Source organism: Grampus griseus (genome assembly GCF_964374135.1).
Source record: "Grampus griseus genome assembly, chromosome: 4".
NCBI lineage: Eukaryota > Metazoa > Chordata > Mammalia > Artiodactyla > Delphinidae > Grampus > Grampus griseus.
In genome coordinates this window covers 38,085,574-38,157,662 of record NC_138997.1, presented here as the reverse complement: position 1 = coordinate 38,157,662, position 72,089 = coordinate 38,085,574, and the positions used below count along the sequence as shown (strand labels likewise).

At 37.6% G+C, this 72,089-nt stretch overlaps 3 protein-coding genes across 3 annotated transcripts; 1 reads left to right on the top strand and 2 right to left on the bottom strand.

Moving 5' to 3' along the window:
* Window positions 1-20,636: 20,636 nt before the first annotated feature.
* Window positions 20,637-53,931, bottom strand: LOC309822257 (microtubule-associated protein 9-like; the record flags this gene model as incomplete). Its single annotated transcript, XM_082654001.1, is given in 12 exon segments — window positions 20,637-21,804; window positions 28,234-28,366; window positions 28,545-28,690; window positions 28,807-28,968; window positions 30,619-30,699; window positions 30,703-30,708; window positions 31,568-31,736; window positions 32,754-32,824; window positions 34,606-34,841; window positions 36,565-36,658; window positions 44,262-44,491; window positions 53,880-53,931. Coding segments are annotated over 12 exon segments (1,503 nt in total). The 3' UTR covers window positions 20,637-21,681.
* Window positions 53,932-54,266: 335 nt separating this feature from the next.
* Window positions 54,267-57,105, bottom strand: LOC309822256 (RNA/RNP complex-1-interacting phosphatase-like; the record flags this gene model as incomplete). Its single annotated transcript, XM_082654000.1, has 3 exons — window positions 54,267-54,382; window positions 55,364-55,439; window positions 56,864-57,105. The coding sequence occupies 3 exons, from the start codon at window positions 57,103-57,105 to the stop codon at window positions 54,326-54,328; spliced, it is 375 nt and encodes a 124-aa protein (XP_082510126.1). The 3' UTR covers window positions 54,267-54,325.
* A 4,379-nt stretch (window positions 57,106-61,484) lies between these two features.
* Window positions 61,485-66,348, top strand: LOC309822254 (uncharacterized protein C2orf78-like; the record flags this gene model as incomplete). The annotated part of the gene is made up of 5 exons (XM_082653995.1): window positions 61,485-61,584; window positions 64,555-64,616; window positions 64,706-64,897; window positions 64,941-64,944; window positions 64,994-66,348. 5 exons carry the CDS (start codon window positions 61,485-61,487, stop codon window positions 66,346-66,348), a joined length of 1,713 nt encoding a protein of 570 aa, XP_082510121.1.
* Between the last annotated feature and the right edge of the window lie 5,741 nt (window positions 66,349-72,089).

The window sequence follows — 72,089 nt, the reverse complement described above, 5'->3', positions numbered from 1 at the left end:
AACCCCGCACTTTCCCCAATGGACAGATCATCCAAATGAAAATAAATAAGGAAACACAATCTTTAAATGATACATTAAACAAGATGGACTTAATTTATATTTATAGGACATTCCATCCAAAAACAACAGAATACACATTTTTCTCAAGTGCTCATGGAACATTCTCCAGGATAGATCATACCTTGGGTCACAAATCAAGCCTTGGTAAATTTAAGAAACTTGAAATTGTATCAAGTATCTTTTCCAACCACAACGCTATGAGACTAGATGTCAACTACAGGAAAAGATCTGTAAAAAATACAAACACATGGAGGCTAAACAATGCAGTACTTAATAATGAAGTGATCACTGAAGAAATCAAAGAGGAAATTAAAAAATAAGTAAAAACAAATGACAATAGAGACACGATGACCCAAAATCTATGGGATGCAGCAAAAGCACTTCTAAGAGGGAAGTTTATAGCAATACAATCCTACCTTAAGAAACAGGAAACATCTCGAATAAACAACCTAACCTTCCATCTAAAGCAATTAGAGAAAGAAGAACAAAAAAACCCCAAAGTTAGCAGAAGGAAAGAAATCATAAAAATCACATCAGAAATAAATGAAAAAGAAATGAAGGAAACGATAGCAAAGATCAATAAAACTAAAAGCTGGTTCTTTGAGAAGATAAACAAAATTGATAAACCATTAGCCAGACTCATCAAGAAAAAAAGGGAGAAGACTCGAATCAATAGAATTAGAAATGAAAAAGGAGAAGTAACAACTGACACTGCAGAAATAAAAAAGATCATCAGAGATTACTACAAGCAACTCTATGCCAATAAAATGGACAACATGGAAGAAATGGACAAATTCTTAGAAATGCACAACCTGCCAAGACTGAATCAGGAAGAAATAGAAAATCTGAACAGACCAATCACAAGCACTGAAATTGAAACTGTGATTAAAAATCTTCCAACAAACAAAAGCCCAGGACCAGATGGTTGCACAATCGAATTCTATCAAACATTTAGAGAAGAGCTAACACCTATCCTTCTCAAACTCTTCCAAAATATAGCAGAGGGAGGAACACTCCCAAACTCATTCTACGAGGCCACCATCACCCTGATACCAAAACCAGGCAAGAAAGAAAACTACAGGCCAATATCACTGATGAATATAGATGCAAAAATCATCAACAAAATACTAGCAAACAGAATCTAACAGCACAATAAAAGGATCACACACCATGATCAAGTGGGGTTTATTCCAGGAATGCAAGGATTCTTCAATACACGCAAATCAATCAACGTGATACACCATATTAACAAACTGAAGGAGAAAAACCATATGATCATCTCAATAGATGCAGAGAAAGCTTTCGACAAAATTCAACACCCATTTATGATAAAAACCCTGCAGAAAGTAGGCATAGAGGGAACTTACCTCAACATAATAAAGGCCATATATGACAAACACACAGCCAACATCATCCTCAATGGTGAAAAACTGAAAGCATTTCCACTAAGATCAGGAACAAGACAAGGTTGCCCACTCTCACCACTCTTATTCAACATAGTTTGAAAAGTTTTAGCCACAGCAATCAGAGAAGAAAATGAAATAAAAGGAATCCAAATCAGAAAAGTAGTAAAGCTCTCACTGTTTGCAGATGACATGATAGTATACATAGAGAATCCTAAAGATGCTACCAGAAAACTACTAGAGCTAATCAATGAATTCGGTAAAGTAGCAGGATACAAAATTAATGCACAGAAATCTCTGGCATTCCTATATACTAATGATGAAAAATCTGAAAGTGAAATCAAGAAAACACTCCCACTTACCACTGCAACAAAATGAATAAAATATCTAGGAATAAACCTACCTAAGGAGACAAAAGACCTGTATGCAGAAAATTATGACACTGATGAAAGAAATTAAAGACGATACAAATAGATGGAGAGATATACCATGTTCTTGGATGGGAAGAATCAACATTGTGAAAATGACTCTACTACCCAAAGCAATCTACAGATTCAATGCAATCCCTATCAAACTACCACTGGCATTTTTCACAGAACTAGAACAAAAAATTTCACAATTTGTATGGAAACACAAAAGACCCCGAATAGCCAAAGCAATCTTGAGAATGAAAAAGGGAGCTGGAGGAATCAGGCTCCCTGACTTCAGACTATACTACAAATCTACAGTAATCAAGACAGTATGGTACTGGCACAAAAACAGAAATATAGATCAATGTAACAGGATAGAAAGCCCAGAGATAAACCCACGCACATATCGTCACCTTATCTTTGATATAGGAGGCAGGAATGTACAGTGGAGAAAGGACAGCCTCTTCAATAATTGATTCTGGGGAAACTGGACAGGTACATGTAAAAGTATGAGAATAGATCATTCCCTAACACCATACACAAAAATAAGCTCTAAATGGACTAAAGACCTAAATGTAAGGACAGAAACTATCAAACTCTTAGAGGAAATCGTAGGCAGGACACTCTATGACATAAATCACAGCAAGATCCTTTTTGACCCACCTCCTAGAGAAATGAAAATAAAACCAAAAATAAACAAATGGGACCTAATGAAACTTCAAAGCTTTTGCACAGCAAAGGAAACCATAAACAAGACCAAAAGACAACCCTCAGAATGGGAGAAAATATTTTCAAATAAAGCAACTGACAAAGGATTAATCTCCAAAATTTATAAGCAGCTCATGCAGCTTAGTAACAAAAAAAAACAAACAACCCAATCCAAAAATGGGCAGAAGACCTAAATAGACATTTCTCCAAAGAAGGTATACAGACTGCCAACAAACACATGAAAGAATGCTCAACATCACTAATCATTAGAGAAATGCAAATCAAAACTACAATGACATATCATCTCACACCAGTCAGAATGGTCATCATCAAAAAATCTAGAAAAAATAAATGCTGGAGAGGGTGTGAAGAAAAGGGAACCCTCTTGCACTGTTGGTGGGAATGTAAATTGATACAGCCACTGTGGAGAATAGTATAGAGGTTCCTTAAAAAACTACAAATAGAACTACCATATGACCCAACAATCCCACTACTGGGCATATACCCTGAGAAAACCATAAGTCAAAAAGAGTCATGTACCAAAATGTTCATTGCAGCTCTATTTACAATAGGCCGGAGATGGAAACAATCTAAGTGCCCATCTTCGGTTGAATGGATAAAGAAGATGTGGCACATATATACAATGGAATATTAGTCAGCCATAAAAAGAAACGAAGTTGAGCTATTTGTAATGAGGTGGATAGACCTAGAGTCTTTCATACAGAGTGAACTAAGTCAGAAAGAGAGAGACAAATACCGTATGCTAACACATATATATGGAATTTAAGGAAAAAAATGTCATGAAGAACCTAGGGGTAAGACAGGAATAAAGACACAGACCTACTAGAGAATGGACTTTAGGATATGGGGAGGGGGAAGGGTAAGCTGTGACAAAGCGAGAGAGAGGCATGGACATATATACACTACCAAACGTAAGGTAGATAGCTAGTGGGAAGCAGCCGCATAGCATAGGGAGATCAGCTCGGTGCTTTGTGATCACCTGGAGGGGTGGGATAGGGAGAGTGGGAGGGAGGGAGACACAAGAGGGAAGTGATATGGGAACATATGTATATATATAACTGATTCATTTTGTTGTAAAGCAGAAACTAACACACCATTGTAAAGCAACTATACTCCAATAAAGATGTTAAAAAAAAACCACACCTGGAATTTGATGATGTGGCAGCTCTTTCAACCACTATCATCTTTCTCCTAAAAAGTTGCAATAGCTTCCAAATTCTTTACTCTTGCCTCCTACAGTCTATTGTTCCCCCAACTGTCTAAGGAAATTTTCTGTATCATAAGATCTTGTGAGGTCATGGCGATTAATTCTCCAATTTTATACTATAATACTTAGTATAAAACCAGTCTGTTTTACACTTAGTGATGTCTTGTAAGTCCAAATGCTGTTCCTCCAGGTACTCACATGGTTTCTTATTCACTCCCTTTAGCTTTTTGTTCAGACCTCTTCTCATCAGACAGACCTCTGATAATTGTAAATACAGCCTTTATTATTCTATCTCTTTACCCTGCTTGGAAGTTATTGTACTTCAAACTGATGAACATTACATCATACACATACTTGTTCATTTAGTGTTTCTCTTCCCTACTGGAATATACACTACATGAGGGCAGAAATTTTGCTTTATCTGTTCAGGCTTACTGAGGACCTAGACCAGCACTTGGCACATCCAGTCCATTTACTAGGCTTCCACATTATATAGGTTCATTAATAGTGCCAAAATCATTCCTGTAACCCACAGAATTATTTTTCTATTATTTTTCTCTTTGCAATTTTTTATTATGTTTGTCTACTACCCAGGATGATTCATCATCTCCATTTCTTTCAACAAAAGAAGGCATCATTGAAATTTTTGCCATTCTTCTCTATAACTAGCATGGAGAAAATGAGTCAATCTGAACAGATATTCTTTGTTCTGGAAGAGTCACAACTTTGATTATGTATTTCTGAAACAAGAGATATCCAAGAATGAAGAAAGGATAAAGCTGTGCTTTGAAGATGCTTCAATGGCTTCAGAGAAAACAATGTTATTACTGACTGCATCAGGCTTAGTTAACAAATTTAATAGTATTTTCCTTATATGAAAGTAAAAAAACCCCCATAAATTGTTAGAAAATAAATTAAATAATAAACCTGTATACAATTGTCAAAATAAAATATTTTAAAATTTGAAACAACAAATTGAATTTGCTTTTTGTATGTGACTTCTTCAAATTGGGTTTTATATTTGAGATTTCCATATGTAATCTTGATCAGGCCATTTAAAGACAATCTCATCCAACTCTTAGTCATCCCTGTAGACAGAACATACTGCTAACATAATAGTTAATAAAGTTTTGAAAAGATATTTTGTAACTTACATATTGGTAATTGCTACTTTTAACAATTTGATTGGTATAAATCAAAACCATACAATTGGAATTATATCTAAAGAACCAAATAGACTTCTTGTTTTTCATGAATAATTATAATGTTAAAATTTCTTGTGACAAAGCAAATGGACTTCAAATCATACTGACTATTTTCATGTCAAATATAGTATACCAAAATAATCATGGAACTCTGTTTTGCAGAATAGCACCTGCATGATGAGAATGGTCAGAGCTGTCACCCTGCAGTTAGCGTGAATGCTACTGAAAACTCACACAAACTATAAAATGCAGCATATACTTGAAGACAGAACTGTGCCCTCTGGGAGACTCCACCTGGCCTCCAAGGCACATCACATTTCCATTGGTCCTACCATAGTTGTGCTTCTTGGACACCCAAGAAAGAAACTCCTCTAGCAGCTCATGGACTTCTGTCCATAAGAAACAGCTGACTAGAGATTGGTTTGAGATGGCAGAGTAGAAGGATGTGTGATCACTCCCTCTTGTGAGAGCACTGGAACTAACTGCTGAACAACTAACTGCTGAACAATCATTGACAGGAAGACACTGGAACTCACCAAAAAAGATATCCCACATCCAAAGACAAAGGAACAGCCACAATGAGATGAGATGGTAGGATGGGTGCAGTCACAATAAAATCAAATCCCATAACTGCTGGGTGGCTGACTCACAAACTGGAGAACAACTATACCACAAAAGTCCACCTACTGGAATGAAGGTTCTAAGCCCCAAGTCAGGCTTCCCAACCTGGGAGTCTGGCAATGAGAGGAGGAATTCCCACAGAATCAGACTTTGAAGACTAGCAGGATTTGATTGCAGGACTTCAACAGGACTGGGGTAAACAGAGACTCCACTCTGTTAGGACACATACAAAGTAGTGTGAGCATCAGGACCCGGGGGAAGGAGAAGTGACCCCATAGGAGACTGAAACTGACCTACCTGCTAGTGTTGGAGGGTCTCCTTCAGAGGCAGTGTTGGCTGTGGGGACAAGGACACTGACAGCAGAAGTTCTGGGAAGTACTCCTTGGCATGAGCCCTCCCAGAGTCTGCCATTAGCTCCACCAAAGAGCCCGTAGCCTCCAGTGATGGGTTGCCTCAGACCAAACAACCAACAGGGAGGGAACTCAGCCCCACCTATTAGCAGACAAGGAGATTAAAGTTTGAGCTCTGCTCACCAGAGCAACACCCAGCTCTACCTACAAGTCCCTCCCATCAGGAAGCTTGCACAAGCCTCTTAGATAGCCTCATCCACCAGAGGGCAGACAGCAGAAGCAAGAAGAACTACAATCCTGCAGCCTGTGGAACGAAAACCACATTCACAGAAAGACAGACAAAATGAAAAGGCAGAGGACTATGTACTAGATGAAGGAACAAGATAAAACCCCAGAAAAACAACTAAACAAAGTGGAGATAGGCAACCTTCCAGAAAAAGAATTCAGAATAATGATAGTGAAGATGATCCAGGACCTCAGAAAAAGAATGGAGGCAAAGATCAAGAAGATGCAAGAAATGGTTAACAAAGACCTAGAAGAATTAAAGAACAAACAAACAGAGATGAACAATACAATAACTGAAATAAAAATATACTAGAAGAAATCAATAGCAGAATAACTGAGGCAGAAGAATGGATAAGTGACCTGGAAGACAGAATGGAGGAATTCATGGCTATGGGACAGAATAAAGTAAAAAGAATGAAAAGAAATGAAGGACAGCCTAAGAGACTACTGGGACAACATTAAACTCACCAACATTCACATTATAGGGGTCCCAGAAGGAGAAGAGAGAGAGAAAGGACCCAAGAAAATATTTGAAGAGATTAGAGTCAAAAACTTCCCTAACATGGGAAAGGAAATAGCCACGCAAGTTCAGGAAGCACACAGAGTCCCAGGAAAGAGAAACCCAAGAAGAAACATGCCAAAGCACATAGTAATCAAATTGACAAAAAATAAAGACAAAAAAAAGTATTAAAAGCAACAAGGGGAAAATAACAAGCAACATACAAGGGAACTCCCATAAGGTGAACAGCTGATTTCTCAGCAGAAACTCTACAAACCAGAAGGGAGTGGCATGATATATTTAAAGTGATGAAATGGAAGAACCTACAATCAAGATGACTCTACCTGGCAAGGATCTCATTCAGATTGGACAGAGAAATCAAAAGCTTTACAGACAAGCAAAAACTAAGAGAATTCAGCACCACCAAACCATCTAAAGGAACAAATGCTAAAGGAACTTCTCTAAGTGGGAAACACAATAGAAGAAAAGGACGTGCAAAAAGAAACTCAAAACAATTAAGAAAATGATAATAGGAACATACATATTGATAATTACCTTAAATATGAATGGATTAAATGCTCCAACCAAAAGACACAGTCTTGCTGAATGGATACAAAAACAAAACCCACATACATGCTGTCTACAAGAGACCCACTTCAGACCTAGGGACAGACACATACAGACTGACAGTGAGGGGATGGAAAAAGATATTCCATGCAAATGGAAATCAAGAAAGTTGGAGTAGCAGTACTCATATCAGATAAAATAGACTTTAAAGAATGTTACAAGAGACAAGGAAGGACACTACATAATGATCAAGGGTTGAATCCAAGAAGAAGATATGACAATTATAAATATATATGCACCCAATATTGGGACACCTCAATACACAAGGCAAATGCTAACAGCTATAAAAGAGAAAATTGACAGTAACACAGTAATAGTGGGGGACTTTAACACCTCACTTACACCAATGGACAGATCATCAAATTAATAAGGAAACAGAAGCTTTAAGTGACACAATAGAGCAGATAGATTTCATTGATATTTATATGACATTCCATCCGAAAACAGAAGATTACATTTTCTTCTCAAATGCACACAGAACATTACCCAGGATAGGTCACATCTTGGGTCACAAATCAAGCCTCAGAAAATTTAAGAAAATCGAAATCATATCAAGCACCTTTTCTGATAGCAACATTATGAGATTGGAAATCAATTACAGGAAAAAAACTGTAAAAAACACAAATACATGGAGACTAAACACTGTACTACTAAATAACCAAGAGATCACTGAAGAAATCAAAGAAGAAATAAAAAAATACCTAGAGACAAATAACAACGAAAATTGACAACCCAAAACCTATGGGATGCAGCAAAAGCAGTTCTAAGAAGGAAGTTTATACCAATTCAATCACACCTGAAGAAACAAGAAAAATCTCAAATAAACAATCTAACCCTACACTTAAAACAGCTAGAGAAAGAAGAACAAAGAAAACCCAAAGTCATTAGAAAGAAAGAAATCATAAAGATAAGAGCAGAAATAAATGAAATAGAAATGAAGAAAACAATACCAAAGATCAATAAAACTAAAAGCTGGTTCTTTGAGAAGATAAACAAAATTGATAAACCCTTAGACAGACTCATCAAGAAAAAAAGTGAGAGGATGCAAATCAATAAAATTAGAAAAGAAAAAGGAGAAATTACAACTGACACTGCAGGAATACAAAGGATTATAAGAGACTACTACAAACAACTATATGCCAATAAAATAGACAACCACGAAGAAATGGACAAATTCTTGGAAAGGTACAATTTTCCAAGACTGAACCAGGAAGAATTAGAAAATCTAAACAAACCTAATACAAGTAATGAAATAGAAATGGTAATTTAATATCTTCCAACAAAGAAAAGTCAAGGACCAGATGGCTTCACAGGTGAATTCTATCAAACATTTAGAGAAGAGCTAACACTGATCCTTCTGAAACTCTTCCAAAAAATTGCAAAGAGAGAAACACTCCCAAATTAATTCTATGAAGCCACCATCACCCTAATACCCAAACCAGAAAAAGATATCTCACACACAAAAAATTACAGGCTAATATCACTGATGAACATAGATACAAAAATCCTGAACAAAATACTAGCAAACAGAATCCAACAGCACATTAAAAGGATCACACACCAGGATCAAGTGGGATTTATCCCAGTGATGCAAGGATTCTTCAATATACACAAATCAATCAATGTAATACACCACATTAACAAATTAAGGAATAAAAACTATATGATCACCTCAATAGATGCAGAAATGGATTTTGACAAAATTCAACACCAATTTATGATAAAAAGTCTCCAGAAAATAGGCATAGAGGGAACTTACCTCAATATAATAAAGGCCATATATGACAAACCGACAGCAAGCATCATACTCAATGGTGAAAAACTGAAAGTATTTCCAATAAGATCAGGAAAAAGAGAAGGATGTCGACTCTCACCACTCTTATTCAACATAGTTTTGGAAGTCCTAGCCACAGCAATCAGAGAAGAAAGAAAATTAAAGGAATAGAAATTGGAAAAGAAGAAGTAAAACTGTCACTGTTTGCCGATGACATGATGCTATACATGGAAAATCCTAAAGACGCCACCAGAAAACTACTAGAACTAATCAATGAATTTAGTAAGGTTGCAGGATACAAAATTAATGCACAGAAATCTCTGGCATTCCTATATACCAACAATGAAAAATCAGAAAGAGAAATTAAGGAAACACTCACGTTTACCATTGCAACAAAAAGAATAAAATACCTAGGAATAAACCTGCCTAAGGAGGTGAAAGACTTGTACTCAGAAAACTATAAAACACTTATGAAAGAAATCAAAGATGACATAAACAGATGGAGAAATATACCATGGTCTTGGATTGGAAGAATCAATATTGTGAAAATGACTATACTACCCAAAGCAATCTACAGGTTCAATGCAATCCCTATCAAATTACCAATAGCATTCTTCACAGAATTAGAACAAAAAATCTTACAATTCGTATGGAGACACAAAAGACCCTGAATAGCCAAAGCAATCTTGAGAAAGAAAAACTGAGTTGGAGGAATCAGGCTCCCTGACTTCAAACTACAGCACAAAGCTACAGTAATCAAGACAGTATAGTATTGGCACAAAAACAGAAATATAGATGAGTGGTACAGGGTAGAATGCCCCGAGATAACCCCATGCACATATAGGCATCTAATTTATGACAAAGGAGGCAAGAACATACAATGGAGAAAAGAGCCTCTTCAATAAGTGGTGCTGGGAAAACTGGATAGCTACATGTAAAAGAATGAAATTAGAACACTACCCAACACCATATACAAAAATAAACTCCAAATGGATTAAGGACTTAAATGTAAGACCAGACATTATAAAACTGTTAGAGGAAAACTTAGGAAAAACACTCTTTGACATAAACCACAGCAAGATCTTGTTTGACCCCACCTCCTTGATTAACAGAAATAAAAACAAAAATAAACAAATGGGACTTAAGTAAACTTAAAAGCTTTTGCACAGCAAAGGAAACCATAAAGAAGACAAAAGACAACCCTCCGGGGCTTCCCTGGTGGCGCAGTGGTTGAGAGTCTGCCTGCCGATGCAGGGGACGCGGGTTTGTGCCCCAGACCGGGAAAATCCCACATGCTGCAGAGCAGCTGGGCCCGTGAGCCATGGCCGCTGAGCCTGCGCGTCCGAGCCTGTGCTCTACAACGGGAAAGGCCACAACAGTGAGAGGCCTGCGTACCAAAAAGAAGAAGAAGAAAAAAAAAGACAACCCTCCGAACGGGAGAAAATATTTGCAAATGAAACAATAGACAAAGGATTAATCTCCAAAATATACAAACAGCTCATGCAGCTAAATCTAAAAAAAAACAAACAAACAATCCAGTTAAAAAATGGGTGGAAGACCTAAATAGACATTTCACCAAGGAAGACATACAGATGGCCAAGAGGCACATGAAAAGACGCTCAACATCACTAATTATTAGAGAAATGCAAATCAAAACTATAATGAGATATCACCTCACCCTGGTCAGAATGGTCATTATGAAAAAACCTGGAAACAATAAATGCTGGAAAGGGTGTGGTGAAAAGGGAACCCTCCTACACTGTCAGTGGGAATGTAAATTGATACAAACACTATGGAAAACAGTATGGAGCTTCCTTAAAAAACTAAAAGTAGAACTACCATATGACCCAGCAATCCCACTACTGGGCATATACCCTGAGAAAACCATAATTCAGAAAGAGACATGCACCACAATGTTCCTTGCAGCACTATTTACAACAGCCAGGACATGGAACCAACCTAAATGTCCACTGACAGATGAATGGATAAAAAAGATGTGGCACATATATACAATGGAATATTACTCAGCCATAAAATGAAATGAAATTGAGTTATTTGTAGTGAGGTGGATGGACCTAGAGTCTGTCATGCAGAGTGAAGTAAGTCAAGAGAAAAATAAATACCTTATGCAAACGCATATATATGGAATGTAAAAAAAAAATGGTACAATGCACCTAGTTTCAGGGCAGGAATAAAGACGTAGACATAGAGAATGGACTTGATGACATGGGGTGGGAGGGTGACGCTGGGGTGAAGTGAGAGTAGCATCGACATATATACACTACTGAATGTAAAATAGTTGGCTGGTGGGAAGCAGCAGCATAGCGCAAGGAGATTGGCTCAGTGCTTTGTGATGACATACAGGGGTGGGATAGGGAGGATGGGAGGAAAGCTCAAGAGGGAGGGGATATGGGGATATGTGTATGCATATGGCTGATTTGCTTTGTTGTGCAACAGAAACTAACATGGTATTGTGAAGCAATTATAACTCCAATAAATATCTATTTACAAAATACAAAAAGAAATGGCTCCATGTTTTAAGAAAAATAAGAGCAATTAAGTTTCTTGGTAAAATTTGAAATATTCTTGTGTTCTAAATCAAGTCAGTGTGTATTGAAATACTAGAAATTAAATGTGAGTTGGAGGTAAAGAGGAAAAAGTTGACGGTATATTGTGTAGGCCAGTATGGTAACATCTCTCATAGTTAAAATGCACATATCTTTCAATCCAGCAATCCAGTTGTCAGCGTTGATGCTACCATTATACTTTTCCACATGTAAAATCACATGCAAAATTCTTCCCTGCAGTATTTTTGTGAGGAAATCCAATGAGGGAAATGGTGCAGTCCTGGCTTGAATAAGGTAAACTGCTAACCAGAGACACAGAAAATGATTTTCCTGGGACAGCCTTTCAGATATACTTTATTGATTCCAATCTCAAGGTTTTTCAAAGACTCTGTAACCAACTGAAATTGTTTTCTCTAATGATCTATCCAGATGGTCCAAGGCAGAATACCCCAACTGGCCTCTGAGCACTGCCAGGTAGTCAGCAGCTTACCTAAGGATAGAAAAATACAGGTCACATATACACATTGTCAGCACATTTTTCTTCTTCCTTTTGCCTTTTTTTCTTTCCTCTTATATAATTCCTGTTGGCTTTTTTTTCCTTTCATTTTTAGATGAAATCAATCTATTGCTTGGTTTCCCCTGTATACGAGTAAAATAGCATGTTAGTGTTAAAATTACTGTATAGCTGATCTATTACTTGACACTGTAATACCAAAGGATTGGAAAGAAATTGTCTTTCAAAAGGGAACTGTTTGAATACACTATCAAATATCCATGTAATGTAATAGCATGTAGCTATAAATAAGAACAGGGTAATTCTATATGCATTAATCTGGGAAGTTTTCCAAGATATAAGCAATGTGCAGAATAGTACATGTAGTATACTATCATTTGAAGGGGTTAAGAGAACAAATAATTATATACTTTTAATATATGCGACATCTTTGGAAGGACAAACAAAAAACTATTAATGACAGTTGCTTTCTGGAAAGGGATACCAGGGGCTGAGAACAGTAGACTTATTTTTTACTGTATACTTTTTTGTAACTGGTTAAGTGGGTTCTGCACTCAGATTCCGATGTGTGGAGGTTTTCCCACACCACCAATAAGCAATTCTGTGACACAAGTTGGGTGTCTACAATTCAACTCCATTCTGACAATATAAGGGCTCAGTTCCTCAAGATTGTGTTGTGTTCACACCCCAGTCCCCCACCCCAGTTCAGATGCCAATCACAAGCCCAGGTTATCACCTATGCTTCTGACCAATGGGGCTGCAGATTGAAGGTTCCCATGACCCCCTTCTTGGGTTGGTTTAATTTGCTAGAGTTTTCACAGAACTTGGATAAACATTTTACTCACTAGATTACTGGTTTATTATAAAAATATATAATTAAGGAACTGCTAGATGCAAGAGATACATAGGGAAAGATATGGGTAAGGGCACAGAGCTTCCATGCCCTCTCCAGGCATGCTACTCTCTCCAAATTTCCACGTGTTCACCAACCCTGAAGCACTCTGAACCCGTCCTTTTGAGGTTTTATGGAGGTTTCATTACATAAACATGATTGATTAAATTATCAGACATAGTCAATTGATTCAACCTCCAACCACTTTCCCTTCCCCAGAGGTTAGGGGGTAGGACTGAAAGTTCCAATTCTCCAATCACATAGTTGGGTCTCCTGGCAACCAGCCTCCATCCTTAAGTTACCTAAGGGCTTTCCAAAAGTGACCTCATTAACATAACACAAGACATCTATGTTGCTGTCATCACTTATTAGAAAATTCCAAGGGTTTTAGGAGCTCTGTGCCAGAAATGGGGATGAAGACCTATATATATATATATATATATATATATATATATATATATATAAATGTATATATTATATATATAAATATATATATACTTACATATGTATGTATTTTTCTTATTATAAATCACAATAAAACACTTGTGAATTCAGTATTTTGTGAATCTATCAGCTGTTAGCTCTGGAATAGAATATTAAGTTTGTGTTTTGCTTGACAAACATTGATCTTCCCATATATTTATTGATATGCAAAATTAGAAAGTTGCTGGAAAAAGAGTGAAAAAAAGGTCACATGGGGCAAGCAACTTCCCAGAAGTAAAAACACAGAGAAATCTCTTTTGTTACCATTACCCCTGGACATGATATACTGAAGTAGCCCCTACTAAATATGGTGGGAGAAGGCAGAAAAGACTCACCAAACAGCAAGGGAAGTTGTCATTGGACTTGTGTGTGATTGGGCTTAATACCAGGCATTGGTTGTCATAAGACGTGACTGCATCCTGGTAAACATCATGGCCCAGGCTTGAAGTGCCCCTTGAATGAAACTGTGTCATGGGGTTTTGTAGGTATACATTAATTAAGGAGCAAGCAGGGTCAGACATATACTCAGGTCAATCAGCATCTCTTTCCCCTAATCTCTTCACTAGGCTCTGAAATGTCTAGGACCAATTCCCTCAAATCTATCACCACCCCTCACACCCCAAAATCTTTCACCTTCATGCTTATCTGAATATAAGGCATCACCACCCATCCATTGGCTCAGGCTATGATGAAACCCTGAAGTCGTTGTTGACTTTTCTCTATCCTTCATATCTCCTACTCAGTCCATTAGAAAAGTCTATTTTTCTACCATCCAACTGTATCTTAAATCCAACCACTTCTTATTACCTCCACTGCTACAACCCCAGACCAAGTCTCCATCAATCTCTACCAGGACAGGAAAGAAATCTTCCAACAAGCTATCCCCCACACAGGAGCCTGAGGGAGCTTTTTAAAGTACATGTCAGATCATTTAGGTCCCAAACTAAAACCTTCCCATTGCACTTGGAATTAAATTCAGACTCCTTAAAACGGCTTCTAACTCTTTTTATATGCTAGAGCCTACGTACCTTTCTGGCTTCATTTCCTTACTCTCTGCTCCTTGTTCATCACCAAGCAATGTTGGCTTTTTTCCTCCTCAAAGCCTTCGCACTCAGTGTGCCCTCTGCTTGGACCATTCTTCCAACAGTCATCCTGGGGTTGTCTTCTCATCATTTCAGGTCACAACTCAAATATTGTTTCTTCAGAGATGCCTCCTCTATTCTTATTGCTAAAAAAAATTGCTAAAAATCTTCTAGATCCCAGTCATGCTTTATCACATTAAATTATTTTAACTTCTTCACAGAATTTATCAGAGACTAAAATTATTTTGTTTTTTGTTCAGTGATTTCTGTTTGTCTCCTCCCAACTTGCATATAAGTTCCCGTGTCTGTCTATTACTGCCATATCCCAAAAGCTTCATAAAAGAGTCTGGCATATGGCAGCTTGTTCACCACTTGATGAACTAACAGTTTTGATATGGAACAATCAACATCTGGTAGCATTTGTGGAGATCACAATCACAAGCTTTAGAAGTGTAACTCTGAGCTCTAGATCTACTGAGAAACAAGTAGCTACAGAGTGACCACTCCCTCCACTCATCATGGTCGAGGCACAGCTGCAGGGTCTGGATTCAGCATCCACACTTGGGCATATCTGAATTTCAGCCCTAGTTAAAAAAATAATTCTACTCAGGATTCATTCTTTAAACCAGAGGTCCCCAACTCCTGGGCTGCAGACTGGTATTTGTCAGTGGCCTGTTAGGAACTGGGCCGTACAGCAGGAGGTGACCAGTGAGCGAGCAAAGCTTCATCTGCTGCTTCCCATCGCTCGCATTACCACCTGAACCATCCCCATCTCCGCCCCCAGTCCGTGGAAAAATTGTCTTCCCCAAAACCAGTCCCTGGTGCCAAAAAGGTTGGGGACCACTGCTTAAGACTGAATGAGCCAGTGAGCCCTAGTCTGGCTCCCCTCTTTCCTTTTCTTTCTTCCTTTCTCTCTCTCTTTCCTTTCTTTCTTTTTCTTTCCTTTCTTCCCCTTCCTTCCTCTCTTTCTTCCTTTTTTTCTTTTTCATTGTTGTTGCTTAAAAGGAGTACACCAAGGGCTTCCCTGGTGGCGCAGTGGTTGAGAGTCCACCTGCTGATCCAGGGTACGTGGGTTCGTGCCCTGTTCCGGGAGGATCCCACGTGCCGCGGAGCAGCTGGGCCCGTGGGCCATGGCCGCTGAGCCTGCGCGTCCGGAGCCTGTGCTCCGCAGCGGGAGGGGCCGCAGCGGTGAGAGGCCCACGTACCGGAAAAAAAAAAAAAAAAAAAAAAAAAAGTAAAAAAATAAGAAGTACACCAAGAAAAAAGAAGAGAGTTTTCTTGATAGGTCTCAATCTATTTAACTGTAAATATTAGAATATACATAAGCTTTCCCAACATAATGCAATCACTTTTTAAGTGTACAGTTACATAATTTGGAGGATATTCACATGGTTGTGCAAACAATCTCCAGAACTCTTTGTATCTTGCAAAACTGAAATTCTGTACCCATTAAACTCCCATTCCATGTCTTATAGTCCTGGCAGTATGAATCTGTTCCTAGCTTTACTTATGAAATTTATCTGTAGCACTGATGTGATCTTACAAAGCGATCCATGACACTTTTCTCAACTTGTACATGCACTACAGCAAGAAGGCTAATCCTCAGAGTGTGAAACCTCCTGAGTAACTGTCTCAAAGCCTAAGTTCCATAACCCACTGGATGTTTTGACTTTTTTTTTTTTTTTTTTTTTTGCGGTACGCGGGCTTCTCACTGCTGTGGCCTCTCCCGTTGCGGAGCACAGGCTCTGGACGCGCAGGCTCAGCGGTCATGGCTCACGGGCCCAGCCGCTCCGCGGCATGTGGGATCTTCCCAGACCGGGGCATGAACCCGTGTCCCCTGCATCGGCAGGCGGACTCTCAACCACTGCACCACCAGGGAAGCCCTGTTTTGACATTTAAATACTAGATACAGGCGTTTGACTAACTCTTTAAATATTCTGAATTATTTTTTCATTTCATAAATTTAATGAGGTCTACCATCACTAATAACAAGGCTATTGACTACAAGAATGTTGACTGTATTATTACTTATTATAGTCAACATTCTTAAGGAAACAAATTGCTCAAAAATAGGTTAAATAAATTGTAGTTGCATCAAAGATTATTTGAAAGGTGTAATAACATGGAAATATGTTCATTATATACTGTTGAGTGGAAAAAATCTGGTTACCAAATATGTAGTTTGATCTCATTTTTAAAGAATAAAAATATGTATGTTTGAATATATGCATGTATGTGCATGTGTTGTATTTTATATAATATACACACATACCTTTACACACATATGTATACAGACATATAGCAGCATGGTAGAGCAATAGAGACACAGAGAAAATTAGAGGAGAAAAGAGAGGGAACTGTACCTCTACATTATTGACAGCTTAATTTCATGTATGGAGGAAAATGAACTAGAAAATAAAAACTGGAAGAAAACAAAATAATTATGATTGTCTTTGGGAAAAGACAATGTGGGTAATTTTTGCTATTTGCATTTTCTAGTTATTAATAATTATATACTTACATTACCTTTGTAATTTGTGTAGTGTTTTAAGTAAAAAAGTTTTATATCCAAATTTTCAGTGATTTTTAATAAGATATATCAACAAAATGATTATTTCACCTTTAGCCCACAAATATAACTCATGCCATATTTTCTATCATTATGAAATACATTTGGGCACAGTCAATAAATAATATCACCCAATAAAATAAATCTTGTATGGTTCACTTTAATTAAACATTACATGAAAATATGCTACTAAAAAGCAGACATTAAACACATCTCCTAAAATAATTCTGAAAACATCCTAAATCCAATACCAAGGATTTAGTTGACACAAGTTAACATTATACAACTATATGTAACACATGTTTCAAAATAACCAAATCACAGGAAATTTTAAAGTAAAAAGAATTCAGAGAAGTCTTCAGTTAAATGTTACATAGTATTCATTATTTCTGTCAGCCAATGTACCTAGGAAGCAGGATAATTGATAGTACCTTTGCTTTGTGTAGAATGGAGGCATATGGGTTTAAATACTTTTTAATAGAGCACTATTGAAAGCAGAGTCAAAATTAAATCAGGAAAATGTGTTTTCTGTTTCAGTTTATTCTTGGGAGCTATTTTGACAAACATCAATTTCTCCTATTTTGTAAAATTCTTTTTCTCTACTGTATCTTAGCCCATGACTCAGGATTTTAAAAATGTCAGTATTCCCCCACATTTTCAGTGACAGTGTAGGTGCACAAACAGCTCTGATCTGGTGGACAGTTATGGAGAAGGCCGTGAAAGAGCAAGGGCACATCTGAGAGGATAAAAATCAATGACATTAACAATAATCACAGTTACAAGAGTTAGTGCAAAACTTTTATCAGATTATCAAAATTGTGGAATGGTGGACAGTCTACAGCTGGGAAACCTGATACCTGAGTTGTCACTCTAGATTTCTTAGTCATTTGTGTGAGCCTGAGCAAGTCAGAGGCTTTGGAAATCAGTTTCTTCAATTTAGAAATAAGTCTGGGCCAGGCTTATTAAAATTCCTTTCAGATTCACAGTTATATCACTCTAAGGTACATATACCTTTGGACACCTAACTACTATCAGGTACTGCTTTGGCAACATGAAAAATATCAGTTTCAATACTATATAAAACAATAAATGAACTACTAACCAAAATGTGGTACAATACAAACCACTGGAATATTGTTATCCCTGAACAGTTCTTATTTTCTTACATTAAGAAAATTTTAACCTCCTACTGATCTAAAATGCCACATTGTTTCTTTTTATTTATGTCACTAATTTTCTTGGTTATTATGAAACTTCATTTCTGAATAAAATTTTATTTTTTAGTATTATTATTTAAGTTTCTAGGGAAATTATTCTCAGTAATGTTTTAAAATATTCATTAAATTCCTATTTACTTTAAATGTCAGCATTCTTTAAGTGCTCAATACAGTTTACACAACTAGAAGTTTAATCTGAAAATCTATAGGCTTTTAGTGTCTTTCATTTGAATTAACATTCCCTCATAATAAAAACTTAATGAAAGTTAATGGTATTGATATCTGATAATTTCTTTTTTTTTTTTGCGGCACGCGGGCCTCTCACTGTCGCGGCCTCTCCCGTTGCAGAGCACAGGCTCCGGACGCACAGGCTCAGCCGCCACGGCCCACGCGCCCAGCCGCTCCGCGGCACGCGGGATCCTCCCGGACCGGGGCACGAACCCGTGTCCCCTGGATCGGCAGGCGGACTCTCAACCACTGCGCCACCAGGGAAGCCCGATATCTGATAATTTCTAAAGAAATATGGGGAAAGCATACACTTTAAATAGACAAATACATTCAGGAGAATATTACCTGGCTTGATTCTCCCCTTTGGATCTCAGAAAGTAAATAGCACTGTATTTTCATCCAGCTCTGAGAACTCAGCTTTATTTCTGCTATAGGCAAAGAGGTGATTTCATTCAACTAGGCAATTCAATCAGCACAGCTTGCTGTAAACAGGAAATAATATATTATTTAGCGTAGCAAGATGAAAATCCCATTTGAGGGAAATGACTTGCTGGGTCTTTGCAAACACCTCAATTTCCCTTTTCATTGACCTCACAAGCAATGCTAAGGAATTAGTATCTAGATTTCTTTTTAGAAGGTCCCAAACGCAGGTCACCTCTATATTCTCTTTTGAGTGCTACAACCTAGACTGGTAGGGAAAGCAGAGATTTCTTCTTATATGCCAACCAAGTGAAATGTTAACTCATCATTATCAGCCTCATCCATGTTAACCTTCTCACAAACATGAGGTGGGGAAACAAACGGCTCAAGGTAGGAAGTAAGTGAAAACAATGAACATTTATTAAGTCTTTTCTTATGTGCCATATTCTTTATATTAATTAACTAACTTCAATTCTCACAACTCAGAGGTGATAATAGTTAATCCATTATGCATGATAAATTAGAAGAAAATGTTCAGAATGCTTAAGTCAATATTTAATGTGAAATCTATGACACACACACTTAAGATCTCACATTCATAAAAGTAGCTGTACATTTTTCTATTTTTCCTTTTACTTCCCTGGAATTTGCAAATATCTTTTAAGCCCTGAATAGAATTCAATACAATAAATACTTAATCTTTTCTGTTTGGTGCTGTGGGGGACACACAAATGAACTAAGGGAGGCCCTAAATCCCATACTGATACTGCTGGTAATTAGTTCAATTTCACGACAGATTCTCCTAGTTCCAGTAGTATAAAAAGGCTTCCAGTTTTATTTATGAAATTTTTAAATTTATCTGTAGCACTGATGTGATCTTACAAAGTGATCCACGACATCTTTCTTACCTTGCACATCCCCTGCAGCAAGAAGGCTAATCCTCAGAGTGTGAAACCTCCCGAGTAACTGTCTGAAAGCCTAAGTTCCATAACCCGCTGGGTGCTCTGACATTCTAATACTAGACACGGGCATTTGACTAACTCCATAAATACTATGAATTATTTTTTTCATTTTGAAGATCTAATGAGGTTAACTGTTTCTAATAACAAACAGCTATTTCTTAAAGGAAAGATAATCTCTGGGAAACAATACATGATTTTAGGATCTGAAAAGTAAAATGTGTTTTTAAGATTGATATAATACAGAGGTCTTGACAGAATTTACAGTTCTCTGAGGTCACATGAGAGCATGAACATGAGCATCTGAATTCTAGAGGTAGAGAGACTTCATTAGCTCTAATCCCAGCTCAGTCACATGCTAAATGAGTGGCAAGTTCTTTGATTTCTCTGAGTCTCAGTATTTTTATCTGCAAAATGAAGCTAATAACACGTACTCTGAATAGTTGTTGTAAAGATCAAAAATAATACTTGTAAAGATCTAGTAGAGAGGATACAACAGGTACTTCATAAATAGTAACTTTTTTCTCATCTATCATTGCATTGCATCATTGGCTGCAGTAGCATTTCAACTCTGAGAGCATATATTTGGTCTGTGATAAACTAGTTGACCAGTTCAAGTATGAGTCCGATTAATGAGGATATGCAGAGATCAAATAAATAGATTCTTTGGACATTTTCTACAAATTACCTTCCCATACAGCTGTCTTCTAAATATAAGGTAGATGACTCTGGATTAGCTAAGAGGACAAAAATTGCCATTATCATCTTTATGGCTTTAGTTTGGGAAATAAAAATAGTGATAATGACCTTGGACTCTTGTGGAATTTCCATAAGTAATGTATATAATTACCATGAAATGGACATCTTTTGATATCAATGAAATAGTAAAGTGAGATAGAATTTAGGAAGACACATTTCAGAGGTCTGCTCATTATAAAGTGCCTATGACTGTCACTTAAGCAAAAACAGATAAAGTATACTCATATTAAAACATATGGCAACATTCTTAAAGAAAATGCCTCAGTGATTGCATGATTCTACTGAACTACTGCCTCAGTTGACCAAAAGTCTAACTTGCACAGTGCAAATGCAACTACTTTGAGCTAAAGATTAGTTTTAGAAGAAATAATATTTGCATACTCCCCAGTGACCATTCATTTTAAAACCCGAATCTAGAGGTGCAATCATTCGCAAAATCAATTATTTCATGATTATGGTACCTAGATGGTTTTCTTTTTATATTGGAGAATAAACATACTAATAACATGCACAGGTTAGGGAAAGTGATCATGGATCATCAGGATGATCAGGACATGAAAAAGGGTTATGTATTTCAATGGTAAAAGCAATATGATTATTAGCTCTTCATTTGAAGCAGTTTATCTACAGTTCAAAAATGCTTTCAATGCTTTCACTGATTAAACTGTAAAGCATCTTTTTCATTGTCAGCAGAAGTGACCGGCATTTAATTATTAAAATAGACTCTTCTAACTATAAATAATTGAATTAATAGTTTTAAATTTAGTTTGGCTAAAATTGGTGAATTGATAAATAACTAAATAATGCAAGAATAAGAATTATCAAAACACTTTTGAGAACACAGTTCTGCTTGGAGGGCTCCATGGAGGAAGTGCCTCATTTTCAAGAAAGGGATGATGTTTCTTTTGTTTCCATTCAATTCTTTCCTTCCTTTCTTTTTTTTCCTAAAGAGAAAATAGAAAACTATTTATATATAAATTTATATACAAATATGACCATTATTTTCAAATCAAGTTTCTTGCTGAAGAACAAAATAATCATTATAAGGTATTTAAATGTCATTTGCTAGCTTAATTGGTTATAAAGTAATTAACAGCTAGGGAATATTGCTAATTTATGAGCATATTATCAATAGGCGTTAACGCACCACTTAATTTTTAAAATATTAAAAGTGATAATATTTAAAAATTATGTAAAATAGGAAAAAAAGACCTGTAATCCCATAATTCAAAGAGAATAATTATTAGAAGTTAGTGATGACTTTCTGAGAACAGAGTCTCAGAAATAAATTTACTGGGTGCAAAGGTTGAATATGTGATGGCAGCAGAGGATACTTCACAGTGTTTAAAAATATTTGAATATTGAGGTTCATGTTTCTTTGCTTGTTATTGAGCTTGAGTACGTTTTCATTTCTTTAGTGCTTTTGTGAAGTTTTTGCTCTGTTATTTGGCTCTTCTAACTGTATGGTTACTGGTGCTTGTAATTTTTAGCAATTTACATTTTCATATAATAAATATTATCCTTGCAGCATTTTATCTACATTATTTTTAGTCCTTAATTTTTTACCAAAAAATTAATAGTTCAACCACAGACAACTAAACTGTTTAAAGAGTAATATAGTCAAAATTTGTGTACCCACTACCTGCCTTTTGAAATAAAACATGACCAATACTTGTGCAGCCCTTGTACCCACTCCCTCACCACACCTGCTTTCTCTCCACCATCCAGAGATAACCATTACTGAATTTAGTGCTTATAGTTGCAGTGCATCCCTTAATACCTTTATCACACACACGTATTCATCCCCAAACAACAAATAATTTTGTTTTGCAGGTTTTTTGAGTTTTGCAGGTTTTTTGAGTTTATGCTAAAAGGTACCATGCTATATATTCTTTTGCAACTGTCTTTTATTTATGACCATATTTCTAAGATCCATCTATATGGAGCTGTAGCTCTAGTTCACTGATGCACAGAATTCCAGTATATCAACATATCACAGTTTACTAATCAATTTTGGTGTTGAAGACATGATGTTCTAATGTTTTTTCCACACAAAGACAATGCTGCTGTAAATATATCCCTGTTTGATTCCTTGTGCTTATAAGCCAAGATTTTCTCTCCAAGTATATGCCTAGGAGTGAAATTGCCAGTTTGTAGGGTATGAATATGTTCGAATTTGCTGGACAATAATGATTTATTCTCCAAAGTTGTAGGAAATTACCCTCCAGCCGGCAAATATACTGATTTTTTATTATTAATATGCTGTATTCTATTGTTTGGCATTTTATATTTAATGTTTAAATCTTCTGAAGTTTGTATTGCAGTAAAGTAATTGTTCGAAGTGATTTTATGTCCAAATGTCACAAATAATCCCAATTGTTATTGCCTCACATCCATTAATTTGTGTTCCTTTATTATATAGTACATCCTTACAGGTAATAGGTTCTGAAGCTATTATTCTACTTGTACTATACTATAATTTGTGCTCATTCATTCAATGTTAAGCACTGAGATCTTACTCTGGGTCAAGCAGTATACAGGGAGCCATGCATGAAGTGATTATAAAATACAAACACACAGGTTACTGTTCCTGTTCCTTAGGGAACTTTCAAAATAAATGGTTAATAAACAAGTACATAAACAACAGATAATTCCAAATTGTGTGAAATTCTATGAAACATATAAATAAGCTGTTGTGATTGATAAAAAATGAAAGGAAGTACTTACTTTCAAAGAAAAGTGGATTCAGGGAAAGTCACTTTGAGATGTGATGGGTAAGAGGAGCCACTGGTGATGTGCACTGAGGGGAGGGCACCCCACGCAGACAGAAGAGTGTGTGTGAGGACTCTGACAAGTGGGGAAAACTTGGGATGGGAGAGGAAGCCAGAGAGCCAGTGTGAATAAAGCCTGGCGGGAGATGGGAGCGGGGTCCAGATGAGAATGACAAGGTATACGTGTAAGATCAGACGGGGCCTGGCAGGCCATGGTAACATTTAGAACACAGGTTTGAAAAAAAAAAAAAAAAGAGCTGTCAACAGGTGATTTGGAGAAGAAAGGCAGAATGCTGAGAGGTAAACCGGGGAACATGGCAGCAGAGGAGGAGACAGCTCAAGTGGAAGGGGAAATCGACTGTGCAGAATGCCCAGAGGTCTAGGAAACAGGGCAGAAAAGAATACATACCATAGTCTAGATGCTCTGGCAAAATCGTAACTCTCAAAGTTTAGTTTAGTTTAGTTTCAGAAAAGGGATAAGATGGGGGTTTACTGAGGATGAAAAGGATATGAAGAACTAAGGAAGTGTAAACAAACTTTCCAGAAGTTTAGCTATTAAAAAAGATGAGGATCATAGCTGGAGGGAAATGAAGAATTAAGAGAGTTTATTTTTATTAAGATTACTTATCCTGAGACTTGATGGGAATAATCCAGGAGGGTAGGAGAATGCAGATTCACAGGAGAGTGAAATGGTAAATTCATATTTCATTGCTTGATTGGTACAGTCCTGCTTCATATTATTTTGAAAATATTATCTTCCATCGTCTCACATTTTTATTATACCAGGTGAATTTTAGAACCATTTCGTTTCCCTGCTATACTCCCTTCCAAGAAATGACTGAGTATCTGAGGATTAATATGAAATCTAAACAATGATCTAGGAATACTTGAAATGTTAATAGCATTTGGCCTTTCATCCTGCAGCTTGGACTGTCTCTCCATTTCTTCAAGTTTCTGCTAAAACTATAAAGTTTAGTGGTTTCCTTGTATTCCAAAGAGCAGTGGTGTCACGGAACACTTGGACAACCCTGCCTCTGCAGGCTGAATGGCTTGGGAGGAGTGGTATTTTGGTAAATTATTAGGTGTCTATGCTTCTTTCATCAGTACATAAATGGAATTGATAATATCACAAGAAGAATATGGTAATGTAAGGTTCCATTAACATGCAATTATTCACATACAACAGAAGGATTGAAGAGAGGTGTGAAATTTTCTTTTTGTCTTAACATTTTGCTCTTCGTAATGAGAATGTTTTCATCTTTGTTATTTCTAATAAACAGAGAACCTCCTTTCAGAATCCTAACTGAGAAAATAAAAGGTGTAATTGGACCACGGTCAATCATCTTATTACTTTAGAGAGAGGCAGGCCCTCTAGCTAGGTGAAAGAAAAGCAGTGACCATGCTGTGTCCTCAGAAACTGACTGAAAAAACCTCACTGTCCATTCCATTTAACATAGGGAGAGAGAGGAACTGGAAGCAACCTTGAGTTTGCTGGCAGGTGCTAAAAAGTTAGGGCAGAAAATAGGCAATTAATTATCAACCTTAATATCAATTTACATGAATCAATGTTATCTTGAGTAATAATTAAAAGAGGTTTCTTAAAAAGTCCTCCTGTCTGTTGTTTGTTGGGGTCTGAATCTTTTGCTTATTTTCTTATTAAAGGTAACTATGAATTAATCTGGGAACCAGCTTGAAGAAGCATCTTACCTGATCTTTGGCTACAATTTTCACTTAAAACAGTGACCCATCAATTGCTCACTCCCCAAACTAGGTTGTACATCAAAATTTTGAGATGTTACTTTACATGAAAATTGAAGTAATTAGCTCTTCTGTATAGGGGTATTTTTCCATTCTCTCTGCAAACGAATTTCAATAAGAAATTGGTAAGATGGGGAACAGAGCTGTAACATGTTGTACATGGATTTTTTTTTTAGGTAGAGCTGTATTGTAGGGATATATTGTATACCAAAACAAGTTATTTTGTCTTAGGTCTTTGATGAGTTTTTATTTTCCAGAGGATTGATTAGAATGAGAAAGTGACTAACCACTGTAATGAAACATTGTGTACCTAACTATGACTTAGTCACTAAGGAAATTTTATCTCAATTTCAAGACAATGTGAAAATAAAACTGAAAACTGAAACATTTACATTCAGTTACTACTCTAAAAGATACTAGCAGAATTAGCATACGTCTCCTTAATATAAGAAGATTTTTAATTTTTCTTAGAACAAAGCATTATTTAAGAGTTTAATCTAAGGAAATCATCATAGAACACTACTATCCTCATTCAAACGACTGAACCAATTTTGATCGCCTTATTACTGTTTATCTGCATGTATTTAGCATTATAGCAGTACTAAAGTCAACACATAAACAACAATAAATTCTGTTGGTATTTTTATTAGGATTGCATTAAATTTGTAAATTACTTCAGGGAAAACTGACATCTTTATAGCATCATTATAAGATTGTTTCTATACAAGGACAGTTTTGTTCTAATTTCTCAGGTATTCATTTGTGTCCTTCAGAAGTTTTCTCTATATTGGTATTGCACATTTCCTAAGTTTATTCCTAAGTGTTGCATCTTTTTATCCTATCTTTAAATAGCCTGCTTTGGGTCCTGTGTGTGTCTCTAGCTACTACTGATTCTAAAATTTATGTGGAAACCCCCCCCCCAAGAATATTCAGAAATACATTGAATGAAGAGTTATGAAGGGAGATTAACCCAAACATATATGAAAATATATAAAGTCCTGACGATGAAACAGTGTTGTACTGGAGTATGTACAGTGAGATTGACCAATGGAACAGAAAGTTAAGAAATAAACAGACCTGAAAATATGGGAATGATCTAAGGTATCATATAATAAAGGCAGTACCTCAAATCAGTGGGTAAAAGTTGTGTTTTATGAAAGATGCATTTGGAAAAAATAAAGATGGAATCATATTTCCCATCATACACTAGGATAAATTCTAAGTGGAGCAAATGTTAAAATGTTAAATATAAAATCATAAAGTTATTAGAAGAAAAATGGGAGCTTTGACCCTAAGTTTTGGAGAAAGTCCTTTCAACTACACCTGAAAATCAGAAGCCATAAAAAAAGACTGACAGATTTGACACCTGAAAATAACATAAAATTCTTCATGGAATAAAATGATATAAGACTTCCCTGGTGGCACAGTGGTTAAGAATCCACCTGCCAATGCAGAGGACACGGGTTTGAGCCCTGGTCCAGGAAGATTCCACATGCTGCAGAGCAACTAAGCCCATGTGCCACAACTACTGAGCCTGTTCTCTAGAACCCGTGAGCCAGAACTACTGAGCCCGCGTGCCACAACTACTAAAGCCCATGCACCCTAGAGCCCATGCTTCACAACAAGAGAAGCCACTGCTATGAGAAGCCCACACATCACAATGAAGAGTAGCCTCTGCTTGCCGCAACTAGAGAAAGCCTGTGTGCACAGGCGAAGACCCAATACAGCCAAAAATAAATAATAAATAAATAAATTTACTAAAATAATGATATAAGCAAAGTTGAGAGACCAAAAATACAATGGGAAAAAATTTGTAACTCATATCAGAAATGGTAGGCTAATTTCCCTAGTACATAAAAAAGCTTCTAGAAATCAGTAAGAAAAAGACCAACAAAAAAATGTTCAGTTTATGAATTGATACTTTACAGGAAAAATAATATAAATTATCCTCACACAAATGAAAGGATACTCAAGCTCAATCCTAACCAGAGAAATGCAAATAAAAAAATACTCTGGATGACATTTTTTTAACTTGCTGATAGACATGAATTCAAAAATCTTTGATAAGAAACCCTACTGGACCCTAAGCCCTGTGGAGAAATTTTGCACTTTTTGATTGCTGAACACGTGAATGTGTTAACTATTCACATAAAGTACTTATGCATCTGAAATGTATTACTTATTTACTTATTCAAAAATAAATGAATAAAATATATATTTATATTGATATTTTAAAATAGAAAACAGTATTTTGCTTGCCATCATTGAAAAGTAACTATAAACGTAAGTACATTGAAACAAAGAATATAAAGTCCTGCTAGATATCATTTCTCCCAACGTTCATACTTGATTGCTTTCATTAAAAAACCACTTAAATAAGACCTTCTCCTCGAGGTCATCAGAAAGATCAAAAGAAAATAAAAAATGGAATAACTTTCTCATTAAATACAATTTTACTGTGTGTCAGGACCAAGTTCCACCTAAATTAACCTGGTATACCTTCAGTAATACACTTGTCAGTACACTTTTTTATAATTTTAGGTAGGAGAATCATTGCAAAGGATGAATGGGCATGACTGGTAAGTGACTAAATGTGGGGATGCAGGTAAGGAACATTATTATGACTAAAGTTTTAAGCCTGAGTGTTTTAAGGAATAGTAGAATCATTAATAGAAATGAGTAGATCAAATAAATTATGATATATGTAGGAGAGAATGAATTCAACAAGGTAGCTTCCAGGTAGAAATGGTCAGTAGGCATGGGACAAATAGAACTGGAATTAGGGACAGAAAAGTCAGAACAAGTACATTTAAAAGACACAGTGCATTAACAAATAACACCTACCAGCCATTTTTCATATTCATCAAGAGCTTGTTTATCTTTAGCTTTTTTCTCAGCTCTTTTCAGTTCTTCTTTTCTTTTCTCATTTATTTTCTCTTTTTCCTTTTCCTTGAAAACAGCTTCCTTTTTTTCATTCCTATGTAGGATAGTCAAAACACTGGCAAGTTAAAGGAGAATATATAATAAAGATTCCCTAATGTGTCTTTGCAATAATGAGACTAAGTGCATTAGTAACATTCAAGTAAATGAATTTTAGAAAAGCCTAAAGTGTTACTAATTTAAGATCTATCAAAACATTTATTATTTTGGATTACCATTTTTCAATAGCAGTTACGTTATCTTTCCTTTTCTCAGCAACAGTTTCTTCCTCTTTCTGTTTCTTTGCTCTTTCATATTCTTTCTCTTTTTTACTTTTCTCTTTAAGATATTCCATCTTTTTCTCTTTCCATTTTTCTAAAGACTGAAAAAGTTCAGTTACTTTATTTAATGTGAATATAATAAAATAGTAAAACCACAGTTAATCATTAATTTTCAAATATTTTAAAAATAATTAAGATATTCAAAACCATTGCATACTTGCAGTGCTTCTCTTTTTCTCACAGCATTTTCTTCTTCAGTTTTCTTCTTGGTTTTTTCCTCAAGCCTTTTTTTTGCAGCTACCTTCTTTGCTTCCTTTTCTTTCATGACTTTCCAGGCCTCAAATGATGCTAAGGCTTCTTCTCTCTTAGCAGCTCTTTTCTATTTTGGAAAAATAATAGACAGTAATATGTATACGTATAAATAGACAAATATAGATAGATATAGATATACATACATTCATTTTTTTAATTCCCTTCATATTCATCAAATTAGGTTTCAAAGCAATCTATTTAAAATAGATTTAAAGAAGTTAATTGATAAAGAATGTTATCTGAATTATTCACTGCATTTTAAAATGTCCTTTCTTAAACATTTATCAGATATTGATCTACTACCATGTATGGGAAGGAATTTTTTTTGGAAGTATACTGAACAAATGCTATGAAAATAAACTGTAAAAGGCTAATTCGTACTGCAAAGTGCTCATAATGCAATATTGCACTAAAAGAAAAATATCAGGAAAGTTACAGGCCAGAAAGGTAAAGTTATATACTTTACCTTTCTGGCCTGTAACTTTCCTGATATTTTAACTTTACCTTTCTGGCCTGTCAGAGTAAGGTAAATTGGTCAAGTCACACAGTAAACTACAGATCTGTGCTTTAACTCTGAGTTTTGACTGACATCAGAGCATAAAATTCTTACTGCATAAACATATCCCAAGTGTTGAAAACATGTGCCAGATTAGAAAATATGTAGGTGAACATATAGCAAGTATGTTATTACTTTACTTACTTCAATCTAATCCCATAATATTCTATGTTTGCCTTATAAAATATCGCTTAGCATTAAATGATATAAAGCTTTATTATAGAGATAACATAATTTAGAAGCAAAAGTATGAGCTCCCTCACTGAGTTGTGAAGAGCAAATGAGGTGTCTGGCACTGACTGTGGCAGATAATGCTGCAAAGGCAGTGTCAATGTCCAGGCACGTCCCCTGCAGGGCTGCTCCACACAGTGCTGTGCGCTGGGGAAATATGTTTCTATCCATAGTAGTATTAAAAGCACAATGGGGGCTTCCCTGGTGGCGCAGTGGTTGAGAGTCCGCCTGCCGATGCAGGGGACGCGGGTTCGTGCCCCGGTCCAGGAAGATCCCACATGCCGCGGAGGGAGAGGCCACAACAGTGAGAGGCCCGCATACCGCAAAAAAAAAAAAAAGCACAATGAAGGGTTGTTTTTATTTTCTTTTGTTTTTTTCAGGGATTTTACTTTAGAAGATAGGAAAGAACTGGACCATGTTGTAGGAAGGAGTTAGAGGCAGAAGGTGAAGTACAGGAGAGACTGAAATGAGAGCCCAGCTCCAGTCAGTGGGAAGGATAGGGGCAAATACTCAGGTAGAGGCTGGTCTTGAAGATACATACAAAACTCAAGATAGAAAAGGGGAAAACTGAAGGTTAATGTCTGATGACCCTTTATATTCCTGGCTAAGTTGTAATATCAAAGTCAATTTTTAATAATGAAATAGGTACATGGTCACAAGAAAAAATAAGTTCATAATCAGTAGTGCCAAAGCTATTGCTCACATATAAATAATAAAAATCTCTGTGTATCCATGTTTTCATGTAAAACAGTTATATTTATATCAAACTAAAAATGTATAAAGTACCAGAGAAATAAAATCAGAAATCAATTCTTTTATATACAATTTATTTCACCATTTAAAAATCAGTTGATTTAAAAATATTAAACATTCAGACTATTTTACTGACTTAAAAATCCAGAATATTTTTTACTTCTATATTCAGAATACCTGTTCATTTTGAATCCTTAAGTTTTCACTTTCGATTCTTTTAATTCTGTGCATTTCATGTAAATAAACATTTTTCTTTTCTCACCACTCCTGTGGGAACAAGAAAAAGGCTATATGATATTCAAAGTTTTGCAAATGAATTAGAATTCTTGTTTCTGAAATATATGATTAAAACTTTAAAAAAGCAAAACATAAAACTTATAGATTTTATATGTACTAGTATCATTCTTTATCTGATAATATTTTAATATGTAAAGATGAGCAAGAATTAAGAAAATCATGTGTATATATGATTTATATATGTGTAATATAATGTGTAATGTAATGACTACATATATTAACATTTTTCTCTGAAATTCACGTGGACAATTTTCCAAAGTGTACAATATTCTGTACAACAATTTTCCAAAGTGTACTATATTCTGTACAACTATATATACTAACATTTTTCTCGGAAATTCACATGGACAATTTTCCAAAGTGTACTATATTCTGTACAACAAATAAGACAAAAAAAAAGACTTCTTTTTTGGAATTGTGAAAAAATTAGGACAGCTTTCTTCTATGTAAGTTTAACTCAAATACAGAAAGTCTTAGGAAAGAAAAAAAAATTAAAACCCTTTTTGTTCATAACTATATAAACTTAAAGGAGAAAAAGTATAGAACATAGGTGTACCTCAACTACATTTTGCTTTTGCTGTATTTTTATCAATTGCCATGGCATATTCTCTTTCTTTAAAAACAACTAAGATCAGTTAAACAAAGCCTAGAAGGAGATAATTTAGTATACATATAAAAAAAAAAAGCTTTGGATTGCTCAGGTATTATAAAGGAAATAAATTAAACATTAAATCATCATCTCTGACAGGGTCATTTTACTTCCTGATAAACAAACCTTATGTAAGTGATTAATTCTTCTAATTTTTTAAAAAAATATTTTCCTTTTTACCTGATAAATAGCTGCCCTTATGTTATCTGCTCTGGCAGGTTTTGTACTCTGTTTCTGTGAGGGCTTTTGGTCCAAGACTCTCAAAGTCCCTAAATAGTGAGAAGTGGGAACTGTCAATGGAGTTCTCCTTAGAGAACCAGGTTTCCTTAAGAACTCAGAGGTCACTAATCTGAAAAGATCCAAATGAATCAAGATAAACTATTACAACTCCACTTGGTAGAGACAGATTCATTAGATTTTGCAAATACTATATTTGAAAACTACATTATAATTTAATAAATTATAATTACTTTGAAAATGATGTGTTCTTAGTATACAAAGACCCCTATTCAACCTAATTTAAATTTTATTACTTAAAGTTATATAGCTTCAATGCAATTTTTCTTTTAAGGTTTTGTAATTAAAACATTTTTAACAAACATGGACTCAAGTTACATGGGAAAAGACAATATTAATAAGTAGGTTTTAATAGTTTCTTATGTTATTTTGCTACATAAACCATCTTAAATATAAAGTTAGACTAGTAACCTCTATTTCAGGGTTGGTGGGAAAATCTGGCCCCCCATCTATTCTGGTATATAAAGTTTATTGCACCCTGGCTTTTTCATTTATTTGCATAATGCCAACAGTGTCTTCCCTGCTACAATAGCAGAACTGGGTAGTTACAACAGAGACCATATGGCCTCCAAGACCTGACATATGTCCTAACTCACGAATTTACAGAAAATGTTTGCTGACCCCTGTTACATTTGACTAATGATAATTTAAAAGATTCAGAAGGTTTTGAATAGCATTTATGAATTCTTATCATTTTAATAAACCAACTTAGTCCATAGAACCTCTAAGTTTAAAGTACAATTTTTCATGTGTTGGACAAAGACATTTAATAGAGAAGGTGAATGCTGGACTTCAGCTTTATTACCACTGTATATCTTCTGTCTCAGGAAAAACAGGAGAAAGAAACTATATCCCAGGAGCAATGTAGAACATAGAGGATCCTTAATCAATTCCTTTTTATAAATGAATATATTCAACTAGGGGGATTTACCATGAAGTAACTACTTCATTCTTCTCATATGAAGAAAATTAAGTAACACCAAATGAAATTTACTGTACAGAAGTTAAACTAAAACTAGTTTTCTTGGAATGTAAACCCATAACTGATGGAAAATGATAACTTTATTACCTGCCAGATGCACTGGATGCTCTATTATTTGTTGACTTTTTATTCTTCATATTTCTATCTTGGATTATTTTCTATTAAATAGAAAAAGCCAAAGATGGATTACTCACTGTATCGATCAGTTAGACTTAGAGGCCAATCTTCCAGTAAATCGATGTTTTTTAAGCATCTACTATGTGTCAAGTATAGCTGGCACCAGGAACAAACAAGGATATTACATTTTAGGGAGGTTGACTGGCAATAAACACGTAAACTAATGTCACTCACGAAGGAGATAAACTAGGGTCCAGTGACAGTGACAGAGTGGAGTTGACGAGCCACAATAATGAATTTGGTCAGGGAAGGCCTCCCTGAAGGCTCGACATCAGAGCTCAGATAAATGATGAATAACAAAGGGCCACATGATGTTCTATGGAGAGCTTGATAATTTTGAGAAACCAAAAATGGTGAAAGATGCTGAGGCACAGTGAATGGCAGGGAAAGCTGAGGAGTATAAGGTCCGGGAAGAATCGTATAAGATCTCCAGTGGTGAGGAGTCTGCTTTTTACTCCATGGGGAGAATCCAACAAAGAGACCTTAGAGGGGAATGATTAATCAGACTTCAGATCACTCAGTAGAGAGTAAGAATAAAGCCAAGGATTCATTCAAAAGAAATATGCTATAATCTTACTTGTTATATATAAATCACCTGTTCTAATTTAGAATTACCTCTGTTAAACATTTCTAAGACCTGTCTATAAATTCCAGAATACCCTTCTTCCTTTTAAGGAATAACTTTTCTACTTTACACGGACAGATGGGTGCTAACACTAAAGTGAGAGCAGATGTAAACACATCCCTAACTTGGCATTAGAGCTTTTTCGTAAGGAAACTGGTTAAGGACAATATACCTGGAATGTGGCTTAATGAACCTTCTCCATAAAATTTAATAAAAATTTAATACTCTGTTTATAAAAGTCCTGTTCAACCACAAGTTTTCAGCTGTTATCTTCCCTAGTAATAAGTATACATAGCCACCAATTAACTGCAGAAGAAACTGCATAAAGAAAATTTAGGAGAAATAGGGCTTCCCTGGTGGCACAGTGGTTGAGAGCCCGCCTGCCGATGCAGGGGACACGGGTTCGTGTCCCGGTCCGGGAAGATCCCACATGCCATGGAGCGGCTAGGCCATGAGCCATGGCCACTGAGCCTGCACGTCCGGAGCCTGTGCTCTGCAACGGGAGAGGCCACAACAGTGAGAGACCCGCATACCACACACACAAAAAAGAAAATTTAGGAGAAATAAAGACTAAAAATGCTCCCCATAAATTTTAACAGTATAGTACTCTGGTGCAACGTAGTGTAGGGACAAGTAATCCTACATATCACAAATCTGGTTCTCAAGGTAATAATAATAATATTCCTGATAATGATCCTGTCCATCCATTTAAATAAGTATGGATGCTAATAAACTTTTCTTAAAGATTTTCATTAAAATTTATAAAATATTTTAAAATGATATCCAAAGGAATATCCTTCACTAACTCAAAACCTTAGAAATTATTCCAGACAGCTGCATTTTTATAACATGAAGACCTACAGAAACATACCCACTTCTGGGTATGTATTTCTGAAACATTTAAAAATATATTATGATCATATACTTCTGTTAACTTTTAATGAAATGTTGGGTTTTATTATTTTCACTGCAAACCTTCCCTGAAGTTAAAATTCTATTGAATAAGAATCACTTGACAGTATAATACCATTATTTCCACGAATAATTCAGATGTACCTAACATGGAAGATAAAATATTTAAAAGTTCTATTTTGAATTTTAAGCTGTAGTATAGAAGGTACAATTTTATATAAATACCTTTGCAGACTCAGTGCATAAGATACTCTGAAGTTGAAACAGTGGTGGATCATCAACTGTTAAGTTACCATTCATAATCAGTTCAGCTTTCTCCTTTTCTTCTTCAAGGTCATCAGTAGTCACTTGACTTTCCTTGGGTTTCTCAAGTGTAGTAACAAAGTCTATCAAAACTGAGTTCTCTTCATTTTCAACTGATTTCAAGGAATTATGGTTTTCAGTGCATTCTTCATTCTGATCTATTTTGTGACAGAGTAACAGAACTAAATCTCCCTTCTGAATTAATAAGGTGGATAACAGATTCATTTGCTTTCTGCTAAATGAAAACTGTCTATAATCTCTTTCTTGCAAAATAATAAATGGAGAAAACTATCATATTCAACTTGAATAAACTTTTTTCCCAAGTGAGCTACAAAAGAAAAAATGGCTACTAAATCTACTAAAGCATTTGACACACCTTAGAAAATGGAATAACAACCCTAAACCATAGACATGCCACAAGCCCTTGTTGGTGTATAAACCAAGTAAGTGAAATGGCAGTATCTATTCTATTCAAAAGCCTGTGTTTCTTAGCTGGAGCAAGAGGCACAGATTTCTAAGATACTACAGTTACTAGCAATGCACTTATAGTATTGTACAGGTGTAGAGAGGACCAAGAATCAATGCAGTTCTAGACGAGGCCACCACACAGAGAATAAAGCCATCCTTTAGAGTTTTACTCCCACTAAGATGCAGTGTTGCCTCTGATACCAAAAGGGCAGGAAAGGAAGGCCTAGTATTTACCCTCTCAGTGCTCAAGGGACAGGCTTAAGCTCTGGCATGGAGGATTCAGTTTTGCTTTTACAGAATTGCTTCTATTATTCTGATTCTACCACACTTTAGAATGTTCAACAGAAAATCAGTGCTTTCTGCGTTGATCACCAACTTTCAGTTCTACCAGGATCCACCTACTGGCCAACCTGTATCTTTACTGTCAAAGTTTTAATTATGAGGCTTTCATTCCAGCCATTTCTGGGGAACTCATTTTATATCTAGGTAAGCTAGATATAATATCACTTTATAATTCCAGTTGTACATTCATATTTGGAGACTACTCATGATTCAAAGTATCATTAATGGATTCTTTAGAGCTGCTAATCAAAGTACTCAGTGAAAAGAACAAGGACTTTGGAGCAAAAGATTCAAATTATGGCTCCATCACTGACCTCGGGTATGTTTCCCAATATCTTTGCACTTCAGTTTTTCTCATCCATAATATGACAAAAGTTATACTACATAGTAAGCACTTAATAAATATAAGTTATACATCCCAGTCTTAAAAACAGCTATGCCTTTAGCTCTCATTAAGTTATATGTCATAAGACTAAGGAAAGAAACAATGTTAACTACTCATACTCATTTTAACTACTCATAGCACTTACTATGTGCTAACGATGGTTCTGTTCTACATGCTTTACATGTATTAAAACTAATTTAATTCTCACAGCCACCCTACTCTTATTAAGCCCATTTTGAAGAGCAACATACAGGGCCAGAAAGGTTAGTTACTTTCTCATGTAGTTGTACCTAGATTCAAATCCAGCTTAGTCTCACTCTAAAAGTTCACCTAACCATTATGCTGACTATTGCAGCAACGCCTACATAATAATAGCTCACATTTAGTGAATACTCTACTTGTGCCAGGAATTGAGTTAGTGGCTAAAATGCATAGTATCACTTAATTTTCACAATAGCCTTATGAGATTGGTCTTATTATAACTTGGGGGATTGAGGCATTGACAGATGAAGTTCTGCATCTACAATCACATGGTTAATAAATTGTATTTTGGGGATTAAAACTCAGGCAAACACAAACATATATTGTTCCTATAACTGTGTAAAGTATTATTTCTTTTACAAATAGCATTCTAAGCAATACAGAGTTCATAAATAAAATAAGGTAGAATAATTTGATATAATCACCTGTGATGGAGGATTTTTCCCCAGATACTGGTGAAGAGGAATTTCCGAGACTTTCTTTAAGGGATGATGATGATAGACTTGTTAACCATGCATCCTGTTTAAAGAAAATGTATTTACTAGTAAGTTTAGTTCTCAAGATTTGTGGGGGGCAATAGGATTATTAAAACTACTTCATAACTCTGAAATCTGCATTATTAGTTTTCTGCTAAACACCAAAAGTAAGTCAAAGGAGGTTATAATATGCTTTACTTTCAAGCCTTTATATCTTGATCATCAATAGGTCACTAAGAGCTATTCCAGTTCTTTAACTGAAACCTCTATGTTTTCAAAACTCCTACTGCTCTAAAATCAAATCTCAGAAATATTTAAGGTAAATATTTGACATGTTTTTCTCTAAGTATATATTTTCCTATAAAGTATAAAGGAAATAGTAGGTAAAAACCCTTAGTTTCAAACAAATATTACTTGTTGACCAAATGAAAGCAATTTATAAAACCAAGTAGACAGTTACTTCCAAATATTTTAGATAAAAAACTACATAGATTTCATACACTTTAGTTCTCCTCAAAATTCCTATATCTGAATTAAAATAATTATTATATATGAAATGAAGTAATTATATTTGTGTATAAATTAAACATCTCTTTATAGAATAATACTCTAGTCTAAAGGTGATGATATTATAATGTAAGAAGTTTGATTTTGTTGCATAGATAATAAATTTTAATTTTCTTTCCCATAATATTTACAAAGAAAATTATATGTCAAAAGCAATAGAGAGAAACCATCTGGGCAGATGGCAGAAGGGCTCAAACACTGGAGTCTACCCTGAGAAGGGAAGATTTACCCAAGGAGACTTACAAGTTAGTAGCCTTTTTCCTGAGGAAATTCCCCCAACTGTGCAGCTTAGTAGAAGGCTGCAGCATTACTAAGCTGGCTTGAGGGGTCAGAAGATAGAGTTTAGGACTAGAAGATCAGGCAATAAATTTGGAGAAGAGCTGCAGAAGGCATGAACCCCAATATCTGCATATAAATCCACCTCAAACACTTGGATCATCTATGCATGGCATGGGAAAGACCTCAGAGGGTCCTGTAAAATCACAGTAGCTAGAAAGTGAAAAATCTAAGCAGAGATTTCAGTCAATGTCCATGGCAAGGGAGACAGAGCTGGGAATTTGTCTAGCCATAATATCTTTGTGCTAGAGCACATGTTCAGAGGAACATAACAGAATCCAGAATCTCTACAACATATCATTCATAATGTTCAGTAGTCAATCAAAATGTTAATAAGTAAAAAAAAAAATGGTGACACATACTCATGAAAACAAACACAACAAATCAGTCTATAGTAACCAAGCCAGAGATGACCCAGATGTTGCAATTAGCAAACAAGAACTTTAAAGTAGGGATTATAAATATGTTCAAGCACTTAGGAGGAGATATATACATAGTGGCTGAATAGATAGGGTACCTTATTATTAGATACAGAAAATACAAAAAATACCAATCGAAATTCTAGAGTTGAACACTACTAAAATTAAAAAAAAAAATCACTGATAGACTTAACAGCAGATCAGGAATGGTAGAAAAAGGCAGTGAACTTGAAGACAGAACAATACAACTTACTCAATCTAAAAAAACAAAGGGAAAAAAGATTAAAGAAACATGAAAGAAATTTAGAGATCAGTGAGACATATCAAAAATTTCAATGCGCATGTAATTACAAACAAGAGGGAGGAAAATAAAACAGAAAAAAATTTTAACTTCCCATCTGCATGGAAAATATCAGTTTACAAATCCTGAAATCTTGACAAAACCCAAGCAGGATAAATATAAAGAAAACCACACCTAAGTACCTCATAGTCAAATTGTGGTAATTCAAAGAAAAAAGACTAAACCTTGAAAATAATTCTGAAAGCTGCCAGAAAAAAACAAAACATTGTATAATGAGGATAGCAAAATAAATTTTTGCTGATTTCGTAACAGAAATAATAGAGGTCAGGAACAATGGAAACCTATAAAGAGCTGGGGATAGGAGAAGGAAACTGTCAGCCAAGAAGTGTATATTCAACTAAGCCATCCTTCAAAAATGAAGATAAAGTGAATATGTTTTACATAAGAAAAGACTGAGAGAATCGATCACTGGCAAACCAAGAAATGCAAAAATAAGTTCTTAAGATTGAAGGGGAATAACACTAGAAGGTAATCTGGATCTATAGGAAGAAATGAAGATCCCTAGAAATGGTATATATATCTAAGAAAACTATAAATGTTTATTCTTTTCTTCTTTTAGTTCTTTAAAAGTCTAAGACAGGGCTTCCCTGGTGGTGCAGTGGTTGAGAGTCTGCCTGCCGATGCAGGGGACACGGGTTCATGCCCCGGTCCGGGAAGATCCCACATGCCACGGAGCAGTTGGGCCCGTGAAACATGGCGACTTGAGCCTGCGCGTCCGGAGCCTGTGCTCCGCAACGGGAGAGGCCACAACAGTGAGAGGCCCGCGTACCACAAAAAAAAAAAAAAAAAGTCTAAGAAAAAAAGTTTAAAAGGCTCTTTAAAGAAACGTTATAACTCTGTGTTGTAGAAATTATATCATATGTAGGTATAATATACATGACATCAACAGCATGATGGATGAGGGAGTATATGGAACTATACTGTTACAAGGTTTCTATTTTAAATGTGAAACAATACAGTGTCAACTGTATTGTGATCATTTATAGATGCATTTTGTAATCCATAAGACAACTACTAAAAATATAACGCAAATAGGTATAGTCAAAAGGCAACAGAGAAAACTAATGGAAAACTAAAACCTACGTGATTAACTCTGAATAAAAAGGCAAGAAAGAAGTTATAGAGGAACAACTTCAATTTTAAAAAAATAGATAAAATAAATAGAAAAAAAACAGCAACAAATTGGCCCTAAGTGTACTTACATTAAATGTATATGGACTGGATTTCCCTGGTGGCGCATTGGTTAAGAATCCACCTGCCAATGCAGGGGACACGGGTTCAAGCCCAGGTCTGGGAAGATCCCACATGCCATGGAGCAACTAAGCCCGTGAGCCACAACTACTGAGCCTGTGCTCTAGAGCCCGTGAGCCACAATTGCTGAGCCCGAGAGCCACAACTACTGAAGCCTGTGCACCTAGAGCCCGTGCTCCACAACAAGAGAAGCCATCATGATGAGAAGCCCGCACACCACAACAAAGGGTAGCCCCCTGCTTGCCATAACTAGAGAAAGCCCGTGCAAGCAATGAAGACCCAATGCAGCCAAAAATAAAATAAATAAATTTATTAAAAAAAGTATATGGACTAAACACTCATAAATGGAATAATGGATTCATAAGTAGATCGCAATTAAAAAGCAGATTGTCAGACTTGATAAAAAAGTAATACCAAACTGCTATTACAAGAGTCATTTAAAGAAAAAGATTGTTTGAAAGGAAAATTATGGAAAAAGTTATACCATGCAAATACTGAAATGTTGAAATGTCAGGCAAAACAAACTGCAAGATATGAAGCATTACCAGAGATACAAAAATTTCATAGGGCTAAATAGGGTCAAGAACTAATAATGATGAATGTGTATGTGTTTAATTACAGAGTCATGGAATGCTGACAGAACAAAAAGGAAGTACAGAGAAATTCACAAACATAATTGGAGATTTTAACACACTCTATTTAGTACATGGCAAATCAACTAGACAAAAATTCAGTAAGAAAGGAGAAGATCTGAATGACACTACCAACCATCTTGACCAAACTGAAATTACAGAACGTTATATCTAACACCTGCAGAACACACATTCTTTGTTAATACAAATGAAACCTTTCACAAGACACACTTAGTCTGGGCCATAAAAAAAAAACCCCAACAATTAAAAAAAATGTGAATTCATATAAAATATATTCTTTGATCATAATAAAATTAAATTATAAATTTATGCAAGAATATATCTAGAGAAGATCTAATATGTGGAAATAAAATCATTCACCATAAAATAACCATTTGGCCAAAAAAGAGATCACAAGGAAAATTAGAAAATGTATTTAAAGGAATGATAATGAAAATAAATGGCATCAAAAAAATTGAGTGCTGCTCTCTATTTACAATAGCCCGGAGATGGAAACAACCTAAGTGCCCATCATCGGATGAATGGATAAAGAAGATGTGGCACATATATACAATGGAATATTACTCAGCCATAAAAAGAAACGAAATTGAGCTATTTGTAATGAGGTGGATAGACCTAGAGTCTGTCATACAGAGTGAAGTAAGTCAGAAAGAAAAAGACAAATACCATATGCTAACACATATATATGGAATTTAAGAAAAAAAAATGTCATGAAGAACCTAGAGGTAAGGCAGGAATAAAGACGCAGACCTCCTAGAGAACGGACTTGAGGTTATGGGGAGGGGGAAGGGTGAGCTGTGACAGGGCGAGAGAGAGTCATGGACATATACACACTAACAAACGTAGTAAGGTAGATAGCTAGTTGGAAGCAGCCGCATGGCACAGGGAGATTGGCTTGGTGCTTTGTGACAGCCTGGAGGGGTGGGATAGGGAGGGTGGGAGGGAGGGAGACGCAAGAGGGAAGAGATATGGGAACATATGTATATGTATAACTGATTCACTTTGTTATACAGCAGAAACTAACACACCATTGTAAAGCAATTACACCCCAATAAAGATGTTAAAAAAAAAAAATTGAGTGCTGCTAATCAGTGCATTAGAGGAAAATTTATAGTTTTCAAAGGTTTTGATAGAAAGGATGAAAAGCTTAAAATGGATGGACACATTTTCTAACTTAAAGGTAAGCAAATTAAACCCAAAGAAAATAAAAGAAAGAAATAATAAAGAGTGAAAATCAATGAAATTGGAAACAAACAACAGAGAAAGCTAACAAAGCCAACACTGGTTCTTTTAACAGAGTTAAAGTTTTAACAGAACTGAGCAATGCCTATCAAAATTTAACGAGAGACAGAAAACACAAACTACATATTAGAAATGAAAGATGGAATGTCATGATAATTTTACTGTCATCAAAAGGATAAGGGAATATCACAACCAACTTTATAAATTCAACATCTCAGATAAAGTGGATAAATTTCTAAATAGACATAAATTACCAAACTGATGAGAAAATCTGGATACCAAATATTTATCCCCCCCCAAAAAAAATCAAACTTAGTGTCAAAGATCTCTCCACAAAGAAAATTCTAGGCCCAGATAATTTCGCTGGTGAATTCTCTCAATTAAGGGGAAAATGATACTAAACTTTTGGTTTCATACCAAACTTTTAGAAAATAAATGAGGAAGAGACATTCCCCAATTCATAGGATACTCACACCTGATAACAACATTATAAGGAAAAAATTATAGTCAACTTCCATAAATATTGATGTAGAAGTCTTAACAAAATATTAAAAAATCAAATCCCACACAAAAATAGTGTACTATGATGGACTAGATTTTATCCCAGGAATAATGAGTTAATTTAACATATAAACATAGATATATATCATCATACACACGCACACACAAATGAAAGGTGGGAAGTGAGGTTGTATCGAGAAAGAAAATGTCACCCTTTCGATACCCAGCTGTGACATTTGCAGGAAGGTAAGGCAATAGGGAGAGAAGTGCAGTGTCATGTGAAAGCTTATACAAAGTTAAAGAGGCTTCAGCATAGTTGAACGTGGATGAAAATAGACTCTTCCGGAGCCAAAGATTATAGACATAGGAGAGAGAAGGGTTGGACAAAAAATAAATGGGAAATCCCTGAAAATGTGGGCTTAAAGAAGATTCAGAGCATGGTCAGGAAAATTTTATAATGAGGAATAAGGAAAATTCAGACTATTAAAAACAGAAGTATCTAAAATACCCAACAAAGATAATAGCTCTACAATATGGGTTATGTTATAGTCATTAAGGTGAACATAGTCTCAAGATCACCCAGCAACATGGAAACACGTCATGACCTAATGTTAAGAGATTAAACCAAAAAGCATGATACAAAACATTGTGAATGTTAAGATGACAAATATTATAAAAACAAGTATAGAAAAACAGCCCAAAAGTGGAGTAAGAATAATGAATATAGTTGTCATTAGGTGATGGGATTATGGGTAGATATTTTTCAATTAAATTTTCTGTCATAATATATGTTACTTTAAAAAGTTTAGGAATACTTTTTTCTTTAATCAAGGGATATAGAATACATCACAAAGAGCAATTAAAGTTAGGTATCACTACCAGTTTGAATAGTGTTCCCTCAAAATTCATGTCTACCCCAAATCTCCGAATGTGATCTTATTTGAAAATAAGGTGTTTGCAGATGGAATTAAGATGAGAATCTACTGGAGTAGGGCAGACCCTAAATCAATGACTGGTGTCTTGTTTTAGACAAAAATGAGGGAAGACACAGAGACCCAGGGAAGAAGACCATGGGTTGATGGAGGCAAGGACTGGAGTGACGCAGCTACAAGCCAAGGACCACCAAAGATTTCTGACAACCACCAGAAACTGGAAGAAGCAAAGAAGGATTCTTCCCTAGGGCCTTCAGAGGGAACATAGCCCTGTTCACACCCTGATATTGGATTTCTGACCTCCAGAACTGAGAGAACCTCTGTTGTTTTAAGTCATCTAGTTTGTGGCAATTTGTTACAGCAGCTACAGTGAATTAACACAATATCCACTTGACCAGATGATTTTATTAAACATAAAATAATTGTTTGGTTTTGATAACACCCTCTCTTCACCTGACTTTCAGAACAAATTAGGACATAGCACATTGAAGTCAGGCAGACTTATATCAAATTGCCAGCTTTTCTGGTAAAGCTAACCTGCAGGATAAGAGTGGAATCAGAGCCTACTGTGCTCATACTTCTGACCTGAATTGGAGAGATTCTTCTGTTTAGTTGTGATACAAAGGACTTCCTCTGTCTGCCTTTGTACCACCTCCCAGGGAGCAGATCTTTTCTCACATCAGTAACACAGAGGAGTCAGGAGAAGAAGAAAGAAGGTTAGCCAGTACTGTTTAGTTCCTTTTCTCTGATCTGCTCAAGCAGATTGTGGAGTAGGAATGTTCTTCCCATACTTATCCCTTCTGAAATGTGAGGTGGAACTTCTCTAACCATAGTGAAATGTAAAGACAGGCGGCCAAGTGTTCTTCCCTAATAACAATACACAGTAAACTCCTGATGAAGTCCTGAAGGATCACATCTACATCCCTTCTGGTATATCGCAAAAAATACAGGACTGTGCCGTGAACATTCAGTATACATTTGTTGAGTGATTAAAACCAAATGAATAAAATGACATTGGCCATAAATTATACAATTCAAAGATATGTAAATAAAAACTCTTGCAATTAAAGTGTTGCATAGATTCAAAAAGGCAAGTTTTTTTCACATTTTACTTTCTCTGAAATTGGATGCATCGTATGTTACAGTTTAGCAGTTTTCTTCTTTCTTAGCAGTACATAAAATAATGCTGTATTTTTGCTGTATCTTACAATTGAGTTTTAGATCCAATAAAATATATTTTTAAAAACTTAAAATTATTTCCTTATCAATTGCTGAAGGAATCATGTAACACATACACACATGCATGCTCACACACAAGTATTCTTTTTCTCATAATCAGATGCAAAAACCTGAATTAGAAACACAGTTTAGCAGTAGCGCTAACCTCAGGGTCAAGGTTTTCAGAGAATGCATTTTTCTCAGCTTCTGGTTGTCTGCCATTCAGCCTTGGGAGGAATGAAGGTGCAGAATATGCCTCTAATTCTTCATGGAGGGCAGTGTCTTTGTCTTCTCCTAGCCTGTCTTTCTCCTCCCTGTGGCTGTGCTTTTTCAACATGCTCCTTGGCCGAGGTGAAGGCTTAAAGTGGTTGTCTGCTTCAAGGCTGCTGTTATTTTCTGCAGAAAAATACAATGTTTTAATGCATTAAATAAAATTTAATACACTAAAAAATACATTTTTAAAATGACTATGGCTTCTCCTACACCGCAGGTTTCACCACACTTCCCTCCTGTGCCCAAGCACCTTGGCTTTCTATCCTGGAGAGTCTAGAAGAAGCCCACACCCTTCTCTACAAAGAACTCCAGAAAGTACAAGTAGGTGATAGTTCATAATCAAATAATTTTTTTTTAATGGCTGCCATCCTGGAAGTAACTAGTATACTTCACTTTTGTGAGTAAACTCATCAACTCTCATAGTATTAAAAAAAATTTTTTTTTAACAAACAAAACCAAACTGCTTCAGTTTCAGGCTTTATAAAATGAGGCAGTTCATCCATCAAAACCTTTATTGAGTATTTGCTGCCAGGCCCCATACACATCACTCACATTAATGGACCTCAGAATCAAGACACTGGCAATGGCCCTGTCCAAGGATTTTAGAGGTTGGGAAAGGAGACGATTCTAAACAAACAAAATTATAAGACAAAGGTAAGTGCTGTTACATGTATAAAGATGATGTCAGTACAGGGAGTAGAAGAGCCAAATATCTCTGGAAGGAGGAACAGACAACTGGATAACTTGTGAGCTGCTGTTCTCTGAGTCCATAAAACCTCTCCAGCAGTTATTAAAATTTCTCAGTTACTATTTCATCACTTCTAAGTTTAAAACAATAATCTAATGCTGGTATACTTCCAGCCCTCAAAACATGATAAGAAACATTTTCCATGAACTTTTCCCTAAATTTTACCTGTTATACATATCCATCTCTCCATTGTTCTACCAATGTATTCTGATGAAACTTCAAAACTGAACTAATTAATACCTTTATCCTTTTTATCTATAAGTCGAGTTATAAATCCTGCTAGAAGATTCTACAACCATAGGTAATTGGAACCACTATAAATGTTTCATTACCAATTTTAGGTATGTCCTAAACTCTGGTCAAATGTCCAATCCAAAATCCAAGAGTCATCTTAGATTCCTCCCTCAAAATCCAAAGAATCACAATACCCTATCCATTCTACTTGCTAAATTTCTCTCTCATTTATCCCACTTTCTACATCCCCACTCTCAGTTCCTCATCCACTCTTGCCTAGATTACTGCCTCAGTGATATTTATAAAACACAAATCAGATCACATCACTCCTCTCCACAAAATTTTTCAATGGCTCCCCATCAGCCAGTCTTACAGAATAAAAAGCTCATTGCCTCTGAACAATATAAAATGTTTCATGGTTTTGTCTCTGGCTACCTGTGCTGCCTCATCACTGACACACCCACTTAGTAATCTGTCCTGAAATGCTGGGCTCACTGTCCTTCTGCAGCTGTGCCACATGCCTCCTGCCACCAGAGCTTGCCACCCAAGCTCTCCCTCTGCCTAGGATGTCCACTTCCTGTTTCTCCTCCTGAAAAATGCTTGCCTGTCTTTGGAACCTCAGTTTAAGCAGAATATTGTATAATGCCTGGTTTTGAGTCATTTTTTTTATTGTGGTAATAACACTTAATAGGAGATCCACCCTCTTAACAAATTTTCAAGTGCATATTACAGTATTATTAACTAAAGGCACAATGCCAAAGGCAGAGCTCTAAAACTTATTCATCTTGCATAACTGAAACTTTACATCTGTTGACTAGCAACTCCCATTTCTCTCTCCCTCCAGCCCCTCATAACCACCATTCTACCCACTCTCTGTATGGGGTTGCCTATTTCAGATATTTCATATTTGAATCTTGTTCTGACACTTATTAGCATTGTAAACTTACACGAATCAGATAACCGTCACACACTCCAGTTTTCCTATAGGTAGAATTAGCTAAGATTTGCTAAAGTTCTCATGGGACTTGAGTAAGATAATACATACAAAGCACACAACACAGTGCCTGACACATGGGAAGTGCTCAATGAATATCAATGATTGTATAGACATTTCCTGTTCTGGTTTGTCCACCACTCCTGTTTTCTTTTTGGGTAGCCTCTCCTCCTTTCTATCCATGTGATTCTGTGGGTTAATAAATATCTCCTCCATACCTCAGTGAGAATGATGGGCATGTGATGTAGCCCTCTCCTTCCTGTGCAGCTTATCACAGAAACTTCATTTCCCCTGACCACAGCAGGCAGTCAGGAGGTCAGGATTTTTCTACTTGGAGTTGGTGGATATGCCTTTAAGGCCATGGAGCTGGAAGGATGTGATTTAGAGACCACTAGTGGCATTCTCTGCTGCCAAGTGAAGGGCTGTCTGAGACAAAGAAACCAAATGACAGAAAAATGGACCAAGGGATGGAATTAATGGGGCAGTGACAGTGCAGGAGGAGAGAATGAGAGGGTCAGGGAGGGAGGACAAAAGTAAAAAGAGAGAATCCTGATGATATAGAAATACCGATTCTCTACACTTAATCACACCTAAAGCAAGGACTTCTGACATCCATGCTCAACACAGCGATAAACTCTTTCCACTGATGTTTGAATTGGGTCATTTGCATCTGAGAGTCCTGACTACAGGTATTATTATTTGTCAGTTATAGCTATTGACACCAGCTCCTCTAGGAAGCCTTCCCTGATGCCCTCAGGTAAATTTAGATGCCCACTTTCCTGTGTTCTTACTATACCTTTTATACACCTTCCCACCAAATTGTAAAGTCTTTGCTATGGTCTGAATGTTTGTGTCTCCACCCAATTCTTATGTTGAAATCTTAACCCCAAAAGTGACGTATTAGGAGGTGAGGTCTTTGGAAGGTGATTAAGTCATGAGGGTAAAATCTTCATGAATGGGATTAATGCCCTTAAAATAATGCTCTACAAAGTTCCTTTGCCCTTTGCACCACATAAAGATACAATGAGAAGCCTGCAACCCGGAAGAGGGCCCTATCCAACCATGTGAGCCCTGTGATTTCAGACTTCCAGCCTCCAGAACTGTAAGAAATAGGTTTCTGTTGGTGATAATCTACCCAGTCTGTGGTATTCAGTTACAGCAGCCCGAACGGCCTAAGACAGTATTGGAGGATTGGTACTAAGTCTTTGTAATGCCACAGTGATAGCTACTATCACAGTGCTTGTAACAGTGAAACATATCGTACCCACAATAAATATGTGGGATAAATAAGATGATCTGCTTATGAACAAATGCTGAATAATAAAATGAATAGTAAAAGCATTCATAGAGTACTTAATTTATGCCAAGATTGCTCTAAGCACTTCAAATACATGAATTTAACTTAATTGCCTCAAACCCCTAGTGGTGGTTCAAATACTGTCTCCCTTTTACAGGTAAATAAAATGAGGAACAAAGAGCTCATGTGCCCATAGTCATAAACTCTAGTTTGTGGGATTAAAGCAGGAGCACCCAGACTCCAATGCTAATGTAGTCAAGGTTCTCCTGCTTTAAAGTTAAAATAAAAACAGCATAACCTGTAAAAATTACTTTCTACAATCACTACCAATGTGACCACTACCTGATAAAAGTGAAAGAGTTTGATTATTGTACTAGTTACAGCAGACAAGCAAGAACAAAGGAAACTTTCAGGTTCTAATATTTTTAGAAAGCATTAAGTGATACTCAGCAATATCTCACCACATTAAAAATATTAAGTTCTAAACTCTATAAGAAAAAAAAGTCTAAAAATTTAGAGAAGAATAAAGCTAAGCTCATTAACCACTCTCCTTCTTTAATGAATGAATTATTCATTTAAACATTCAAATACTTAACGAATTCTACATGCCAGGCACTAACCAGCAGCCTCAAGTTTTTTCTTCAACTTGAATAACCTAGGAATAATGATTTTAATATATTTTATACCAAAATTCCACTTCCAGAAGCATCATCAAGTTTTCAGAAAGAAAAAAAAAATACATCTATACATTATCAAAATGTTTTATTTTACAATCAAATGTAAATGATTACTTGTTTTGGTAATTTTTTTATCCTACATATACTGAATTGCAAATGGTTAATGATTGTTTAAAAATACAGTATTGCACATTTAGAATCCTGAGCTATCTTGTGGTCAAAATACAGTATTTCTCTAGTTATTTTAATTTGTCACAGGTTTTAAAAAAGATATTAAATGGGTGGATTATTGCTGATTATCTACCATAAAGTTCTAATTATGTACTTCTATCTATATCAGACTAATTTTTAGCTTCTATAACATGCTCACATTTTCTTATTAACCTAATGAAAAGCTTTTTAGAATCAGGACAAATAGGATAAACGTAATCCATAAAAATAGGTTTTTAAACTCAACTAAGACTAGGAAACACTGCATATTCTTTCTTGAAGATTCACCGTGCATATGTCTTTATTAACAGTTCCAAGAAGTTCATAAAGAAATTGGTTTAAAATTCCTATAACTCTGTGTTTTCCCCTCAATACCAATGAACAAACTGTGGAACATACTTTGGGAAATGGTGATGTAATGGATTATTCACTCTTTGATTACATTTCCCTTCTCTCCATTTTTGATTTTACTCAGTACACTGAGAAGGTACATTTTAGCAAGTTAATTGTGTTTCATTAGGCCTTGTGCTTACACTTTTGTAGAAGTTTATAGTTTGAGACATACTTCAGTAGATTCTTAAAACAATTCTGTAGGAAAGGAGAGCAGGTTTCCTCCCCCTCCTCATGAAGACAGTGAGGCTTACCCTACGGCTGAGGTCACACATAATTAACTTGCAGTAGCTTTTCCCCTAGTATCCCTGCTTGCTTTATCTTCTCCTCATTTGAAAGTGGATGGAATTGTGGGGGTGGAAAAAGGAGTGTCTGAAATATAGCTTTGCCTAAGGTTACCAGTGCTATTATGTAAAGTATGAAATACTTACCAGTACCATATTTAATGATGATATGAAGGAAAGAGGTTTTTGTGAAGGTTAGCATCAACTACTATTTTTTCTATAGAACATAAAAAGACTGGAAGACTCCAAATCCTTAAACTTCTATGCCCTTGTTTCTGCGTGACAGCCCAGGGGATGTCACAGCAGTTGGTGCCTGCTTCACTCCATCTCTGCTGCACTATGCACAGAGCTCAGTAGAACTGTGAAGAAACTACTGTAATCACACCAGGAACATCCCCACAGAAAATTGAGTTTTAGTGGATTTTCCTGAGGAACAGAGAAACCAAATGGAGATTCTCTTTTCTTAAGGAAAATCTGGAGGCTTAAACAATGACAGCAACAACACCTGCCCCCACCACCCCCTTCAAATATACAAATGCCAAACAAATATTCTGGCAAATGGCTGTATGGAAATGATTATTGTTTTAAGGACTAGCCCCAATGCTGCTATAACCCTGATGTCTAGAGTGTGAAATGGATTAGAAAGGATTCCATTGTAGTTCCACTGCTAAAAACAAAATTGGAGCTCACAGGCCTAAGCACGGTTGGACCCAGGAGCTTTGGAGCCACAGCTGTGGATAACTGAAGGTACTTTGGCCAGCTATCAGGCACTAGCAGAGATATAAAACTGAACGTACAACTGGACATCAGAATTATGGTTTTTCTCTACAGTTCTATTATTTTTATTTATATCTGTAAAATTGAAAGGTTAAGTCTGATTTTTTTTTCTTAAATATCTACTAGCCACCATATGCAGTGGTTAAGAATCCGCCTGCCAATGTGGGGGACACGGGTTCAATCCCTGGTCTGGGAAGATCCCACATGCCACGGAGCAACTAAGCCCATGCACCACAACTACTGAGCCTGTGCTCTAAAGCCCGTGAACCACAGCTACTGAACCCATGCAGCACAACTACTGAAGCCCGCACGCCTAGAGCCCATGCTCCACAACAAGAGAAGCCACTGCAATGAGAAGCCTGTGCACTGCAACGAAGAGTAGCCCCTGCTCTCCACAACTAGAGAAAGCCTGTGAGCGGCAACGAAGACCCAACGCAGCCAAATATAAATAATAAATAAATAAATAATTTAAAAAATCTATTAGCTACCATATAAAAGTATTTTGTGATTATCTTAAAATAAATTTTCAAGAAATGCAATTACAGTAACCTAACACAGCCTTCACTCTAGACGATTCTATCGTGTACGCTGAGATGAATGCATTTTTAAAGTGCTTCTTCTTAATTTGCCCGGTTGTCCCTTTAACAGGGCTCCCCATGCACTTGAATTTCTTTTGATCATCCACCTAAGGAGAGGTATCTGCACCTAGTCTTTCCCTGCAGTACCCAGTAAGCAAGCCCTTCTCTCTGTGTAAGAGAGACAGGTCTAACCAAGTAACACTAAGGATTCGGCCTTTCAAATACTTCCACTAAACTGTCAACTTTCGCAATGAAAGCTGCCGTTGGTAAAACTCCCCTGGGCACTGCTTGGTCTCCATGCACACTGCGATTTTTTCCTTCTGTAACATTACCTTTTTCTCACCCACCTGGAACACAAGGCCCTTCACATAGCATTGCAGAAAGGCTTTCTGCTTCAGAAAGGAAGCTACTTCTCTTTGGCTGGTTGTACACTTTTGCCTCTCATTCTCAGTTAAATACCACCGGGAGGAGTGTCTTCAGGTTAGGCCCTAGAAGCAGCAGCGACCAAAGCCCTATGCCTGCAGCTTTCCTAGCGTGATCCAAGCACGATAGTCCATCTCCACAGAGGTTGGTGCCTTCTCAACCATCCTTATTTTGGCTTGAAAACGCACATGTATTTTACCAGTAGGACACCAGCCTTTCAAAAAAAGTAAAATGCTTTTGCCTGTAGTTACCCTCGGAAACTAAGCTGAGTGCTTTTTGTCATTCAGCTGAAATGAAGAGTATTGCAGAACTCTACAACCATTCTCACACACTGCTCCCTCTGTGGATGACTCTTTGACAGAGACAGCACACAGTGCCCGTATTTCCCTTCTTCTCAATTTGAAAAGACAAAAATGTTTTCTGGTTGGAATACAGATCTTTTAAGGCAGTGGAAACGCTTTCTAGCCAACTCACCCTTGCCCCTCTTACAGATACAAACTAACGTGAGGAAACCGTCATTGTGTAGGCCTGCCAGAGGGGTTAGCCTTATTTGGAAGTGAGCGAAGAGTTTCAAAAGGTGAATGAATACAATGTGTGACGTTTCTGAGATCTAGCATGCATCAGACTCACCAGCACCACCACGTGTTCACCAACTTGGATTTGAATTAGGAAATAGAGCCAATTTCAGGCATTGCTGAGAACTGGTATTCTTGGGGTGGGAGAAAGTAGACTATCCATAGAAGACAGAAAAGGATAAGTGAAAATTCTCTAGTTCTGAATTTAAATGGAAAGTAGCAGTATGAACCTATGACATATTTTAAAAATATTAAAAACAAACATACATATTTCCTAGCTCTGACCACTGAAAAAGTCTAGAAACAACTGATGTCATGTCAAAAGGACTCAGGAGTCCCTGGGAAGCTCCAACTGGCCAAAGATAGGGCCTCAGTTAGAATGATAACTGTAACGGAGTCCACGGTGATATGAATAAATAAATTTTACAAAACTGGTCACCACTGGAGGATATTTGTGAATCAACTCATTATTCTGAAAACTGTTAAATAAAAGAAGAGAATCATGCCTCTACAACTGGGCAACCAAATAGCTGATGAGGGGAGTCTTCTCAGAGAAATATACGCAGCTAATAAGTGAAGAAAAGAACAACAGAATTCACCATTTTTTGAAGCCTCAACTGAATTAATGGATGTTGGTATGAATCATCAGTGACTGCTAATATCACAGAAAGAGACAATTATCTATGTCTCCATGGAAGAACACATCATCACCTAAGACACTGTCTTGCCAAAACAAAACATGCAAGCTACATTCTGATCAACTACCAATTTACAGGAAATAAAAGGATTGAAGAATACGTTACCAGCACATGGAATGTAATCATCAAAATACACATGGGACAAATTACCTGGTTTCTTTAAAAATAAAATTCAAGGAGGAAAAAAAAAGTGAGAGAGACATGGAGGGAGAACCTAGAGATTAAACAAGACTTCAGAGACCGAACAATCAACGGCAAAGGGTGGATCTTCTTCGGATCTAATTCAAAATTCTTAAAAACAATTTTTTATGACATTTAGGAGACAACTACAAATTTGAGCACTCACTGGGTATTTAATATTAAAAAATGATATTAAGGAATAAAAGTCCTATATTTTAAATACACATTCCAAAATTATATAGGTGTAATTACATGTTGTCTCGGAGCTGCTTCAAGATAATATGGAATAGGGTGAAACAGGTGGGGGTATAGATAAAACATGACAGCCATCAGTTGGTAAATAATAAAGCTGGATGAGTTCATGGGTATACAAGGAACACTCACAGTATTTTTATACTTTTGTACATGTTTAAAATTTGTGATAATCGTTTAAAGACAAGACGACACTGCAGAAAAGAGTCTGGCAGTTTCTCAAGGGTTAAACGTAGATCTACCGTACGATCCAACAACTCTGCTACTACCTACACTGCACATCTAAAAGAACTGAAAGCAGGGATTTGAGCAAATATTTGTACACCAACGATCACAGCAGCATGATTCACAATAGCTACAAGGTGGAAACAACCCAAGTGTCAATCACCCGATGAATAACAAAATATGGTATATACACACAGTGGGATTCATTAAGCCAAAAAAGGAATGGCATTTCATTACATGCTATAACATGGATGAACCTTGAAAACACTAGGTTTAGTGAAATAAGCCGGACATAGAAGGATAAATATTGTAGATTCCACTTACACGAGGTACCTAGGATAGGCAAATTCACACGGACAGAAAATAGAATCGAGGTTTCTAAGGGCCGGTAGGAGGGATAATGGGATTGTTCCTGTTTGATGGTTACAGAGTTTTTGTTGAGGATGATGAAAAGGTTTTGGTTATAGACAGTGATGATAGTTATACAACACTGTGACTGTATTTAATGCCACTGAACTGCATATTTATAAATGGTTAAAATAAATATGATTTATGTATATTTTACCACAATGAAAAAAAGAGGAACAACCGAGTTGAAATTTCAACTCTTCCTCGTCCGAGAGTCAGTTTCATCGTCCGTAATTGTAGTTGTCTATCCTCTGAGCTTAGTGCAGAGTAAGCACTCAGTAGGAGGTATCAGTACTACTTCCACTTCAACAGCAAAGGATTGTTGTGAAGATTCACAAAGTCAATGGATATGAAAGAACTTTCTAAAGGGCAAACCGCTGTACAAATATTAACAAACATTAGGTGTCACTGTCTCCCAAGGCCATGGAACAGGTCAGAAGAAGGGTAATTCTTTTGCACTGGTATGTCCTACATGGGCCAAGAGAATATATGGGTTTCTGTACTATATCAGAAGGTATTAGGAAAAGAAAGCATAAAACTTAGAGAACAACTGTCTTTTACCCCGATGCTTAAACACGCTCAGGCAACTGCTTAACATAAGTGCCAAAGACATAACGGACATACCTTTCTTTCCTTTTAGGCTACTCTTACTAAAAATTTACTGCATTTTCAAAATACAGAACATGGAAGCTTATAGCACTTCTTAAGCATAATTAGAGCCTACTGCCAAATACTATAGTTCAATTCATATCTTTAATCTCATTTTGAAACAGCAATTACAAATGTGTATTTAAGGAAACCACTAGCTTCCCTTTTGGAACCCATGAAAGAAGGCCAGGATTCACCTTAGCATAAGATGATAACTACTGAACTACTATGAATTATCAGAGTATCAGAAAGAAGGTCATTTTCAATTACGGGTTCCATTTACCTCTGGCTTATAATAGCGGCGAGTATATGTTAAGTCAATAATCAGCCCAAGTTCTTCGTTGTGTTCTTGGAGTTTGTTAAAAAAGATCCAAGGGGGAGAAACATTCTTCTGGAGCAAGATTCTTGTCAAATCTCTGTCAGAAAGAATAAAATAAGAAAGAACATGCGTTTAAAATCCTTTATTATATTATCCATTTATTCAAACCCTGTGATGCTAACATATGAGCTTCAAAGTAAAGTCTCTTCCTCTGGAGTTTACAAGCGGTATTACGATCCTTTCTTACAGAGAGATTAGACGGCAGAAAATAAGCTCACTTCTATATAGTTATTTCTATCTTTGTTTATTTCATGTTGGTCTCCTAACCTGACTGTAAACTCCCAGAAGGCAGGGACCACATCCATTTTGCCTACCGCTGTACTGCCAGCTCCAAGCAGAGTGCCTGTAAATAGACACATAAATAAATACGTCTTGAATATCTACCTATATGAAGGATGGCTTTCACTGCTAAATATTCTTTTATGTATTTGGCTTACTTATGTACTCTGTTCGATTGAGCTCTTTAGTTATTCAGGTGCCAGCAACACACTTTTCGTTTTAAATTAGTAGACTAGTTTTAGAGCAGTTTGAGATTCACAGCAAAACGGAGCAAAAAGTACACAGTTCCCACTTATACCCTCTCTCCTTCACCCCACACAGCCTTCCCCATTATCAACATGCCATACCAGTGTGCTTCCTTTGTGAGAATTCATGAACCAACACTGACACATCATTATCAATCCAAATGCATAGTTTATTGCATTCATGGTACAAGTAACTGACTATTTCTTTATTTCTAGTATAGTCATCTCCAGACATTTACATACAGAGATACATATTACTTTCTTATAAATTACTTTATTCTTTATTTAGAGTTAGGGCATTCCATTGGTTTTTTTTATTAATTAAGTAGAAAAGTAGATTGTATTTATCTATGAATTCCATTTGTGGATAGCAAAAGGGGTAGTAAAAAGTATTTGCTATAAAAAGGGAAAATGGAGTACGACGGGGTTGAGAGCCAGGGCTCTACATGGTGAATTCAGATTTCTCGAAGAATATGGTATTAACTTTTGCTTACCTTTTTTAAAGGAACTTTGACAGCAATGAAACGCGTCCCAGGCATCCGCTGTTCAACTGGGAGATAGTCTTCCCACCTGTTAATATATTTTTTGTTAGGCAAATTTTATGTTAGGCTGTCTCCCTGCATAGGATGAATGCGCCTTGAAATCGGAAATCATATCCCTCTATGGTAGGTCCCTCTTCTTTCTGCTTTGCATTTTGCTGCTCCACTTATTCAATCCCACCTTGTAATAAGCTATACTTCCCTTGTTCCTGTTTTCCCGTCTTGAAAACAGATAAAAGGCAACAAAACAATGCAACGGTCTCAACAAATTAGGGATATCTAAAACCAGAGATGGCCAGAACTTCTGTATCCCTGATAGAATCTAGCTCACTGTTGACTACTAAGGCATCATTAATACATGCATGTTGACTGAAATAGTTTGAACTCAATTCCTCCCTTTCACAGTTTAGTTTTAGTCCTCATACAAAACCTGATAATAAAATTCCTTAATGCTAGGAATCACAGTGAAAAATAATATCTGAACTGACTTCTGTAAGATGAGTTAGAACTAAGGTTAATTCAGTGTATCTGAAGCAGAGAAAGTGAGGGCAATAGTGGCACAAGATGGGGCTAGAGAAGCAGAGAGGGTTCTAGACCACGCAGAGTCTTAAAGGCCAACAGTTTGTTTTCTACTCTCAAAACAATGCTTTTGAGCGATGTCTGTGAGCAATGTTCCAACCTGCTTTTAAGGTTTCTTGTGTGCAGAATGGATTGGAAGGAAACAAGAAATATGGACACTACTTAGGACCTAATTGCAACACACAGGCAAGTTCAGTATTAGGATGTTGAGGGAGAGGTGATAGATTCAGAAGAAATTCAGGAGATAAACTGAAGCGGGCTTAATGGGGTATGAGATGGAGCAAAGTCTCCATGAGCAAAGTCTCACAATTAATCATCTGAACGTACATGAGCACACATGAGCAAAGTCTCACAATTAATCATCTGAACGTACAGAGGTAGATCTCTCAAATGACACCGGTTAGGAAGCAACAGTACGCCCTTTATCATTCCAAGAGACAACACAAATCAACTGTCTCGATGGAAAATTCGGCAGTACCCGTGCGTTTCTTCACTCAAACTTAGTTCCAGGTCCTCTTACTCACATTTTCTGTGCCAAAACAACACAGCTTGAGGAATTGAAGGGGATTCCATGTTCGTAATTAAGAAGTGTCCCCAACACTGACAGTCCCATCTTAAAAAGCAGTCCCTCTGCATTTTACCCGAGGAGCCATGGCCAGAGCCTCCCTTGTAAAACGATGGGGAGAAATCAGAACATCACACACTGTCCCTTTCGGCTACTGTGAACTGAACCGCGAGACGACCAATACCCCCTAGCACAGCGCGGACGGGGCAGCCCGCGGGGGCAACAGTCACAGGAGACAGCACAGGAGACGAAGCCCAGGCCCAGGGGCTCTGGGCTCCACCGGCAACGCCCAGGGGCCAAGGCGTTATTACCTTTCCGGGATGTGCTTTCCGCCCTTCCTCCTGGCCGACGAACGTCCGGAAAAGCCACGACGCTGACCCCAGCGCCCACGGGCATGATGCCACTGGCTCATGTGACCCCCAAGGTGCCACCTACCCAACGCCAAGAGTGCCAAAGTCGCCAGCCCGGCTCCCCCGGTGCCACCACAAGGCCCCGAAACACAAGCGCCTAGGCACAAGCCCACGCAGCTCGCGCACCTCCTTCTCCTGCGCATGCGCCACCGCCCGCCCAGATGACGTCCACACGCCCAGACGCTTCATTCATAAAGAGGAGTATGACGCCTGCAATCCCCTCCTTAGCCGGAAGATGGTAGCAGAGGTCCACTAGTTCGTGGTGTGTGCACCCTTCAGAACTCCAATCACATGGGACATGGAAAGCTGTCCCACTCTCCCAGTACCTTGTGTGGTTCTTTCAGATATTTCCCAAGTGCTTTACATTCACACTTGTTGTATCTTGTATGTAAGTATTTCTACGTAATGGAGATCCTGTATTTTATACAAGAGCTGCATACCAGACATAGTCTACAATCTGTCGTGGATCGTGAGTTTCCCAGTCAATTTTTGCGTACATCCATCCCATTCTCTTTAATAGCTGCGTCACATTACATAATGTACACGGCCAGTCCGATACTGATGGACTTTTAGTTGTTTTCAGTTTGGGGGTATTCTGTTTGTTTGTTTGTTTGTTTTTGTCCTCTGTTATAGATAGGCTGCAGTGTGAACCTCTTTATACATGTGTATAGCTATATATAAATTTCTAGACATAGAATTTCTGGAATGAAAGAAATGCAAACTTAAAATATTGAAAGGTTTTCAATCAATCTAATCTGCCTAATCAACCTTCAAAAATACTCTATCAACTTACACTCCACTCACAGTGAAACATTTATTGGGTTTCTATTATGTGCCTGGTATCATGCTGGAGGTTGACAGTATGGATTTACATTTTAGACAATACCAAAATATGCTTGAGAGAGATAAGAGTGGAGCTCAGGTATAACATTTCCTCACAGTATCAGGCATAGGGATCGGTACCTGTTAGAAAAACTATGAATCCTGCCCCAAGTGGAACAGCAAAGAACAGCATGTCCTACAGTAGGTCTGAAGGTATAATAGCATACTAAATTCCATTGTTATTTATAATAACAAATGTTTTTTGTTAGTTTTACTTTTCAGTTTCTAGTTTCTGAAAGTATCTTACATACACTGTTAGTAATCTTCACAACCATCTGAGCTGGGTAAACTGAGTCAGGAAGGTCAGAATTATTGAATGAATGAATGAATGAATGAGTAAAAAGATCACTAGCTTTAACGTATCTGGGACAGTCAATAGTCTAACCAAGTTTCAATCCACAAGCATTTATTTACAATTCTGAAAACTTCCACATACTTACAAATGGGACAACAGTAGTCAATTACTACTTGGATAAAGAAAAGATACAAGTTAGCACAACCTAGTTTACAAACTTACAATTAGGCACATTCAATTTGGTGCTAAGTCATAAAATATTCTTTTGCAATTTATGAAAAATATCCAATGGGCATGTAATGGCCAAAAAGTACAAATGATACAAATATCTATAGACATGACAACGTACAAATTGTGACATAAATCTATCGGAAACTAGAAAATCTATGTTGGTCTTATAGTTCCAGCTTGCTAAAAGATACAGGCTTTGGGTGGGAACACAAAAAAGTCCAGACCTGGCCATAACGGGGTTTCCAGAAAGTATGCGAACTAGCAAAGAGTAGGCCTCTGGATGGGAGTGGGTCCAACATGAGATGAAACAATGCCTTAATGGGTATGTAGTATGCTGGGACGGAAAATCTAGGAGCAAGGGATATTTGGAGAATCAGACAGCGAAGTATTTGACACTAACAAAATCTACCAGTATCCCATAGGGCCTCAGGTACCATGCAAGCGTTTGAGGGATTCCAGTATTTAATTAAATCAAAATGTGACAATGGGAGGAATTAAGGACAGCCTCAGGGGTAGACGAACTGGGGATGTTACACCAAGACGTGTCTCAGTCAACCTGATGGGTTCAAAATGCTGGGACAAGACAATACCCTAACTGTAAGAATAAAGGTTTCGGTCAGGGTAGGGCCTCATGTTCCTAAGTGCTGAAATAGAGCTCTTTAGTTTCTTCCTCCTACATGGAAGATTCTTTTAGAGGTTAAGATGATGCTGAGCTTGCAAGCTAAAGTTAAATGGCTGGAACTAGGGAGAGAAAATAAGTTACATAGGCTTGGAACCAGGAAAAGCCTAACTAAGGGTTTGCCTAACTAAACAGAATTGAAAGTTGGAACTGCATAGTTTAATAGGTAAACATTTTACTGATACCAAAATGTGTCTTACCACACTCCCCCCAATCTCACACCGCCCACCCTAACCTGCAGTGGCTACGGGTCCCTTGATTTCCATGGAAATATAGAGAAAAGAGACACTGATCTGGCTTGCAGGTATTTAGTAAGTTGTTAGCCTCACATCACATACTAGTATCACGTAAGTAGGCCATCTGAAGTAGGAAGCTTAGGGGAAAAACCTTGAAAAACACTTAAAAGCTTAAGCCACATCTCTATACTAACAACACCTTTCACCATTTCTTCTCAGATAAGCATCATCCCCATCAGTGAAAAAACTCGTATCTCATAATAGGAAAAACAGGCCTAAAAATTAAATGTGTGTCTTTGGAGGTCCCATCTATGGGACATCTTCCTGGTACTAGAAAAGTCCCCAGAAAGATCAATCTTTGCACCCCTCCCTGAAAGCTTACCACCAAGGAAAATGACTAGATCCACAGATTTCCTCCCTCAAACCAGCTTACCTCACGTATAAATCATTAGCAACTCGGCCCTTACTCACATTATCACAGTCACAAGAGTGGTTAGGGAGCAAAGCACTAACCACGGGAACTGAAACAGAGGCAACCCAGGCCAAGTTGGGCTGATGGCAGATGTCTGCTCCTTACGCTTGGGTACATAATGTGACTCACCGCAATGCCTTTTTCACAGACCCCCTTTAAAGTTTCTCCACAAAATCCAACAGGTCAAGTTCGTTCATGATGCTTCAAGATAAACAATCGTCAAGAGAAAAACATGCAGTATGTCTTACAATGTTGGAGTCCTTAAAAATATGACAAGGAAATAACCATGTAGACAAAACCAGAGCATTTCAAAAAATCTGTATTCTACAAACATACGAGTGAATGCTATTAATAAGGTAATATGACATAAAACAAAATGAGAACTATATGTAAGACTGTTCCCTTTAGTGTACAGAATTCATGGCAATTGCTGCACTATCGAGCTACTTATATCTATGACTGTCTGTTCTGGTAATACAAAATGAGGCCAAAGTGTGTCAACTTGTTTCCCACAGAAACCACAAAATCTACATGAATCTCTTTACTCCTGTGCCCTTTCACCTTATCTGCTCCCAGTTCTCCACGAAATGTCCTCTTCCTTCTCTAATTATTCTCCTCTTCATTTTGCTAGGCCTTGCACCCAAGCATGCAAGACAGAGAATCCTAGAGGTCCAAGATTCTAGAGTGGCTGTTTGCAAGGGGCAGGAGATTAAAGTTAACTGCCACACTGTATCTACTTCTGTGCAAAGAAAAAGGGACAGTATTCAGAATGTCTCTCACGTATAAAAGAGCTGGATGGCAGGATACCTGTGTGGCCCAAGGAACCAGAGGTAGCAAATTATGGGGAAAACGATTGCAACCAAAGGCTGGAAGAGGAAAGGTTTGCAACCAGCTCTGTCTCCTAGCTCTCTGGTATCTGCGTCCAACGGGCAGAGTCTATTTTGTGAAGCATCAAGCACTGAAAAGAAGACTCCTGCTGCTGCAAGTTGACAGGAAGTAACATCCATGAGGGTAAGAATGGCAAGATCAAGGCTTGTCCTAGAAACAATGCCCATAATGGAAAAAAAAAAAAAGTAAGCAGAAGAGAAATGTAAGTCGCAAGTCCAACCCCTGGCCCAGCCTGGCCCAGCCCAAGGAAGGTAGGAGTCAAGGAGACGAAACTAAGAGAAGAGCCTTGGACCACAACACTCTCCACAAGGTACACTCAACAAACTTCACCCTACGCTTTAACCAAGTTACAAAAAGAGCTTCTTAATCCCTCCTTTGGCTCCTTAAAAGCTGCTATAAGTTCACTAATTAGACAGATACGATTTCAGAACAACTGTAATAGTTCAAACTAGATGGCTCTTGCCTTCCTAAGGATATTAATTACATAAGATATATATAGCTCTAAGTATACGATACATAAAATATAATACTGTGTAGGATACAGGTAACTGTTAGTAAATTATATTAATGAACGTCTGTAAGAAATGTTGCAATGATTTCCCTAATGTAAGAGCCTGGGGGAGGTAAATCTGTCTTCTAGGATTTCCTCCCCAGAGCTCAGAAATTTAGGTGTTGTTTTAGCTCTCCTACACTCTCTCCACCCAACCCCGCCCTCCTGTTGGGGATCGGGCCTCCCTATTGGCTATCTCATACCTTGAAACTGCCTGCTTTGTGACATCATTCTCCTATATCATATAAGTGATCAGTGAGCGGGAACCAGTGACCTTTGTACTGGACACATGCGCCGTTCAGCTGCAGCCACTCAGACATCCTCTGCTGTTGCCTCCTCATCCCTTGTATCTGCAGTTGATGTTTTCTCTTCTTCTCTGACCATGTCAGGTAAGAAAAGAAACTTTTTAAAGTTTTTCGTTAGATTTATTTTGCCCCTAAATTTACTAGTAGATTCAAAATAGCATGGAATAATGAGGGAACGTATTGAACTAGAAGTCTGGAGACCTAATTTCAGTTTTGACTTTGGCATTTACTATCTGTGTGACTCTGGACAAATCATTGACTGTCTCACAAAGCCTGATTTTTTCCTTACCTGCTACGTTAGGATACTACATTGGTTGATCACTCTGATCCCTGTCTTTTCTAATATTGAGCCTTAAAGGGTACCCATGTAGAAAATGAAATCGGAGACTTCTCAAGAGTGTTTCAACAGAAACACAGAAAAGCCAGGTGACATAGAAAACTAGCAATATATAGCAAGATGTTTCATCTCTAATGGTCTCCCTCCACTAGTATTTCGACTAGTTGAAAAGAGAAAATAGGGAGAGAGGATGGAGAGTACTGGGCTATATAGGGAGGCACAGAGTGAAACGTAAGGAAGTTTAGGATTGTTTTCATCAGCACAGGCCAACAGGAACCAAGACATAGGAAAAAATATAAGAACGAAGAGGGGAAGCATAGAGGAGCTCTCAAGAAAAACGTAGTTTGCAATGGAATGTTGATGGGAACCAAAGATTTTAAATTAAAGCACAAACAGCATAGAGTGAATTCTGCTCAGAGCAGGGCAAAACAAAGTTCATTGTAGCAAATCCTTATTTTAACAGACTAAGAGGAAAGTAAGGACAGAAGAGGGTATCACCAAGAAAGGCAGCTTACCAGAAAAGTCATACTCAGTGTTTTTTTTTGCTTTTATTGCCTCTCTGAATACAGTTGGCACTTGACAGTCTTGAATGTAAACATTTTAGAAATATGTCCTAGAAATCATGCTTCCTATATACAAGAAACCAAAGTGCTTATCTAGGGGTCTGCTTTTCAATGTTTTATTCTTCCTAATTTTTAAACTATGTAGACGTTTTACCAATTAAACACTTTAAATGATATCTTCGAGATTGAATCAGAAGGACTATTTCCTTTGTGTGATATGTAGCTTCTAAGGCAAGGTTGCTTTTCATCTTTACAGTTCTTTCCTTCCTAACACAGAGAGCACATTGATCAACAGCCATCGTTCGTTTTTAGATCTTAGCTACCTAAGAAGAAAAAGAAACAGTCAAGCCCCACATCTCTAATTCCACATTGAGGGAATTCGCTGGCGGTCCAGTGGTTAGGACTCAGTGCTTTCATTGCCAGGCCCACGCGGCGCGACAAAAAAAAAAAAAAAAAAAAAAAATCCACATTTATCTAGAACAATATTGCGGAGTCCTTTCGATATTCTTACATTTGAAAATCTTTTTTAACTGGATTCTAGTGATGATGGTTTTTTTAGGTTTGGGGATGTCATCTTCTTGGATGTTGAAGATGATTATAATCTAAGTTCTAGGATAAATACAAAAACCTTCTTGATACTTTTTAAGCTTCCTTTCTGCTTATTATATATTTCTATTCTTTGAAACATATATTTCTACCAGGCTGAATAGAAACATATATTTCTACCAGGCTGAATATTTCTACCAGGCTGAATATATATTTCTATTCTTTGAAATATATATTTCTACCAGGCTGAATACCTGTTACTTGCTGGGTAAAAATATGAATGAGCACAATAATGAAATTCTTTTACACTTATTATTTTGCTGTCTGCTTTGTACCAGTTTTCATTGAAATACTTGTCTGCATATATTGCGGCTACCTATACATTCACATTGATTGAATTTTGTTGCTCTTTAGGCATTTTTACTGATATATCTTCTCTGTCTGTATGTATTGGCTAGGAATTCATTCAAAATCACCTTCTATCGTGTTTTTGGGTTCACAGTATTCACTAAAATACAGTGGGCAAAATTCACTTTCATAACATTGCATGTATGGTACAGAATGTCATTTGTTGGTAAACTCATTATGCTCTGATACTTGCCACATACCCCAGATTTCATAACTATGTATTTCTTTTTCGTTATGTAATATGTTTTTCATGATGTTTCTTTGTCTTTCTAGAACTTATTGTATCTTCCTCCATATAAATCATACACAATATACCAGTTTATTCATGGATTAATTATTACTGCTATTATTATTGGTGGTGGTGTTATCACCACTTTACAGATGAGTAATCTGAAGTAATCAGATAACATTTTTCTTTCCAAAAGCACTTAAGAAATTCACTTTCGGGTAATCATTTTGAGGTAGGATGAGAAACCAGGCTTGAAGAGGGTAAAAATGACTCTTTAAATTTACCAGTTGGACTGAGCTATATGTGAACTCTAGGTAATAGCGTGGGAACTGCACAAGCAAAGTGAGACACTGAAGATCACGATGGTAATAGCCGTACTGTTTTCTAACGGACAAAAAAAAACTGCCTATAGTGTAAGTTCTATTTCTCCTGCTTTCTGGCAGTATCGTGCTCAGAGTAGCGTCCTGGCAAGGAAGTCAGGATACTTAGGTTCTGAAACCTGGTAAGGATACTAACATAATGAGAGAACTTGAACAAGTCAACCCGACCTCTCTGAGCCTCAGTTTCCTTCCTCATGAAATGAGACTGTGAAAATAGAAGTTCTCTAAGGACCTCCTAGTTCTAAAATGCTTCCAGTCTAGGAAACAGCATAGAAGTCAATACTAGTGCAGGCTGAAGGGAAAGATAGGGCAGGGAGAAGGTTGCTTCCAGCCTAGAGAACAATGTCTGAGCCATACCACTTGGGTCTTCTGCCCATCTGTGCCCAACATGGCAGCACAGGCAGCTAATACAGAAGAGTGTAAAACTGCTCAGTCCTTACAACCATCATAACGGTCTGATTTTTGGTTTCTCAGTAAGTATTGACATTAGAGGTGTCCTGATAGCAAGAACCTTAAGATAATGCTGTTCCTCAAACATAGTGAGAATTTATCAATCTCCCTGATGTTTTCATTACCCTCTTGTTCTTACAGAAAATTTCCAAAATCCATTTCTACTTGGAACTCTAAATTCTCTGCAGCACTCTCTTCCTGTGGTGAGCAATGCAACCTCCCTGACAGGAAGTGCCTGCAACTTCTCCAGAGTCTCTGCTCCTGCCGTCGGTTCGGCATCAGCTACCGGTAGGTACCTCCTTCCAGACACAGACACACGTGTAGTGCCTACCTTCACCAACAGTCTAGCATAACTACGTTATCTGGAGTTACTGACCAGAGCCAGATCTCCACTTCAGCTGCTTCCTATCCAGGTGTTCTTGACTGGGACATCACAGGAAGCACTGAAAAGAATTCTTCTTCACTTGGAGACTTTACTCTGGCCGTCACTGACCAGCACACAGCTGCTTCCTCCATGTTTATGGCAGCCCAGTATGATAAAACTGCAGACCCCAATAACATGGTCCCTCTATACCCAAAGGTCCCAACGTGATCAAAGCCAAAGACAACAGAGCCATTAAGGTGAATCAGGTGCGGGAAAAGCCAAGTGTCATAAAGGCTCCCTCTGATCAACCCAGAAAGAACAAACATAAAGCTTCTGAGCCTATCAATGCTGCTCCCAAGGCCAAAATCCAGCCAAAGAATCCACAGTGCCTGATAGCGGGAGAAGTGGCTCTATGCAATGCTGCAGTCAGTGACAGGGCTCCTGTGAACACGGCCAAGGGTTCTAAAGGCAAACCTCGGAAAGCTGCATCCAGGAAGATCAGCAAAACGAAGAGCCACGGGCAGGAAAAGACCAAAAGGACCAGAGGAAGAAAGAAGGCTGAAGAGAATAAGCAGTCAGGGAGCAAAGTCAAGGCAGGAGAGAAGCCAACAATTCCCCAGACGAAGCGAAAGGAACACCAAACTGAGCCTATCCAAGAGAGCTTTAAAAAGCCTCGAACCGCCCTACGCGTGCGCATGCTGGAGGCTGTGCGGGTTTTTCATGCACTGGGCGAGAAGAATGATAAGAGAACTGGGCTCTCCTCCTGTCGGGTCTTGGGAAATTCAAGCAACCCTAAAGACCCCCAGCCACCCCCAGCTATCCAGCCATGGCGGAATATCCCACGTGAGGGTAAGGGCCCTGAGAAAACTCAAGGCGAAGCCCAGAACCCAGACAGCAGTGCTGAAAAAGAGTGTCCATCTCCATCCCAGTATGAGCTGCTGCCTCCTGGGAAGGTCAAGTTGATACCTCTGCCTTTTTCTGCCTGGGACAAGCCTCAAGCTCGACCTGCTCCTCGGAGGCCACAGTCTCCGGCCTCACATCGGCCTGCTGTTGCTGACCGTGCCCACGCTGCTTCTACTAACTCAGCTCAACCTGCTGCAGTCAGTTCTTCCCAGCCAGCTCCTGCCTCTTTGCCAGGTCCTGCCAAACGAGCTCAGCCAACTGTGACCAACCCAACCCAACCGGGTTGGACCGACCATACCCAGCCTAGTGTCCCTCCGTCTGCTGCTCCTAGGCCTGCACCCTACAAAACTTCATCATGCACTTCTCTCCAGCGGGAGCCTGTTCCCCCTGCTGTGACTAAGCACCAGTCCCCAGCCAAGCTCCAAACCCCATTTCTACTCCAAGACTTCAGCAAGAAACCAGTTCCATGGAGGAAACCCAATGTTCCTGAGCCAGTAATGTCAAAGCCCATCGAACTACAGCAGAGGCCCGAGCGGGAGGCCATGAAGAGGCGGGCCCAACAACAACGTGAGAATGCTGCCAAATACACCTCTTTGGGGAAAGTGCAATTTTTCATTGAGAGGCAAAGAGAAATGGAAATTGCTGACTACTACGGATATGTAAAGTAACAGCTGCTAGGATTGTTGGTGCCACCTTGGGGACCAGCTCTTCTTCCATATATAGATAAGACAGGCATAAATTTATTTATATTGGTATATTTTAAAACAATAAAACTGAATAAAAAAATGTAATAGAATTAATAGATGAGTAATAAACTTTTTGAATTCTGAGATGCTGCTAACTGCGGCGTGTTTTTTTGTTTTGTTTTGTTTTGTTTTTGATGGGGTTGGAATCAAAGTCTGCATGAGAAAGGAAGGACTGAAAGTTGGATGGGAGAATGAAGGAAAGGGGTAAAAACTGAGGAAAGAGGAAGGAACTTGGCCCAGGGCTAGGAAGGCCAAAAGAGATTTATGGATTTATGAAAGGAAGCAGGAGTGAGGATGAAATGGCAGAAGTAAAAAGCAGGGTCAGAGGTCAGGGTTGAAAGAACCAAATTTGAGTAGAGTTGAAGATGACAGAAGGTGACTCTAGGTTTACTAGGAGAAATAGAAAAAGTCTCTTGGGGAGGTTGGCCTTAAGTCTCACAACCACCAGATAGGTATTTAAGAAAACAAGAGGTTCAGGACACATCTCTGAAAGGTTTGAGTTGCCTTATCCAGGCGTGGTTATAGTGGGGGGATAGGGAAATCTACCAGAGAGGTGGCTAGGGCTCAGAGTTATCCTAGGGGCAGCTGACGACAGGGGCAGAGCCAAGGGAGCTGCTGCATCAGGAGGCCCACGAATAGGGCCTGGTATGTAAATCACCGTGTACTCAACACCTGAGCACCAGGGCAGCTAAGGCACTATTCAGTTAATCCTGGCAACGACAGGCAAGGCCAGTATTCCTGTGCCACTTCACTTAGAGAGGTGAATATAATCATCAAAATCTAGACGGGACAAATTACCTGGTTTCTTTAAAAATAAAATTCAAGGAGGATAAAAAAAAGTGAGAGAGACATGGAGGAAGAACCTAGAGATTAAATAAGACTTCAGAGACCTAACCATCAACGGCAAAGTGTGGACCTTATTTGGATCTAACTCAAAATTCTTAAAAACAATTTTTTATGACATTTAGGAGACAACTGCAAATTTGAGCACTCACTGGGTATTTAATATTAAAAAATGATATTAAGGAATAAAAGTCCTATATTTTAAAGATACGTACCAAAAATATATAGCTGGGGCTTCCCTGGTGGCGCAGTGGTTGAGAATCTGCCTGCCAATGCAGGGGACACGGGTTGGAGACCTGGTCTGGGAAGATCCCACAAGCCGCAGAGCAACTAGGCCCGCGAGCCACAACTAGTGAGCCTGCGCGTCTAGAGCCTGTGCTCCACGACAAGAGAGGCCGCGATAGTGAGAGGCCCGCGCACCGCGATGAAGAGTGGCCCCAGCTTGCCGCCACTAGAGAAAGCCCTCGTACATAGACGATGATCCAACACAGAAAAAAAATTAATTAATTAAAAAAATATATATAGATGTAATTACATGTTCTCTTGGAGCTGCTTCAAGATAATGTGGAATGGGGTGAAACAGGTGGGGGTATAGATAAAACATGACAGCCATCAGTTGGTAAATATTAAAGCTGGATGAGTTCATGGGTATACAAGGAACACTCACAGTATTTTTATACTTTTGTACATGTTTAAAATTTGTGATAATCGTTTAAAGACAAGACGACACTGCAGAAAAGAGTCTGGCAGTTTCTCAAGGGTTAAACGTAGATCTACCGTACGATCCAACAACTCTGCTACTACCTACACTGCACATCTAAAAGAACTGAAAGCAGGGATTTGAGCAAATATTTGTACACCAACGATCACAGCAGCATGATTCACAATAGCTACAAGGTGGAAACAACCCAAGTGTCAATCACCCGATGAATAACAAAATATGGTATATACACACAGTGGGATTCATTAAGCCAAAAAAGGAATGGCATTTCATTACATGCTATAACACGGATGAACCTTGAAAACACTAGGTTTAGTGAAATAAGCCAGCCATAGAAGGATAAATATAGTAGATTCCACTTACACGTGGTACCTAGGATAGGCAAATTCATAGAGACAGAAAATAGAATAGAGGTTTCTAAGGGCCGGTGGGAGGGATAATGGGGTTGTTACTGTTTGATGGTTACAGAGTTTTTGTTGAGGATGATGGAAAGGTTTTGGTTATAGACAGTGGTGATAGTTACACAACACTGTGACTGTAGTTAGTGCCACTGAACTGCATATTTATAAATGGTTAAAATAAATATGATTTATGTATATTTTACTACAATGAAAAAAAGAGGAACAACTGAGTTGAAATTTCAATTCTTCCTTGTCCGAGAGTCAGTTTCATCGTCCATAAAATTAGTAATTGTAGTTGTCTACCCTCTGAGCTTAGTGCAGAGTAAGCACTCAGTAGGAGGTATCAGTACTACTTCCACTTCAACAGCAAAGGATTGTTGTGAAGATTCACAAAGTCAATGGATATGAAAGAACTTTCTAAATGGCAAACCGCTGTACAAATATTAACAAACATTAGGTGTTACTGTCTCCCAAGGCCATGGAACAGGTCAGAAGAAGGGTAATTCTTTTGCACTGGTATGTCCTACATGGGCCAAGAGAATATATGGGTTTCTGTACTATATCAGAAGGTATTAGGAAAAGAAAGCATAAAACTTAGAGAACAACTGTCTTTTACCCCGCTGCTTAAACATGCTCAGGCAACTGCTTAACATAAATGCCAAAGACATAACGGACATACCTTGCTTTCCTTTTAGGCTACTACTACTCTTACTAAAAATTTACTGCATTTTCAACATACAGAACATGGAAGCTTATAGCACTTCTTAAGCATATCTAGAGCCTACTGCCAAATATTACAGTTCAATTCATATCTTTAATCTCATTTTGAAACAGCAATTACAAATGTGTATTTAAGGAAACCACTAGCTTCCCTTTTGGAACCCATGAAAGAAGGCCAGGATTCACCTTAGCATAAGATGATAACTACTGAACTACTATGAATTATCAGAGTATCAGAAAGAAGGTCATTTTCAATTACGGGTTCCATTTACCTCTGGCTTATAATAGCGGCGAGTATATGTTAAGTCAATAATCAGCCCAAGTTCTTCGTTGTGTTCTTGGAGTTTGTTAAAAAAGATCCAAGGGGGAGAAACATTCTTCTGGAGCAAGATTCTTGTCAAATCTCTGTCAGAAAGAATAAAATAGAAAGAACATGCGTTTAAAATCCTTTATTATATTATCCATTTATTCAAACCCTGTGATGCTAACATATGAGATTCAAAGTAAAGTCTCTTTCTCTGGAGTTTACAAGCGGTATTACGATCCTTTCTTCCGGAGAGATTAGACGGCAGAAAATAAGCTCACTTCTATATAGTTATTTCTATCTTTGTTTACTTCACGTTGGTCTCCTAACCTGACTGTAAACTCCCAGAAGGCAGGGACCACATCAATTTTGCCTACCGCTGTATTGCCAGCTCCAAGCAGTTTTTTGCATTCATGGTACAAGTAACTGACTATTTCTTTATTTCTAGTATAGTCATCCCCAAACATTTACATACTGAGATACATATTACTTTCTTATAAATTACTTTATTCTTTATTTAGAGTTAGGGCATTCCATTGGTTTTTTTTAATTAATTAAGTAGAAAAGTAGGTTGTATTTATCTATGAATTCCATTTCTGGATAGCAAAAGAGGTAGTAGAAATTATTTGCTATAAAAAGGGAAAATGGGGTACGACGGGGTTGAGAGCCAGGGCTCTACATGGTGAATTCAGATTTCTCGAAGAATATGGTATTAACTTTTGCTTACCTTTTTTAAAGGAACTTTGACAGCAATGAAACGCGTCCCAGGCATCCGCTGTTCAACTGGGAGATAGTCTTCCCACCTGTTAATATATTTTTTGTTAGGCAAATTTTATGTTAGGCTGTCTCCCTGCATAGGATGAATGCGCCTTGAAAATGGAAATCATATCCCTCTATGGTAGGTCCCTCTTCTTTCTGCTTTGCATTTTGCTGCTCCACTTATTCAACCCCACCTAGTAATAACCTATACTTCCCTTGTTCCTGTTCTCCCATCTTGAAAACAGATAAAAGGCAACAAAACAATGCAACGGTCTCAACAAATCAGGGATATCTAAAACCAGAGATGGCCAGAACTTCTGTATCCCTGATAGAACCTAGCCCACTGTTGACTACTAAGGTATCATATCATTAATACATGCGTGTTGACTGAAATAGTTTACACTCAATTCTTCCACTTCATAATTTACTTTTAGTCCTCATACAAAACCTGAAAATAAAATTCCTTAATGCTAGGAATCACAGTGAAAAATAATATCTGAACTGACTTCTGTAAGATGAGTTAGAACTAAGGTTAATTCAGTGTATCTGAAGCAGAGAAAGTGAGGGCAATAGTGGCACAAGATGGGGCTAGAGAAGCAGAGAGGATTCTAGACCACGCAGAGTCTTAAAGGCCAACAGTTTGTTTTCTACTCTCAAAACAATGCTTTTGAGCGATGTCTATGAGCAATGTTCCAACCTGCTTCTAAGGTTTCTTGTGTGCAGAATGGATTGGAAGGAAACAAGAAATATGGACACTACTTAAGACCTAATTGCAGCACACAGGCAAGTTCAGTATTAGGATGTTGAGGAAGAGGTGATAGATTCAGAAGAAATTCAGGAGATAAACTGAAGCGGGCTTAATGGGGTATGAGATGGAGGAAAGGAAGGTCTTAGGGAATTAAAGCGTTTACTGCACACATGAGCAAAGTCTCACAATTAATCATCTGAACGTACAGAGGTAGATCTCTCAAATGACACCGGTTAGGAAGCAACAGTACGCCCTTTATCATTCCAAGAGACAACACAAATCAACTGTCTCGATGGAAAATTCGGCAGTACCCGTGCGTTTCTTCACTCAAACTTAGTTCCAGGTCCTCTTACATTTTCTGTGCCAAAACAACACAGCTTGAGGAATTGAAGGGGATTCCATGTTCGTAATTAAGAAGTGTCCCCAACACTGACAGTCCCATCTTAAAAAGCAGTCCCTCTGCATTTTACCCGAGGAGCAATGGCCAGAGCCTTCCTTTTAAAACGATGGGGAGAAATCAGAACATCACACACTGTCCCTTTCAGCTACTGTGAACTGAACCGCGAGACGACCAATACCCCCTAGCACAGCGCGGACGGGGCAGCCCGCGGGGGCAACAGTCACAGGAGACAGCACAGGAGACGAAGCCCAGGCCCAGGGGCTCTGGGCTCCACCGGCAACGCCCAGGGGCCAAGGCGTTATTACCTTTCCGGGATGTGCTTTCCGCCCTTCCTCCTGGCCGACGAACGTCCGGAAAAGCCGCGACGCCGACCCCGGCGCCCACGGGCATGATGCCACTGGCTCATGTGACCCCCAAGGTGCCGCCCACCCAACGCCAAGAGTGCCAAAGTCGCCAGCCCGGCTCCCCCGGTGCCACCACAAGGCCCCGAAACACAAGCGCCTAGGCACAAGCCCACGCAGCTCGCGCACCTCCTTCTCCTGCGCATGCGCCACCGCCCGCCCAGATGACGTTCACACGCCCAGACGCTTCATTCATAAAGAGGAGTATGACGCCTGCAATTCCCTCCTTAGCCGGAAGATGGTAGCAGAGGTCCACTAGTTCGTGGTGTGTGCACCCTTCAGAACTCCAATCACATGGGACATGGAAAGCTGTCCCACTCTCCCAGTATCTTGTGTGGTTCTTTCAGATATTTCCCAAGTGCTTTA